Here is a 55,514-nt window from a genome sequence, read left to right on the forward strand (position 1 = left end):
GAAATAATTTTTTTTTTTTTTTTTTTTTTTTTTTATAGTAAAGCAAAGAACCTATTACAAATGTAGTTTCATCTTTGTATCTTCACTTGTGCCACTTCATTCTCTCCTAGTATGGGAAAGTGCACGGCATAAATTAGTAATATGAATTCTGCAGTATCACAAACTGATCCACTGATTTCTCCAAGGATAGGCTTTAGCCCATGAAGACAGTAGTACTTATTACAAACTGGAAGCCCCAGTTCTTCCTTTGGAAATGAGAAGTAGGCTCACAGAAGCACCACAGAATGTCCCATGAGAATCGATTTTCCTGAGAAACAGATCTTTCAGTCTTAACTCATAGAAGTAATCTCCTCAACTATCAATGGCAAAATGTAAGTGATGTTATGACATGGTCATAAAGGAGGGCCCCCACTACCCAATGAGACTTCTTGTGTCCAATAAGTGAAGGAAAAGGTCTCGCTTGCCTTTTTTCACTGGAGTCATCCCAATAAGAAGCACTTTATACAGAAAGATAGCAAATAGAATTTGGACCCAGAGTAAACAAAAGTTGAAAAGTGAAAATTAATGGCACTTTGGAAACCAAAACAAGCACATCTATTCCTGCTTCCCCTTCAGTAGACAACATTTGTTTGGACTTCAGCTTGATGGATCTGCACCACAATCAATACCACAAAAACTAGTTGTTGGTATTTGTACTGAATATAGCTACATATTTGAATGGTCAGAAAGAAAAGTTCACCTCCATTATTTAAGCTGAAATTATCAAACAAGTGAAAAGGAGTACAGGTCAGTCGCATCATATGCGCATTTAACTTACGCAAATTCAACTATACGTGGGGTGGGAGGAGGGGCGGGGCTTGAGTTTGCACACGGCGCTGCCGCTTACCTGGAGGCCCATTATGGCGGTGATGGCCACTGCCTCCAAAACCGCTCCATGGTGACAGTGGGAGGTGCCCAGAGCTGTGTGGCCAGCTGCCGGGCAGCAGCAGCAACACGGTGGTGGCCAGGTGGCACGCAGCCATCCCCACCACCACCCCACACTGAGCCGCTGCCACCAGTCACACAGCTCTAAGCATGGCACCACGTGCAAACTCCAGGCCGGCCCCCTCCCCCCTGCATATAGTCACCGATTTTCGCCTTACACGCCGACTTCAGACCCTAACCCCCACGTAAGATGTGACTCCACTGTACTAGTAGTTATAAATGGCCCTGCAATCTTTGGCATCCGCTCTTTTGCTGTCACAAGACAGCCTATCAGTTTGTACATGTTTACTTTTTAAGAGAGAAGGAGGGAGATTAAAACACACTCTAGAACACATAAATATCCATTAAACCCAACAGGAGACCTTCAACTACTGACCACGGGGATGGGTCAGGCTTAGTGTGCAAAGGCTTTGAATAAGGATTTCCAAAATACAGTGTCAGCATATTTAAAAATAAAAATTGATACTATTAAAACAGTAGCTAAATCACCTCACCTTGATGCCAAACAGGTTGTCTTCCTCCTTACAGGAAGTCAGGAATAACACTTCAAAGTTTATTGCGACTAAAGTTCCAATAGAAATAAATTATTAGATCATTTTAAAATTTGGAAAATATTTTTTTAAACAGAACTGATGAGTAGAGACATGCAGTAGTAAGTGAGAGTATTTCCTGCTATTCTGCAATATGTTTTAATTTAAAAGAAAACCCAGGAGACAAAAACAATTGACATTCAGATATTTATATTTAAAAACAAGAACTTTTTTCATAATTCTACAAACATGGAACCACTTTTGAAGTTTGAATAGGCAATACAGCAGCCATCATGATATAACAAATTATGCAAAAACCTTGACACCAAGAAGAATAAAAACCCACTGTATGAAATATCTGGCTCAACAACTACATATCTTCTGTAAAGGCACACTTTATGCAAAAAAACTGGCAATAATTTCAGATCTGGCCAAGTGACACAGTAGGATAGCCAGCAATTCCCAGACTCCTGAGTATAAGCGGTCTCCAATATCAACTAAGAGATAGTCACCAATAAGCTCACTTCCCTCCATTCCCATTCTTGTATAGTTCCCAACATGTTTCCCTCTTTCCATTTCTCCCCTACAAAGAGTGTTCTTCCATGCTTGGCCCCTCCCCAGAAAGTGACTGCTGCTGCCTGGGGTGGGTACACTTGTCTATCATACTGTTTAGGAGTGTTCTTGTAACTAAGATAACTATTGGATACAGCAAGAGGAAGGAAACTTAAATTAACTGCTTCGGTCTATAGCCTTACTCATAAGAACTGCTCCTGCCACCCCCTGCATTCAGGGCTAACCTGAGAAAATAGGGACACATGCCTTACAAGAGAGAAATAAGGCCACCACTTAATTCACATCTGTGATATTGTACAGTTACACCATAACTAAAACCCGTTTCTAGTGGGCAAGTGGAGAGAAGAAGAGGTTTTGTATCATCTCTCCATCCTTGCTACTATTGGGCCCCATACTCACAGAGCGGGGAGAGGGGGAAGAAGCAGTAAAGAGTATGACATTACATTTCCTAGATCTTTATGCACTTAGTAATACTGGAAATTAGTATAAAATACATGAGAGCAAGCCACCAAGGGTTTGAGAGGTAGAAGTATTGTATTGTAGCATATCCAGAAAGAAGTAGCTTTGACCGTAGGGTTGCCAGAACTACCCACACCCTGGCTCCCCTATTTAGATAAGCCTCTTTTAAAAAGCAATCCACTTATTCAGATATGACACGTAAAGCCATTGGTGCCCAGAGACAGTTTTGTACATAGGCACCAAAGGTTACTTTTTACATAAAATACCACCCCCCACACACACATACCATACACTTTTCTCAAGTTCAGACAGGAAGCATCCAGCCGCTACATAAAACATACATGCTGCAAAAAAATCACCACATATTCCCTTTATGTTCTGAGGTGCGTTGGAGGTACCAAGACTCATACCAACACAAAGACCCATTACAGGACCCTACCTCTCAGTTCTATATGCATTTTATATATGAAAGTGCTCCTAGAGCAAGTAGTAGTTTTTGCATTTAACTGCAAATTAAAAGGATTGCATTGCCATAAGCTGGTAAACTTGTGTTTGTGGCACTTGTTCTATGTGTTGTGAACAGTACTAGAACACAACATATTTGAATGAGCACCATCATAAAGTACATTAATAAGCAACCTGGTAAATTCAGCAATTAACAGCAAATTTAGGACCACTATTTGCTTTTTCAATATGTACACAAAAGGTTATAAGAACTGACTAAAGATCAAAACATAGATTTTCCCCCTTCCAATATTTAGTTCTAATCTCACTTACTCATCCTATAAATTTTCAATAAAGTTAAATAACTGTGAAAAAAAAATCCTGTATCCTTTACTCAGCCAGACTCCCATGAAGAAGTGAAGCAAGTATCTACAGCAGGACTGCAGGATCAGTCCTTTAAGTCTGAACTTGCGTTCTCTTTGGGAACAATAATTACAGTGCAAATTAAACAAGATCTATACATGAACATTTATTCTTCAGTTATAGCTTCAAGGAGGTACTGAGGCAGTGGTTGCATATGTAGTAATTCTCTGAGTAGTGCTTCAAACACCACATTATTTCCTTGCAGGCTTCACATTTAAAGTCCATGACTGACATCTGTACAGGTTTCATAGTTGGTTGATTGCTGCCAGAAAGGTGATGAGAAATGCTATGTTCCCACAAATGTAGATAGTTAATACAATCTGCTTAAACATACGACCCTGAAAAGAAAAAGAAGCATTTCAATTACTTTTGAAGAGACAGTATCTAGTGTCTCTAGCATGAGATATTTATTATATGACTTGCCTCTGCTTCCACAGATGTAAGTGACTGCAGAATATGTATCCTATCATCATCTATTAGCTCAACTGAAAAAAAAAAAAAAAAAAGAGAAAATAGTTAGCTCTACACTTGATTTAAAAGATCCAATTTTTCATAAATTAATATTAACATAGGCTAATAAGTTTGACCAACGAGTTTTAATTTTCCAAAGAGAAAACATTGGTCAACATAAAACTGTTTTTGTTGAATAAACTATTAGCAGAGAAAAATTCACCCATGTTCACATAAGAACCTGTATTCTCATCCCTAATTGTATTAAGTGGAGAAGAGATTGCCAAAAGCAGCAAAGATGCCCTCTAATAGTAAAAGTACAGGAGAATTGAGAGAGGAGTTTAGGTGTTCCTTTCTTCCAGAACTTTCTTCTTCCTTTCCCCTCATTTTGTGCTATTTGATATTACCACCTTTGTTACACATCTAGGTGGCATCTAAACCCTGCTATCTTTCCACATCTTTGCTCATTGTTCTCTCTTTGCGTGTCCTCTTACATCATAAGGAATCTTACCAACACCTTTCCTCATTATTATACAATTACCCCTCATGTACTTAAAACTTATGCTGGCTCATTTATGTATCAACTCACTTATATTTGCAAAATGTCTCCACCTAGAGACACTAGACAAAGCAAGGTTACAAATTTAGATTGCCAACCTGGTCCCATTAACACTCAAGCAGGAAAACAAAAAAGTCTTCCACCAAACTTTACAGTATATCAGAATTTCACCCATGATACTTGAGAATCAAAATTCCCATGGTGAACTTAACAGCAAGTATTTTCATTTAGGTCCAAGTCCAATCCCTGATAACAGCTATCCCATCTACGTGATGCATCTTCAGTTAGTTGGGACAATAATCCATCACAGGAGACCTAAGGGCAGCAAGTAATGTTACTTCTTTGTTCCCATGGAGTCTACCCTCTCACACTCAGCTGGACTTTCCCCAGCACATCAACAACTACAATGTGTCATGCTGCATTTCACTCCGATTTTAGGAATTACATTGAGATTTCATGTCACAAAGTGCATTTTCACATAGAGGCAAGAATTCTTATGGCGAGTGTCAAGTAATTCCATTACTGAGACTACTGGGATCAATTTTTAAGATCAGTCACTAATGATATATGAGCTTTTGTCCATGTGTTTTTTACTATGATGCATCTCACATGGACAGTTTGCATAGGCCAAGTCACCTTAATAAGCAGGGATTTGTAAGTACAGGTTAGAGACTATCCAAGGTCCCTTTTTAAAAATTTAGCTTACAAGTTTTTGCAGATCACCTGCAAAGTGTTATTTTGTACTACGCTGCAAACAAGGCCAGCAGTTTTGTTTCGTTTGTACCTTTGTGAATGAGACAGTAGCCATGTATCTCCAGAAGAACATCAATCCCAACATGCCATGCCACAAATCCAATCATTGTATAAGTGTCCCATGGGTATGGAAGTTTGAGCGCTGGTAGATCCATCCCCAGGAACATAGTCACAACTGGTTGTTAAAAATAAAAATTCCTCATATTAGAGCAACATGAAGGAAAGCAGTAAGAAGTTTCATCTTCACATCAAAATAAAGCCAAGTAATTCCTGGTTGATAAATGGGCAGGGCCATCCCTGGGGGGTGCAAACTGGGGTGACCGCCCTGGGCCCCATGCTTTGGGGGACACCACAGAGCCGGGCAGAGTGGCTGTGGTGACTCCACAAAGCTACCAGCTTCACGTCTGGCTTCTCAACACCTCCACCCACCCTGCCACCGAATTTGCCACCTCCAGCCACTCAGCACCCGCTCCGCCCTGCCGCTGAACCTGCTGCCAGCTTCCTCATGTCCGTGGGCAGGGCCCCACACCTGACCCCACGAGGCTGAATTGCCCCGGGCCCCGCACCCTGCTCTGTAAATGGGCACCAGAAATTAAGCGCACACTTAAGAGTTTCAAGAGAAATTATAGCCAGCCCTCCTGAACAACCAAGCTCTTTTTGAACCACCCCCCCATTGAAATTACCCCAAAAGACTCTACAGATTAGAATGAAGTACCTCATTTCAAAATGATCTAAAAAGTTTGATGGCACAGATGCAATGTTATTATAGTGGTAACAAAAAAAATTAAGTAAACAAACTCCCCCCTCCCCAGTTTCTTTGGCATTTAGAAATGTCAGTGGCTGCCCCAAAAGCAACAAGATGGGAGGGACACGTCTGGTATCCAAACAAGACTGAAATGAGATAGACCACTACAGTCCTTAGACAGACAGAAAGGACCCAGTGTTCCATATTAATAACTTGAATAGGTGGAAACTACGAGGAAAGGGAGATGCAGTTTTAAACCTGTGCCTCCAAGTAAACAAAGGTTTTCTTGTTTGGTTACTGCCCACCAATGTTAGTATGCACTACAATCAGATGTGTATAATTCATACACCTTTTACACTGAAGCCATTTTAGGAATTATGCCTAGGGACAGAAGTTACACGTAAACCAGTTTAAGTGATCAGAAACTGTTTTAATCCTGTAACCAAACAGAAATTCAGTGCACATAAACTGCTTTCAAAATGGCCCAAACTGGTTTAAGGTAAACCTGGTTGAATGTAGTATCAGACTTAACTGATTTAGGTCAAACCAGTTCATGGAACTTCTGCCCAAGACCCCTTCCTGGTTCAAATTAACTCAGTCCCCCCCAGCATCCCAGGATGCTTTGAAGCCCTGGGCTGGGCTGGGCTCTCTGCTCCCAAGAACAGGGTTGGCCCCACCGCTCTGCTCCCTAGCTGGAGCACTATCACTGCTTTGGCTGGCTGAGAAGGGGGTAGAGGTGGGAGGCGTGGCTCCAGACTGCAGCCTGGTCTACCTGCTAGGGGTGAGGCAGCCTCTGACAGACTTTTCCCTGCCCCACTTGCCACTGGAGCAAAGGAAGTGGGGAGCCAGACCCTGGGATCAGGCAGGCAGAGGCAGAACAGGAGAGGGAGCTTTAAGCCTCTCCCCCCAGGGACACCCTGGCTGGGGTCCCTGCAGGCCATGGTGGGGGTTTAAATCCCCCTCCCTAGTCATACTCAGCAGGCCAGCCAGGGCCTGCCCTCCCCCCACCTTATGGAGGGACTGGAAGAAGCCTGGAGGACTCCTCTCCCAGCTTCCCTCCAGGCTTCTGGTCACTGCCGAAGGGAAGGCTGCTCCAGCACCCCCCAGCTTCTAGCCTGAGCCATTGAGGGCATGTGGCTGCATTTCTGGAATGTCTGTTTACTTGCTTTTGGTTCAATCTACACAGTTTAGACTAGCCTGCAAAGGATTGAATTGATTTAGCCTCAGACTTTTTGATCATCTGTACTTAGCCTATGAGATCACAATGGTAATATCGATTAAGACCAGTGACTGTATAATTAAAATTCAGTGTGCTTTGCATGTGTAACATGTGCATCTAAAATGCCTCAACAAGGTACCCAAGCCTACATTACAAACACTGAAGTGCTAATATGCCTAGAAAAGATCACAGCTACTCACCAGCTAATATTCTAGCAGTTGTGCCAGTGCTCCAATGAACCCAATTAAATAGCTGCCTCCTACAAAACAAACACAGTCAGCAATATAGAGATGTAATTATCAGTGTAGAAATCTAACAAAGAATGAAGAAATCTTTAAATATGCCATATGATCTTACTATATTTAGGTTTGTAGCTGCATTATTGGAATGTAAAAAACCCATCTTTTCAACCCATTTCCTAAAAATATCCAGGATGAATGTCACTACAGATACCTTGGTCCATGAGGAGAGGGTCTGAAACCAGCCACAAGAGGTTGGAAGATTGCCAAAGCCATCACAGTACAACCAAGATAAGGATGAAAACCTGCTTTCTGAACAAATGGACATTTTTCATTTAAAACCATCTCATGATAAAACATTGAGAATATTTATGGTTTTAGATTCACCTAAAATTGATTAGTGTTTTATTTGTTTACAGAGCAATTTGAAAGGAACATGAAAAAGGGGAATATAACTGAGTAATGGATACAGTAATGAAATTCATATTCAGATAGGGCATTGTGATAAATTTCTAAAGCATTAAATGGTAAAGTGTCAGACCGGGGCAGAAGGTAAGAACTATACAGTCCCACCTGAAGAGAACTGGTAGATGGGGCAAAAAGAAAAAGGTGACATGGAGGCAATAGATCTACTAATTTAACAAGTTAAATCTAATTTCTAACTGGTTTTGGAAGGTAGAAGAATAAGGATTTCACATACAGAGAAAAAAAAATTTCAAAAATCTTTCAGGAGTCATCATTAAAGGATTGCTCAAAAACCCAGCACTATGATCACAGACATTCCTTCTAAATGAGACAAATACAGACATTAAAAACACAGGATTTACTCCTTATATTTTAAAGGCTAGGGACAGACATTACATATAAACCTGTTTAAGTGATGAGAAACTCATTTAAACCTGTAACAGAACAGATTTTCAGTGAACATAAAACCAGTTTAAAAATGGCTGAAACTGGTTTGAGATAAACTTGGTTGAATGTAGACTTAACTGATTTGGGTCAAACTGATGTATGCAAAGTCTGTCCCAGACCCCTTCCTAGTTTAAACTTAAACCAGAGTCCCCCAGCATCCCAGATGCTTCGTAGCCTTGGGCAGGGCTCTCTGCTCCACAGCAGAGCTGGCCCCACCCCTCTGCTCCCTGGCTGGAGCTCTGACAGAGATTGCAGGCACAGCAGCATCTGCCTGGCTTCCTCCTGCTCCCCCCCCCCTCCTCCACCACTCCCTGTTCAAGCAGGGATTCCCTGCTCCCAAGGCACAAACCATAGCCAGAATCTGATATGCTAGCTAATGCTGAGAGGTGTCTGTGTAAGGCAGACAGGACAATGTCCACTTAAGGCTTTTTAAAGCTAAGCAACAGGTCAGCTGGTAATATCCTCCATTCCTACTTTGGAAAAAGTTGTTTAAAAAGAGTTTAAACTAAACTAATGAGAGAGGCTTTTGTCTTTTGACGGGCTGATAAATGCTCTGTTATCAACTTCCTGCTGGACTGGTCAGGAGCAGCAAGGGGGAACCCTCCCTAATCAGAGTGTCCTGCTGGGGCCTGGCCACATTCCTCCTCAGCTCAGCACCATGGAAAGGAAGGAAGGGTTGCTCTAGCACCACCACCCCCACTTCCCTTCCCCCGCAGCTTCTAGCCTGAGCCACTGCAGGCATGTGCCTGCATTTTCTCAGTCCAGAGGGGATGTCTGTATTCCCCTCTGGTTCAGCCTAGCCAGGATATATAACCTGCAGAGACTGAATCAATTCAGGCTCAGGCTTTTTGAATATCTGTCCCTAGCCAAAAGGGACATCTAAGAAACCCCAATTTCAAACCTAACAGTATGGAAGACACTCACTAACCCTAGTGCAATTCACTTTTGGTCTACATACATGGCACAGAGATCAGAAGTGGTCATGCAGACACATAGTTCTGACCACCATTCCAGTGCATCATCATCAAGGATCCTGGCTCTCTCCGATTTTAAAAAAAAATCCTCCATTTTCTGTTTAAAAAAAGTAGCCTCAAATCCACATTTTTCCATGATTAAAATGAAACACCACTGTGCATATATCTACATAATAGTGGTGTTTCATTTTAATCATGGGAAAAAAAATGTGGATTTGGGTTTACTTTTTTTAAGCCAAAAATTGAGGATTTTTTTTTTTAATCCAAAAAAAAAAAAAACAAAAAACAAAAAAAAAAAACAAAAAAAAAACAAAAAAACAAGAAAAAACAGGATCCCTGCTGATAAACTAAAATCAAAAAATTTTACTTACATAACTCCAGCCTCCTCGGTATATAAAAGGCAGAATGAAAGCAATGCTTGTAAGAGCCACTGTGGTCAACATTAGCGTACGATGCACCTGTAATTAAGTAGGTTGGGGTTTTTTTAAAGGGAACCTACACGTAAGTGTTATGAAGAAATTATTGAAATTGACATGAGTTTCATAGTACAAGGCAAATTCTATTTTAAAAATTAGACAATTACACAGTTTTGAGTTTATCTTATTTTGCAAATCCAACCAAATTGCATTTCAATTTATGATAACTAGCAGGACCAAAAAAATAAGAAATGTAATTTGTCATGTCTTTAAAATTAAAATCTCGGTCTCTTGTTAAATGTTATTTCAAATACAACACAGTTACATCTTTTTGCCTACCTGAAACCAGATCTCCTTTCCAAACAACAATGAATGAGGCCAGACTGGTTTGAAAAATCGTGCCACAATAACACCAATGCTAACTGTAGTCATCCATGCAACAAACATTAGTGCACCTGAGGAAGGATGAAAGAAAGATCCAAATAGTAAAACTTTGGTTCCCAGACTGGACATGAACACAGAACAAAACATAACAGGGAACATGTTTTACAAATTAGCATTAGGAGAATGCAAGAGTAAAATCCTACCAGTTTAAACCCACAAAGCGGTATATGTGCACATTGGCAAAATTGACCCAGTACAACACCTTGATTTCCTACCTGACACCAAGTGATTAATAATAGAACTTAACTTTTTAGAGGGCAAGATACACCAGTGCTAGCTGAGGCAGGAGTGCAGAGACAAAGATATAGATCTCACTCCCAATTCATATGCCAGGTCTGCAATGCCTTGACTTCCTGCCACATAGTCTGGACTAAGTTTTGCTATAGTCAGTCAAAAAAGTCTATGATTCCTGTACTGATTGGGTTTTCTGGTGTTTGCTGCCAGAATTTCATTTCCCTACTGACAAAATGAAAGGAATTTTCATTCAGTTCTTTATGAACCTGATTCAGAGCTCGTTGTAAGTGGAGGAGGAAAAAAAAAAAAGAAAAACTGCCAGTGGATGAGTAAAGTTAAGAGCCACTTTGCTCAATATGAGTCTTTCTGTGGTACCTGTTTTACAGTGTTAGTAAGAGAGAACTTCATCAGAGCAAAGACAATTTAAAATTTAGGTTGCCAAATCATAGATAAAAGGAATAAAAATAATTCTGAATTTTTACTCCTGCAACAAACACCAACCCTTCAACACTGGGCAAGTCCACTGATTGAAGAACAAAACTATTTTTTACCATGGATTTTAATAAGCTGTGGAGAACGAGATCCCCCTAAGTCCTTCGGAGGGCCTGTGACATTGCACATTCCGTTGCTAATCAGAGGCTGACGTTGATGTTTGTAAATTGGACCTCCTACAAGAAGAGAGAGTAATTTAGTTGACAGTGACAAAAGCAATCTTGTTTGTAAACATTTAGAATGCAAGTTGTATAAGACAAGTGCCATATCTACCACCCAGAGAAATAGTCCTTCCCATATGCCACACCAGATCTAAAACACAAAAACCTCGAAAGATTATGAAGTAGATTAACACTCCCCCATAACAAAAGTGTTTTAAAGAATAGCTTCTAAATAATGTTATAGACACTGACCAGTTCAATACGATTCATAAAAATCTCTCAGAAGGATACTGCTCCAAGCACTTGGTGGGTATGGAACAGTTCTTTTAATAATAAACTACATTTATGTTATGTTCATCTCCAAAGATGAGTTCATGGTCAGTCTTAAAATTACTGCTATAAAGTTTAGTATAAAAAGATCAGATTCATTCTTATATTAATTTTAATAAGCTATGTACATAGCAGTCCTTATTTAGAGTTACTTGACATATGTGAATACTCAACCTCGTCAAATCAGGCACTTACCTTCACCAACTTCTCCATCTGCGAGAAATATGTAATAATTAACATCCAGATTATACCTCCTTTGATTATCAGAGAGATGGATTTTTCTTCTGAAGGAACACTGAAGAACACCATCAGCCAGCCTCCATGACATATCTTCAAGGGTATTCTACAGCGTGCACACACACACACACACACACACACACACAAAATGGTGGTCATTTAATGTTCATTGTTGTTTCCAAACCTGAAAACAAAATTTCTCCACTGCCACCCCAAGTCATCAGCATATTCAAGGAGTGTCAGCAAGAATCTGTTGTAACATCCACAGAGCAGGACAGATTTTCACATGCTGTATTTTGGGGCAGTTCTCCTTAAAATACCGAGTAAGTAATGAGGTTGTGGCTTTCAGGGGTGTTTCAAGCTATTTGAGAAGTACCTTATAAAAGGGCACCCTCCATGGAATTACAACAGTTCCATGGACAAACCAAGAAGTTTGGTTGTTGGAGCAAAGTCATACAGGAAATGACAGTAAAAAAAAAAAAAGTAACACCTGTGCAAAGAATCAGGAAGCTTGCATTCCATCATCAATTCCCCTGCTATTTCAGTGTACAAAACTGAGCACAACACTACCTTCCTATTGTTTTTACACTTATCAAGCTTTATGTCTACTGTAGAGCTTCCATTATTGTTTCTTCCAACACTGAAGCTGCTCTAGTCTAAGCATGGCAAATGGAATTTTTTTAATGTCCTTAGAGCAGGGCTGTCCAACTTCAGAGCATCCATGAGCTGCACACTACATAGGCCACATACTGGCCAAGCTCCTGGGACACCTGCCATACATCCCCCTCTCCCCTGCCCTCCACCAGAGAAGCACAAGCGCCACATCCCCCCCACTGCTGCACAAGCTATCCCACTGGCACTGCTGTGCAAGCAGCACAAAGCCCCCAACTCCCTCTGCCATGAACATAGCAAGCTTACTAGGCCTCCTGCCACTAGACTGCTGTTCCCCAGAGACTGCACCTGCTGCTGCAGCAGCAGGAACAGTGTGGGAGAAGGGGAGTGGCAGCCATGCAGGAGCCACAGACCACACTTTAACCTCTTGCAGGCTGGATGCTGCCCACAGGCCACCAGTTGGACAGTCCTGCCTCGGAATACAGGGGGCCATAGTGGTCAACTTCCTTGGTATGAAGGGATGCTACCATGCAAATTCTAAAAGAGAAGTAACCTGGAAGCCAATATCAGGTCTCATACAAACATCCCTTGACCCCTTTTGTAACAGAAAGGGCATCATTTTGAAGGTCATATAGTGTGGGGAGGAAAGGAAAGTTTCTTGGCATTTGCGGCCTTTACTGGTTACAACTATCTGATTGGATTTGCTCAGAGTTATAGTGTAAAACAAAGATGTGATCAGTAAATTTAACACTATGCATGGGAAAGTTACTCCAGAACTCTTGCACCAAACCTCAGAATCCAACACAGGAGAAGACCGTCCTCTCAGGAAGGCAGTATTGATGTTGATACGGTGATCTTCATTAACACACAAGTACGCATCATCATCACCCTGAGGAGAAAAAGAGAGGTTTTCACGTGTGTGTGTGTGTGTGGTGTGCGCACACACACACACACCACACACATACACACACACACAGAGTTACATATAAAACCAATTTGTCTTCCCCTACAAAAGGAGTTAGGAACTTATCTGTGAATGCCTCATTTCTTCCATGCTACACTATAGATGTGAATACAGATTTACAGTGCCATAACTAAAATTGCAAAATTTGCTATATAGTATTGTAAAGAATTGCAAGTAATCTACAAAGTGTAACCCAGTTTGTTAACAAGTTCAAGTATTAGCTATTAAAAAAAATATTAAAATCTACTTATATAAGAAAGGGCCCCATCCATCACTAAAATACAAAACTTAATTTGACAAAAAGCATAGTGCACAGGTGATAGCAGATTTTTACTATGATCAGTTATTTTTTTATTACAAACTAGTTGCTATTCGGCAGTTTAATTATAGTGAATTCTGAAATTTGACTTTAAAAAAGGCAGATACCCACATGGGGCTCATGTATACACCACGATTTTTGCCCTTTCACACGCTGCAACTATGTGTCTGTTCGCACGAGCAGGATTTCCCAATGCATTAAAAGTCTTTCTTGTGCATTAAACTAAAACTCCTCGGGAATAGTTTAGTTTGGCTCGCCGACAATTAAGGTGTCACATCCATGGATTCATTGCATACAAAACACAAAGGCACTCAAAGATGTATGAGTCTCTCTGTCCACTAGATGGCACTGCAACTTTTCTGTAGTTCCCCCCTTCCATTGCTTTCACGTTCAAATTGTTTCCAGTTCTCCCCCCCCCCCCCCCCCCACCGTGTGGCTTTTTTTTTTTCTTTTTTTTTTTATTGTTTGCCAGCTCCCTGCTCCCACAGCTGCATGGCAGGCCATAGACACAGGGTGGGGAGGGAGGGGGGCGGCCAGGCCAGAGGGACAGTGCTAGACTGTCTAACTGTCTTGCAGTGCCAGCCAAGGACCCAGTTTAATTCGTTTGAAAACCTAGTGCATCTAAAACACGGATGCAACACTCCAAAATAAATAGGTTTATAAAATTTTTACTTGTTTAATGAGGATTAAAACCCGTGGCGTGTATAAGTACCCATGGAGAGTAGGGAGGGAATGCTCACAGTAAGTTCGGTCAGAAAAGTTTTTTTAAGTGCTATGAAATGCTTTCTCCATTCATCTTTCTTACATGCAATTATTTTTATTTGTGGAAAGAGCCACTGCTACATCTTCCAGCACCATCCAGATTTTGGTCAGAGGACTCCTTATGGAGTTACCAAAGTTAAAGCCACAAGGTAAGGAATACTCACCATCCACTGGTCATAGGATAGTGCAAATGCTAGATACCCTTCACTAGGGCCACTCATTTCTATAATAACTGAATGACCATCTGGTTTGAAGGACAGAAAAAAACAGTTGGCAGCCTCAGGATTGCAGTTTGTAGGATTCCTTATACAGAACTTCATAAATCCACAGCCTGAGGCATTAAACTAGAGACAATTGAACCAAGAAGTCAGTCACTGATCAAACCACAACATTCCTCCTGCCCCCCTTCAATCATCAAAGAAGCAATAACCCCTTTACCATCCCCTTAAAGTCCCAACTAGCATAAGAAGACTATTTAAGCAGAAGAAGGACATCAACACAAAAAAGCCCATAATTACTAAGATTAGAGTTTGCTTTCATGGTAGTTAAGGTGTGTTTTCAATTCACAATTCAGCTTATATGAAAAAAGAGGGAGGAGAAAGAAATATACATGCAGGAAAAAAAAAGACCTTGTGATGTTCGAAAAAGCTATCATTTTGAAATGTAATACAACCTCCTCTTGTCTAAGAAAGAGTCCTCAGTTTAATAAAAAGAAGGCTGTTTTAATTAACCAGGGTGATAAAGGACAGCCTGGTGCCTCTCTCTTCCAAAAACATTGTAGACCACTAAGACCTCTGTAAGTTTTTAGAAAAGTTCCAGGCTTTCTCCATTTTCCTGAAGGGTTAGTATTACACATCCACATATGAGAATGTGTTATATGAAGGAAATGTACCGTGAAGTGCATGATATGTAAAAGGTATACAACATAACAATAAGCAGAATAGGCATCACATTGACAGACCTGATTAAGTAGCTTACTTTATTGGGTCATATTGCTAGTTCTGCAGATAAACCCATACGAACAAGCTTCTAAAAATATTATAGACCAATTTAAACCACCAAGGCAGGAACATTTATCTACTCTTCTCCTGGCCTCTACCTTCTCTTTCTTAAAAGTGGGGGGGAAGCCTTGAAATACAGTGATCCACAATCATCCAGGCAATAACCAATGCATAAAAGCATGGAAAAAGGTTCTGCCCAAATGAACTTAAAGAAAAGAGAAAAAAATTGACTATATTAGATTTAAAATAAGATGCACACAAAAGATGACTCGGGGAGTCAGGAAATGATTCATCACCTTTTACTTCCTGTCAAATGACTGGCTTTATAAAAAAAAAAAAAAAAAAAGCTCTAAAATATAGAATAAATTCTTATATTTAATTTTTGTCCCTAATGGGAAGCTATCAGTAATAAATACAAATGATAGAATTTAGTTCAGAATACAGAAAGGGTACTGCTTACTGGTTTTATTAGATGAGAAACAGGCTGTGAAGTTGGCTGTGTCTTTGGGGTAGTAGGTATTGTGGTTAAAGGTGGGGCATTAGGTTGGGAAATTATAGGACCAGGAATCTTTACCCAAAAAATGTGATACTTCTCCACAACTGTGGCTCTGAAAAAAAGAAAAGACAATTACCATGCGATATTGCATATTTAAACCTTAAATTCATTCATGATAAAATGATAAGGTGGTGGGGGAGCTTTAAATAAACATCAGGAAGAAACAGAATACCAACTACACTGCATCGTATTATTTGTCCCTCTGGTCTTAGAATCTAGATAGACTGGTAATTAATGGTTTAGAAGCAAAAACAAGAATGAAGGGCCTATGAACTCCCTGATATAGAAAAATCTGTGCTGCTTCCTAAGCTGTCTGATGCACAGCTGCCTCAGGTATCATTTTTAAAACTCCCATTTCCAGTTTAAGCCTTCTGAGTCACTGCCCACACACTACACAGTCTAAAAGTGAAAAACATTGACAGCAGGACAAATGCAGGTCTGATTGACAATAAAAAAAAAATTAAATAAATTTTTAAAAAATTAAAAATAAGAGCGTTTTCACTATTGTATTCCTCCAAGTCTGGGTGCATGTAAGTGGAGAAAGGTATAAGTAATAGGCCCTAACTCAAAGTGCAGATGTTATTGATGTTTTCCCCTGCCTCCAACAGGCAGTAGTACCAATGGCTGCCCATACCTGTGTTTGGGGGCAGGGTGTTCCAGGAGGGCCACTCTAATTAAAGTGTCTCACCATCATGTGTATTAAGCCCCCACGCATTTAAAAATGGCCATGGGATGCTTTATCTAAACCTCGTTCAACAAGGTTTAGATAAAAGCACCTCCGTAGCCACTTAAAAAACACACACAGGCTTATAACCATGACAGTAAGGCCATGCTGAAGTGTTCCAATTAGAATGCAGAGCAAACTGGATTAATTGAATCTGCTCTGATGCATTCTAATTAGAAGATGAACCAGCATGTATACAGGCAGCCAATGTTAATATACAAGTTGGAGCAGGTAGAAAAGGCAGAAAACTCTACAGCAGATTCCCTTCTACTCACCCCCACCTTCCTGCAAGACATTTACCAGTAACTAGCCAATTTGTGTGACAGTGTACTGGTTTGATTCATCTAGCTTAGGTCTCTAATAAAATAAACAAGCATGAGATTAGATTGACTTACAGAAATTGTACGTGTTTTGGTGCGTTTGGGGAAGCAATCCAGTAAGCTTCTAAATGGTTCTTTTTTGATTTGTGAGTGTGACTGACAGCTGAGTTCTGAAACAGATACAAACAGAATCACACTGAAAACCAGCATTTAGAAGTACTCATTATGCATTGATGGAGCTATTGTACAAGCTACAGACTAGCATTCCTGTATCTATTTTTGCACAATACTAGAGATCCAGTTCAACTGAGTCCTGAACAAATAGGTCCAAATTCTATCCCACCTATTAGGTGCCTAAGTTGTACTTGGGTGCAATTCTATTCCACCCTCCAAGTCCCTGAAAATCCATATTGCATCATTTTGTAACACATTGTCAGACCCTTAAGACTGAGCCACAAAAGTAAGCAGCAAGGAGAAGGATCCATCCATCTTTTGTACCAAATGTTTTTCAGGGACCCAAACAAGGTAGACTATAACCAGACTTAGGGTAGAAACAGAAGTCACCCGACATCTCATTTGTGAGGCCATAAAATTTTTTTATGACAGTACAAATGCTGACCTAACAGACACCAATACCCTTTGCTGTGCCACATGGGGGGGGGGGGGGGGGAGGCAGTTTTGCAACAAAAGCTAGTAATAGACTCTGCACTTTTATTGCAGCAGACATCTATTACCTCTGTGCTGCTTTCCCCACTCAGCCAGACCTGTGTCCCAGGTCTGGCTGAGTGGGGGGTGGAAGAGTGCTTCCCTGCTCAGATAGATCTGCTCCCCCCACTCCACCCCTTATACACACACACTTGTAGGGCACATGGGGAAATCCCCTGCATCACATTCTCCTGCTCCCTAACAGAGAGCATGTCTGCAAGCAGGAGTCCCTGTCCTTCCCTCCACCCCCCTTTTTGCAGTTTGAGTCATAGCACAGCAAAGGGGGAACATCCATAGGGCTAGGGAAAGACACTACACAAACTGGTTGAAGTGATCAGAAACTGGTTTAAACCTGTAATAGATCAGATGTTCAGTGCACATAAACCAGTTTGAAAATGGCTAAAACTGGTTTGAAATAAATCTGGTTGAACCTAATATCAGACTTAACCAATTTGGCTCAAACCGGTGTATGCAATGTCTGTCCCAGACCCCTTGCTGGTTTAAGTTAAATCAGAGTCCCCCAGCATCCAGCATGCTCTCTGGGCTGGGAGGGCTCTCATCTTCACAGCAGAGCTGGCCCCTCCCCTCTGCTCCTTAGCTGGAGCTCAGCACAGAATTGCAGGCACAGCAGGGTCTGCTGGCTTCCCCATGCCCCCCTCCCTGCCCCCCCCACTCACTGCTTAAGCAGAGACCCCTTTCTCCTCTCTGCCACAGCACAGACCATAGCCAGCATGTGGTATGCTAGCTAATGCCAACCGGTGTCTATGCGTGTCTCTCTCTTCAATTTCACTAGGATAGGTAGACAGAACAGTGACTGCTTAGGGCTTTTGAAGCTAATCAACAGGTCAGCCAGTAAGCTGTTTAAGAATTTTGAAGTAATGTGGAAAGAGGTTATTCTTTTACTAATCTAGTGATAAAGACTTTTCAGCCCCCAGGCTGGCCTGCTCACATGTCAGTTTGCTGCAGACAGTATGGTGAAGCAGGGAGGGAGATTGAAAAGCTCCATATCATCAACAGATACATACACTGCACACCCCGCCTTGCCTCAGAGTGCTAGCTTGGGGCTGAGGGCGGGCAACACTCCTTCCCCTTGAGCAGCCAGCAGGGAAAAACCTGGGACCATGCAGGCAGACATCCCTAATGAGAGAGTCCTGCTGGTGCCTGACCATGCCCCCCTCAGCTCAGCTCCCTGCAGAAGGGAAGGGAGGGCTACTCTAGCATCCTCTGGCTTCTAGCCTGAGCCACTACAGGCATGTACCTGAACTTCCTCAGTCCAGACAGTCTGTCTGTCCAGTTTTAAACCAGTTCAGCCTAGTCAGGTTAGACTAACCTGCAAAGATTGAATCAATTCAGGCTCAGGCTTTTTGAAAGTCTGTCCCTAACCTAGATGTCCCTGAACTGAGACCAGCTTTGCTGCAACATGCTGAGGTGCAGCTGATCACATGTCACTGAAGATATCTGTTCCTAGCCTCAGGCACCTCAGTCCATTTATGCACCTAATAAATGAAATAATCTGCCCCATGCAACATGGTTGCATTCCTCAAATCAAGTCTGCTTCTGCTGAATCAATCTCTGTATTGATCACACAGTGAAGTCAATCATGTTCTAAGACAGAAAGTCACTGACATCTAAAAGTGGTGCAGGTATAATCACCACATGATCATTACATACACTCAAAACACAGAGTTGCCAAGGAAGGGGTCATCTAACCCAACACTGCCTTAAGGCATGGCCAAGTATACCTAGATCTTACCCCAACCTGTTGTTCTTAGACATCTCAGACGACAGGGATGTTACAGGTAACTACATCATCATCCTCACTTTAATTACATATAGAGTGCTCTCTCCCTTTCATTTTTATTAACATACTGAGTAAATATACCTAAACTGGAATATTCTACATTTAGGGGGAAAAGCAAGTACAAAATATGCTTCCATCCTTCCCCAGAAGATACTGGCCACCTCAGATATCAGAGTTCTTGCAGGAGTAACATGGAAAAGGTGCAAGGAGCCATACCATCATCTGCAAATCATAACCCAATTTTGTTGAGCCATCTTCTGGGATTAAAATAAAGGTAAGGAGAGGAAGGGGTATCATAGCTAGACTGAGAAGTTTAGCCTGAGGGTAGGCAATACCATTACAGCCAACTCCATACACTTTTAGGTGCCATTTGAAAACAGACCATACCTTTACATGGTTACATGTCAGAAGTTGACAAATGCTTTGCTCAACTAACATAAAAGAGCCAACTGTAGGGCCATCCAAGTTCTCTGCATCCCGGGCTTGTATGAGAAATCCTTCAAAGTCTGGCCCAGACAAAGTCACTAAAACAGGAAGGGGGAAAAATGTAGTTAAGAAGTTTACCATATAAACTAGCAGAAGGGCAAGGCAGGGTGGCACCTTAGAGTAACTAATTCAGACAGTCTACTTAGTCCAGGGGTCAACAACCCCTGGCACGCATGCTGAGTGTGGCACGTGAGGCCGTTTTGCTTGGCATGCTGAGGCTCCAAATAGCTGTGCCGCCCAGCTGCAGCCAGCCCCAGCTCCAAGTAGCTGCTGCCAGCAACAGAGCCTGGGCTGCTCCCAGCAGGGCTTGCAGTGTCCTAGCTGCCTGCTAGGAGCAGCCCAGGATCCAAGCTGGTAGCAGCTCACCAGAGCCAGGGCCAGCTGCAGCTGGGAGGCTCCAAACAGCTGTGCTGGGCTCAGGCATTAGCTCCGCACTAGCACGTGCAGGCACGCCTCCGAGCTGGCAGTGGGGGAGGGGCCTGAGGCAGCACAGCCCCGGTCTCTCCCCTGCTCCCGGCACGGAAGTGATGAGCCCGGCGCAGCTGTTTGGAGCCAGCCTGGGCTCTGGGCAGCTGCAGCAAGCAGCAGGCAGCGTGCAAACAGCTCTGCCGGGCTCCACAGCTCTGGCATCAGCTCTGTGCTGACGGCAACTCTGTGCACCTCAGGGCGGACAGTGGGGCAGCACAGCCCACCCCAAGGTGCCCAGCTCTGGGGAGCTGCTGCCAGCCGGGATCCCGAGCTGCTTCCAGCAGGCAGCTGGGAAGCTGCAAGCCCTGCTGGGAGCAGCCCGGGCTCCAGCAGCTCCCCAGAGCTAGGCTAGCTGCTGGCAGCCACAGAGCCCGGGCTGTGGGGCAGGGGCTAGTAGGGCTGGGGGGCAGGGGCTTTGGGTGGGGGGCACAGGGCACAAGCAGGGCATCCTGCCATGTACCCCTTGCCCTCATTTTGTTTTTCTGCCATGCCGGCACTCTGGCACCTTCCGAGGTAGGCATTGTGGTGTTTTTTGGCACTTCAGCCAAAAAATGTTGCCTACCCCTGACTTAATCAGATGAATGGATTTACAGAAAGCAGGGATTCTAAAAGAAATCCCATCCCTTCTATGGCCCCTTTAGAACTGCAAGTCTATTCACAGCATCTAATGAATTACGCTGCCTCCTACAAGAACTCATGCCTTTTTGCATCAGGAACTGGGAGAACATCAGTTCACCAGGGCACCCCTTGGGAAGACAAAATCCAACAGTCACAAACTCCTGGAAGATTGTTTTAGTCTGGACATAAAAGAAAAGCTTCTTTACTGTCCGAGTCCCCAGAGCCTGCAATAGCACCACCTTGGGGGGGGGGGGGGGGGGGAAAGGAGTCAAGCACCTACCCTAGGTACTTTAAAAAAAAACAAAAACAAAAAAAAACAAACATTTGGATGCCCATCCTACTGGGATCATTTGACCCCTGCCAACTCTTGCCCCCTGGGCAGGGGGCTGGACCTGATGCTCTTGCAAGGTTCCTTCCAACCCTAATGTCTATGAAACATAAATAATGGAACATGGAAAAGGTGCAAGGATCCATACCATCATCTGCAAATCATAACTCAATTTTGGTAAGCTATCTTCTGGGATTAAAATAAAAGGTAAGGAGAGGGAGGATGGTATCATAGCTAGACTGAGAAGCTTAGCCTGAGGGTACCTATCATACTTTAAGTGCACAGAAAAATGCTCTCAAGCAGTAACTGAACAAGTGTTCATGGCTCAGAGCACTTTAAAAATGGCAGATCATACTTTTAATTAGTACCACATCTATCAAGGGTTAGACTAAAGCAGTTTCTGTTAGCACTTTTTTAAATGTATGCACCATATCCATCCATAGGTCTCATTCTGCTGTCATCACAGGCAGCATAGCACATGGCTACACTGTAGCCTTGGACAGAGCTTGTTTCCTCTGCCCCAGTTCTGTGCCAGCCCCAGCCCCTCAGCTGTCACTGACCCAAGTCAGTGGCAACCTCTGATCCCAACCCCACTTCCTCCCTCTGGCCAACTGTAAGCCACAACCTGGCCAGAGGGGTAGGGGTGGGGAGAGAAATCTCTCTCCCCACAGCAGCCCTGGCCCTGCTGTATGCCACTGCTTGGCCAAGGGGTCTGTCAAGGAAATGGGTCTGGGCTCTGTGTCCCCATAGCCGCCCCCCATCCCAATCAAGCAGCAGCATGCCATGGGGCTGGGGAGAGGACTTGCTGGCAGTTACCAGATGGTGGGAGAGCAGGGCTGGGAAGAGGAGCAACTCTGGCTGCCTCCTGGGAGGTATGCAGGAGCACCCCCAACAGGCAGGCTCTGAGCCCCTCCCTCCCCCCACACTGAATAGTGGAGGGCTGCTCAGTTAGATGGTGCTCTAATTTAGAGCACTTTTAGCAAAGGGCACAGACAGAAAAGCAGCTCCCCATTTTAACTCACAGCACTTTGCAGGAAGTACTAGGAGTTGCAATGATCCTCCAAGAGTTGGGAATTCCATCTGCTTGCTGCCAGCCTGCAGCCCACTCCCAACCAGACACTGTTTTCAGAGTAGGCAGGGAGAAAGCAAGCAGAGGGAGCTCATTCTTGGGGTTCCTCAGGTGGCGCTGAAAGGTGGGGTGCGTGGATTGGGGGATCAGACCCTTTTAAAGCAGTCTGCAGCTGTGCACTTCTATTTGGTCCCACCTATAGATTGTTTTCTGGGGCTAGATCAGGTGAAAATTCTTCTTTCTGACTGTGCCCAGTTAAAATACTCCCACCAAGGACTATTTGAACGTCTATATTTAGCCTAAGATGCCACCCTGTACTGCTTTCTGCGTGACTTCAGACTAACACAGCTAACCACCTTTATATAACTGATATAGGTGGAAGTAAAGAAAGAAGCATGCCAAGTCACAGTGTTCAAAGCAATAATTTCTGAAGTCAAGGTGGCAGTTGACTGTACAGACTTGAACAAACTCATTGGTATAATCTGAAAAAAGCCTGCATGAGGCACCATAAGGTTCCTTTAACCAAGCATTCATAACCAATCTAGAGTGGCTGAGTCCAAATACTATCTATCTTTGACCACAATTGTTTCAACATAAAAGTCACAATACCTTTTATATGGTCCCCTGGTCTAAATTCAGTCTCACTTGCTGTAATGATGTGCTTAGGTGTCAGCTGAGGATAATGCCCATGGAGGGGCATCATACTACTGCAAGCCTCTGTCACTTTTCCATTTGGATACCCATCTGCAGGTCCAGAAACACAGGCCAATAGCCAAATAGTGAAAGCCAATTCAGGAGACTCCATCTGAACAAGTTAGAGATCACACAGTATTAACCAATGATGCAGGTTTCTCCTGTACACATACTATAGCAAACTAGCAGCAGTGTTAAAAGGAGCCCACAAGAGTCATGTAATCCAGCCTCCTGCAAATGCAAGATGCAACCTGATATTTAGAATTGATGCCACATCTCTTTAGTAGACTTGACTGAATATTAAGCACCACACAACCAATTTGAAAAATGTTTTCACAAATAAGAGGCACCAGGTTCTGTTTCTAAAGATTCTTGAGGTTAACTCCCACATGTTCATGAGATTCCTTGTAGATACCAAGCGTTTCATAACTTTTGAACGGTCTACCCTCTGGTACCATTTCCTCTCTGGCCATATTTGAATCCCCCCCCCCACCCCCCAATCTTTTAAAAACAGTACTTGAAAAGGAAAGAAAGAATTAAAAAGCCATTGTCATAATTTTCCCCAAACAACTTATCCCCCTCATGCTGATATTTAACGGTCTTTATAATAGAAAAAACAAAAGGGCCAGGACCCAAACCCAACATCCCTGAATATACTTAGTCTGACCTCTTATTTTAGGTGCATGTCCCTGGGGAAAGGAATAATACTGGCACTTAAAACAGGCCCAGCATGCTCCCCTATACCAAACCCCTTTACACTCTCAAAATGCTTCACAACATTAACTAGCTCCTCTTGTTAGTAAATATTATCCTCATTTTACAGAAGCTCAAGCCCCCACACATAACCTTAGGGCTGGGATTATAACAAAAAAAAATTCTTGTCTCCCCCACCTACGCTCAGACTATGCTCTATTTGCAGGCAGTTTTAGCAAAAGATCACTGACAAGATGGGATCTAACTTAAAAATATATCTTACATGTCAAAACTTCTTAACAACCAGACAAGTTAGAGCAGGGGTGGGCAAAGTCTGGGCCAAGGGCCAGATTGGGCCCACGGTAGACTCTGTTTCCCAGCAGCCCCTGCCCACATTACTGAGGCTGGTTCCCATGGAGATCCCAGCAGCAGCAGGGTTGTGGGTGTGGGGCCAGGGTTTCCATGGTGACCGGCCCCAGCAGCACTGACAGCACACCTGGATGAGAAGGGAGCTGCTCTGGGGCTGGGATCTTGAAGCAGTGACAGCATGGTGTCAAATACATGGCCTGCAGGCTTCATCCAACCCATGGAGCTGAGCAAGTCTGACACCCCCAATCTACACAAAAACTGGTTGCCTATTTGAAAAAAAGACTTGCATATCAAGAGGAAGATTGTATGAAGAGAAAAATCTTCCAAGTGTCAATACTGATCCCATATTATTTCTGCCAAAACCACGTTTAGCATTTTTACCTGTTAGGACTGAAAATCCTGATTGAAGTTAATATCATTCTGTAACTGTCCATTTTATCCAGCTACAATGGCACATGTAACAAAATGAAAGGTAGAGTTGGGGAGGGAAAGGAGAGGGATTTTAAGTTCTACTTGGCATGTAAAATTGTGCACAATTTCTCATTAGATACTCCACTTTAACTTTTCCCAGTTTCTTTTCATTATGGTAGTTACACATTTAACAGTGATAGTAACACAGCTCTACACACCAACAATTGGTGATATTAATTCAGGGTACATTCATTAGACAGTACCTGGCATATCTTTACAGAGTGAACCTTTCTGCCGAACGGCAGTGTCTGCACTCCCCCTCCCCCAGCTGTCATAATTAAATGGTAAGAAAAATATCTTTGACTCCTTGAGGCAGCAGGACGGTGAAAGCAGATTAGAGAGTACTGGATAACCCTCTCAACCTTGTAGGAGATGCATGCTCAAGTCAAAAATATACTAATAAGATGTACTTCTGGGAAAGCACAGTCCATTTAGCAGACTGATAAGAAATAGAGTTAGGAAGGTTCCTGAGAGCACACATGGGCATAAAGATAAGAGACAAAGTACCATTTCAGCAAGCTGGGCACTGACCTCTGGTAAAAGGGAAAAACAAAAATCGGAGAGCTATAAAACAGAGTAACTATTTGCTCATTATTTCCCTCAGAATGCCTACCTATAATGCATGCATATATACAGCACTGAATAATTGTCACATGCTTCTACAAAAGCTCACTAAAGAGCATATGAAAGGAGGAGAAAGAGTTTTTAGAACAGTTATACTCCAGAACTAGATGGGGTAAAAGAAAAGAAGAAATGGGAAATCCTCAGTGTTTTCCTCAAGAATATTCAAGGTAGGTTAATATGCAGAGTCACTGCATTATTGATGCCTTCTAGTGAAAATGAACTTAGGGACCTCATTATGGCCCAGTTCTTCTAGCACATTCAAAATCTTCCACAGCTCTCCATGGTACATTCAGCAGAAGCTCACAACTGCTTGAGTTGGTGGGGTTGGCAAGAACTATGACAAACCACATTTATTCAAGGACAACTTTCATAAGCCCTGCTGAAACCATAGTGTGTATGGCTCGAGTCACTTCTTAAGTTTTCGCTCACTTTTCTGAGAGCTTCATAAAACCTGAGCAAGATAGATAAGACACCACGATAGAGATAAGGGGGGGGGGGGCTGGGAAAGAGGGTGAAACATGCAACATTCTAGTGTATAAAACAACTTACAGTATGGCATGAGAGAAGCAAGGACTTTCTTCCACAAACTGAACTGACCACCACCTTCCTTCCACACAGAGATGGTTTAAAGAGATGTGGGGGCAGAAAGGGGTAATGTGAAATAACGGCACTAAAGAGTAATTTTAAAAAGTAAAAAGAAAAAATGGAGCAAAGGCTGCTCCGTTTACAGTGAAAAGCTAGGAAAGTGTTTCTGCCAGCCTTTGTACTAAAATATAGCACTTCCCAAATAGAAAAGTAGATCTGTTTCCTCCTTAATTCTTTTAAGGAGGCTTTTACATCAAAACACTCTCTGGGCTCTCCCAATATGAAGAAACTTATTCTCAAAATTTCAATTCCTTCCATTGTTCACTATCCATGCATTATTATTTCATACTGTATATACAACAGCAATTTGGAGTTTTTTGGGGTTCAACGTATTACAGAAAAGATACAGAAAGGTATTTGACAAACACAACAGTTTTTAAAGTGATGAGCCCTCGCCAATACTAAGATTCAGAAATCTTCAAACTCTGCAAGAAGTCCTTTTCTTTCTACTCAGGCCCAAACACCTAACAAAGCCACTTTCCATATAACAGTAATGCACCTGTAAGTTTGGGGTATTCAAAATACAAGTCCAAAGATCACTCTTGCATTTAGTTACTCACACACCTTATCCTTCTTTGAGCGCCAGGGAGGGGGGAGCAGAAATGGGGGGAACCCTAGATACAAAGACAATAATGAGTTCACTTTGCAATAAAATTTTGATGTAGACAACCAATACAAGATTTGTGACTTGTTCACCCATGAGTCCACAGCAGTGATAACTATATGAGACAGAACACTTCACAGCCTTGTGAATGTGATACCATTATGACCTACATTAAAACTTGAGAGACCACAAAGGAAAAATTGAATTGCTTGGAAAACTGAACATTTGCCATGAGCAGTTTAGAATGGCATGGAATTCAAGGTTCAGGGAATTATAATTAAGAGTACTGAGTAACAACCACTTCCCAATACTCACCGGGCATGTCTACACATGCATGAATGTGCCTTTTCTACTGTACGTTTAGTACCTCCAATATGAGGTACCGCATAAATGCACAGTAGTAAAGGCGCATGGTCTTTCTGTGATACTCAATGTGTAGTAGACCAATGCTACAAAAACTATACTAATATGCAGTAGAATTAATCTACTGCACAATATGCATCTCATGTAGACACACCCACTGTGGACAAAAGATGAAGCTATCAGTGGAGGTCAGTAATTCAAATACTATCAAATACAAGAGTAGCAAGGGAGCAAATCCTCACTGTATATCAAACATTAGTAAAATTATGAAATATAAACCCAGGTAAAACATCTTCAGTACATCATTTTATTTAAGGGATAATAAAAAAAAAAAAAAAAAAAAGAGAGAGATCAGTTAAGTGCTAGTCAAAATTCTCCCTATCTTAGCCTACATAACAGTTTAATGGTATATAGAATGGTTGTTGTTTGATTCAGAAAATTATACAGTTACTTTTTCAATTATTATAGATCTCCAGTCAGCAACACTGATTTGTTTGACATGTTAGCATCATGTGTAATTTCCAAAACAAGGTCATTCTTATTATTTGCTAAAAATATGCTATGGTCATAAAAAAAAGTGAAAAATCCACACCTACTTATCACTTGAACCAATGGACTAGATTAACAATACATTTTAAAACTCCAATTGCTTCACCAAAAGTTAAGATCACAATAAAGTGTATGCAAAATATAATCACAAACATTTTCCTTGAAGAGCAATGAGTCTTTTGCACAGACAACAAAGGAAAATAAAGCCAAAAGATCCTGGTTGTTGAGTGATCACAATGCATATAAAAAGAAATACTAAAACAATAAGCTAGATTTATCAGACATGGTCAAGCCTTCTGAAAACACACACAGGCCACCTCAGAGTTAATTTTGTGTGACCACCATGTTTTGCAATGTTTATAGTTCACCAGGACAGGGAAGAAGCCTCTTGAATAGATATCTGCAAACAGTTTAAGTACTTTGTTATGGAAGAACAGTAATCAAGCAACACAATATCTTATTGTATATGAAAAAATGCAATTTCATTAGTTTTTGCTGTAAAGCAGCATGGTTTTTTTGTTTCCAACTCAAAAGCAATTTGGCAGAGCTTGATCAGTCTGCTGAATAAAGCCAAATTAGATGGTCTCTTTAAAACCTTGCCTGTAGATAAGATATGATAGAAACTAGAGCCAGATTAACTGGAACTAGTCCTTCACAACTGTTTATCTAGATTCAGCCTTTAAGAGGTACTTTGCAAGTATGTATACAAAAACCTAAAAATATCTACAGATAATATGGTTAGTTACATCAGTGCCAAGAGTTTGGAAAATACACTGACCCTACAATAGAAAGGCAGCAAATAAATAATATTGTTCTTCCAGCAATGAATAACTAACAATTCTCTGGCCTTATTAATTTCATGACTAAATGTATGCAGGGTGAAGCATAAGAACATAAGAACCCCCTGGAGATAAAGGATTTCTAAACTTTCAAGTTATTTGCTGCACAATTTATCTAAATAGTACAATCCAGAAAACTGTAGGAAGTCAAAATAGGTCTTTTTTTCAAGGTATCTTTTGCAAGTTAGATATTTCTTTATGACCTTACATTACAATAGGACAACCATGGATATTAACTATATATATATCTTTACCGTCCACAGCTAGATTACATAAATGTAACACAGAAAGTTGTTGTAGCCTACAGTTAAATACATTGTATTGAAGGATTCATAGATTTACAAAGTGGACATCAGAAGTGCTTCAGAACTTATCAGTTAGTGTCACTGTACACTGCACTTATTTTTGCAAGTGATTTCTGTGACACACTGTTTTCCTCCACTACTAGTCTAAATTAAATTGGTATCCTACCAACATACTGGTCTGAAAAATGACACCTTAAGAAATCATACAATAATTTTAAAACTCCAATTGTTTCAAATACTACAGGTGTCATAAAATAATATCTATCATACCATATTCACAATCCTAAAGCCTTAACTACATATAGAATTGTTGTAAGTGGTTTGACAGAGCAGGCTTCCTTGCATAATGACACAGTCCTCTTACAACCATCCTACCATCTCACCTGTGGCTCCACTCCTGCCCTGAGTTATTTCAAATCAGACAGACCAATTTACAGGATCAAAACTTTTGCATGGCCTCTTCATCCAATAATAAAGGAAAGAGAATTTAAGAGAGAACATTATTGTATAACACTGAGGCAAACCATGCTTTAAACTCATGAAGGATTTAGGATTGTCCATTCATTTGTTTTTTTTTAATTTAACAACATCAATATTTAATAGAACAATCTCTTCATCAACATCCCACATTGAGAGAGATCAACCTGCTTACTACATAATTATAAAGTACCTCCTTTACTTATTACTGTATAATACTAAATGCATGATGTTACCATTTACTTTATAAAAAGACTAGAAATAGCTTTTTTTTGGCTCATATTTTGCCTTTCAAAGAGGTCAGATTTTAATGTAATACAGAAATAGTGCTGGGGTGCTAGAATATTAACAAAATTAATTCATGTTTATTCAGTAGGCTCTGGATCTATACTATCAAAGTTATCAACACTGATAAAAGCCTTAAAACAAGTGTCCAGTCCTTACATTAGCCTCAGGTCTTGCAAACACAACACAAACTCCTAACCCCCACCTTAGGGCACCTGTTCCTTCCTTACTATTTACACCTTGCTCAAAAAGAGTCCCATTTCTCAACACCCCTAATTGTCACAAAACTAGTTTTTAATTCACTGTTCCCAAAGCATTTCTCCTTCCAAGAGACCCTTAAAAATCACTCTTACCTTATGAAATGATGCAGGGTACTCTCCCCCAGACTTCCTGCTTTCTGCAAAGTTGTATCACATTACAGCAAAGGGGTGGAGCCAACCAGTATTTTAATCAGAAGTGAGCAAGCCCCTGGGGAAGTGCTTATTAAAGGAAGAAAATTGCATGGCTAAAAAAGAGGAGGAGGGAGGAGGAATGGCAACACTAAGTTCTATTCACTTTTTGAAACACCTGTATTAATAAACTGTCAAGAAAATTTACTGCACCAAAATTAAAATCTTTTCCACTGCCTCTTACCCTGACAAGTGAGAATAATGACCAATTAATGGTATTTTACTCACCCACAATGGCCCTTTCTTCCTCCTAGGCAAATAGGCAACAAGAATTTTACCAGGCTGTGACATCACAAAGGCCCCAATCCTGTAGGAACATGCACACACTCAACCTTGCTTACCATGAGTGGCTCCATATATTTCACAGTCACTCTTCACAGTTTAAGCATGTGCACGCTTGTCAGATAGAGCATTAAAGTCTTAATTATACCATGTGCTGTGCTTAGGCAAACTTATTTTCATGTGCAGTCCTAACAGATTTCTATCAGGGCTTTGTATAAGGATCTGCCTCATGAAGCTCATTTTAGGCTTATGTCCTACAAGACTGATTATATATAATTGATAATGAGATCTATTAAAACAAATTGCAAGGTAATTTTTAAATATTATATAAGAATAACTACATTTATCTCCAATAGAAAATATCAGAAAATAAAGTATTGGTTGAAATGCTATTTTTAATAACAGCTGTTTACTTTGTTATTAAAGTCTTTGCTCTGTAGTCATGATACAGAAACATTTTTTACTGTTTCCATTAAAGACAAATTAAAACATTTTTTCATAAAATGTAAGCCCAATCTTAGAAATTGACATATTCAGCCAGAGCCCTGTATAAAACCCCAATGAAGTCAATACACTTTCATATGACTTCTGTTGAAGGACTGAGGCCCATACACAATATATGATGGGAACACACTTTCTTTACACTCTGGCTATATTGTTATTTACTGACCATGCAGTCAGATCTCTATGCTTTGTGTGCTGTGTGTGAAATTCGCTGTGGCTCAGTAGCTGTGCAGGGAACCTGTCTTCTAGTACTGCAAACCCTTATGCATATGAGTTACTTTTTAAGTTACTTCTGCACTTAATAATTCCATGGTGTTCTGTATGACTACTATTTGTATGTATAAAATTACTCAGGGTTGTACATTTACCTAACTAAGGTTTTTATTGCCATGAAAGCAAATATGTGCTATCTCCAATTGGAGTTCTGCTTCTATAAAACTGCAGTATTTACAGAGGTATGGTATACCGTGCTTTTAATGACCCTCATTTTAAGCTAAATTGCTCATAAACTTCAAATGAAAAAAGCAACTATTTGGGAAAAATCTCAAAAGTATGCAGAAGCTGCACACACATCCTTCTTCAGTCATTGTACCTCCTCTCTTATTTGTTAGAAAGAGATACCATTTTTATTTTAAGAGGTTTCTATGGTTTCTGCCTCAATCACAGAAATAACACAGGGTCTTGCATCAACATTCTTATCCTCTTGATAGCATTTTAGTAATCTTAACATGTAAAATAAAATTTTATTTTGTGCAGGGATTTAAATTGAATGTAATATGGACATAAAATTAGGGTTTTCCTAGACACGTCTCATTAAAATGTCAGGAATTTAATAAGAATAATGAAATCAGTTCTTATATCCATCGCTAGCTCCCCTCATGAAAGTTCCTCCCACCCCTGCAGAAAGGTGAATTCCACTTTCAGTGCACAGTAGAAATCCTTCATCTATAGTCACACTGTGTTGTGACAAGATGCACAATTAAGCCACTCAGCAGCTTATTTACTAATAAATTTAAACAATGTTTGTGACTTCATTTTATTCAACTAGAATTAATTATATTTTCTACAGTATGCTATCTACTGAAATACAGTTCACTTGCAGACTATAAATTTCCTCTATTGCCTTTGTTTCCAACTTACATCAACTTCAGGATGATGAATGAATTTTAGAGATGCTTTTTAACAGGGATAGATTAATAGATGAATCTGAGATAGATTTATTGTGCAAAATGATCATAATTATGCTATATTCATGGTATAAGACACTGGTTCTTAGTCTTTTAGACCTCAGTCCTGCAATTATCTGGTTCATGAAAGTCAATGAAAAGTCAGACTCTTAGTAACTGCATTAGCATCCAAAGAAATACAATACAGCATCAACATCTTAAAAGGGTGGATTTTCTAAAAGTTTAGAAGCAGATAAGTTTACTTCATGTTCACATATAAATTAACCTTGAAAATACAGGGTATATTGATACAATTACAAATCAAAAATACCTAAATACAGGATTATTCAAATTTGGAGCGTCTCTTGGGTTGCTTGCACATGCCACAGGGTTTAATTTGGTTCAGTTCTCCCTAAATTGAAACAGTTTTTTTAAAAACACTGCTTCAATTTAGGGAGAATTAAGCCAAATTAAACCCTCATGGTGTGTACACAAGGGTAGGGGTCCAATCCTTACCTGCCTCTTTGGTAGTGGGGAGGTGGGGACGAACTGCCAGTAAACTGAGCAGGCCCTGAGCTGCATGGGGGCCCCCCGAGGTGGCACCTGCCCACTGGCACCCAGCCCAGGCAGTCTTGGGGGACACCACAGCCACAGAGGGAAGCACTGAGCCCCCATGCAGCTCAGGCAGGCAGGTAGGCTCCAGCTTGCCACTCTTTTTTTCCTTCAGCAGAGCCTGCCTGCACGGGCTGCCACTGGGTTCCACAGCCCCTGAGCTGCACAGGGCCCTCCAAGGCCCAAGCACATCGGCTTCCAGTACCCTCAGAGGTGTTTTATCTTGCTACGTACCAAAGTCATTTAAGGCAGAATACACTGCCAAGCATGCAAACAGCAACGCCATTAAAGTGTTGCAAAGTGGCATTTAAGCTGCTTTAAAGGCCGATTTTGTGGCATGTACAAAGGCCCCTATTTTTTAAACCATGTTCTTCATAATTTATAACTGCCTTACTTGACTGTGTTGTTTGTAAGCCAAATAAAATGTGACAAAGTCAGTAGGCCTCCATGGGCATATTTACATGAGATATTTACTTTGCAGTAGATGAGTAGCTGTGCAGTAAACATCTTGGCATCTACAAGTGCACCCCTATTAGGCTGGAATAAACTAATTTGCCCTGCACTGGGCACATCTACATGTTCATGAATGTGCCATAATTACAGTGCATTAGATTTAGTCCCTGTAATAACAGCTACTAACTTAATATGCCATAATCAGCACTACTGTGCATTAGCGCAGATCACTGCTTTTTTGACACTTAATGCCCATTAGACTAAATCTACTGTGCGTTAGCATGCTTTTTGCATGACATGCTATTGCACAGTAGAATTAGTTTAATGTGTATTTAGTGTCTTGTATAGACACACCCATCAGGTTACAAGTACTATCCTACTACAGAGTAAAAAACTCTGCAGCAATGCACGTGTAGATGCTGCCCTGGCTGGCTGGCACACAAGGGTGCTTCAGTTCAGGGGCTGCCTGCTGGATAGCCGCACATTAAAGCATCCTCGTGCCCCAGCCAGCCCCTCCACAGCACGTTGAGCCAGGGGAAAAAAGCCCCAGGCTGGCCGGCTCACCCCCAGGACCCCATACCCACCAAGGCTGTTCCAACCCAGCTTGATGTGCTGCAGTCTTAGGTGCACTCTGGAGTTTATTACCCCACAGTTTATTGCTCCTGGGCACACATTCAAATGTACCCAAGTGAGAGATAATACCCAAATCTTCAAAGTTACTTAGACTTAGAAACATAACACTACAAGACACTTTCCATGCCATTGAATCCAGTCCTCTGCATTTACCTCCAATTTGTGAAATAAGCGTTTGTCTAGGACAGTTCACAAGGGCATACACTCTGGGGTCTCTCTTGCACCACACCCACAAGGCATTTGATTTAGAAAAAATCTTACAGCATGCAATGGGAAGAAAGCAGAAAAGACAAGAGTGCCACCAATGCCTTGGCCACCACAATGAAAGGCAATTTGTTAGGTAAAATATTTTAATTGTAATCAGAAAATCCCCTGATTACAATGTAGCACCTAAATAACTCTGAGGATCCAAACCTAAGGTCTCTGTAGTCTTCTCATTGTAGAATTCCTTTGAAATGAATATAAGGCTATATTCAACTAATTACCTGATTTGCACCTGCAAAAGGGGAGCCTCAGCTTTGAAAGTATAGTCCCTGATGCAACTTTAGTGTATCTTTTGGTGCTAACAGTAGTTACAGTTTACAAGAATGAATCTCTTTGTCCCTGAATGAAAGGGAGAGCAGCAAGAGGAAGTGTCATTTTGTTATTGCTTTTTCTTCAGCTGTTCTTACTTCAATAGCTTTCAGTTATTGTCAAAAATAAACAAAACAAATATTACGAAGAAAAAAATTGGGGAGAAATCAATTATTTTTGGCAATAAGTGAGAGCAGGTGCTTATGCTCTTGCTGTAATTGCAGTCCTTAATCTCTCCCCAAAGACTGCAGCTTTCAGGATTATTGGCTTCCTGTCTAAAAACTGCCAACAGGTGCAGTTAAAAAAACTTTTATAACAGAGGTACTAGTGTTATTTAAGGGGCTATTAATTGTTATATTTCATAGTTATGCGCAATATGCATATAAAGCAGGGGTGGCCAAAATACAGCCTGTGGATCAGATCCGGCCTACCAAGAGATTTTGTCCAGCCTTCAGCAGGTCCTTCGGTCCCACACGGCCCAGGCGTAAGGGGCAGATTGGGCCATGGCACGTGTTGCTGGAGCAGCACAGCATCTGAATTCACTTCCTGGAAGCTCCGGCAGCAGCAATTCCTTCCAGCTGCTTCCACCAGTAGACCCAGGCACCCCAGCAGGTCCACCCTGCACCCACCATGAGGGGTGGGACCCACATGGGTGGCAGCACATGGCTGGATGGATGGGATGAGGCTGCAGGTGGGCAGGAAGCAATGTTCCAAAGCAGAATGGGTGGGCAATGGCTGGGATCACAGGGTGGTGACAGCACAGGGCCAGGGCAGAGCCACAATCTGCTGCCTCCACACCCCTCCAGTGGGTGCCAGTTCTGCAGGCAGAGGCATGTGGGGAGTGGATCACGCTCTACCCCAGGCCAGACCCTGCACTATCGCTATCCCAATATCCCAGATCCAGCCCCAGATCCAGGATCCAGCCCCAGATTCTTTTCATTGCTCCCTGCCCATCCAAGTCCCCATCCTGTCCACATAGCCACATGCCTTGCCTGGGTGGGTTCCAGCTGATCTCCATGAATACCCTAGGATCACTGGGCAGTGACAGTATGGGGTCAGAGCCCAGGGCAGAGCCTTGATCCACTCCCTGCATGCCCCTGTCTGCAGAACTGGTCCCACCTGCCCATCCCAGTCCACTCTCTGCTCACCCACAGCCCCACCCCAACCACCCAACTGAGTGTGGAGCAAAGACACTTAGAGAGTTTTGGTATGCTGTTGCGTGGGAGGAGTGGGGGTTAATCTGGCCCAAGACAGCTCACCAAATCTCCCTATGTGGCCCGCAGGCCCAAATAATTGCCTGATTTCAGGTCTACAAGTCTTATCTAAATTAGATCAAGGAACTGAACCAGTGCAAAATATATACTGGAAAAGGCCCACAATAGCACTCTTGGTGGCAGGAAGAACCTGGCTTATCACTGGACTCTACTTGTTTTGTCTAATACCCCCTATCTAGTGGTCTTGATTCCTGATTGGTTCCGAGGCCTGGCTACCCACATCCTGGCATTGACACATGGCTTCCTAACAACACAAAGCTATTACAGGTGCTTGAGAAGCACAACAAAGAAGGCAAAGGATTTGCCCATAGATCAGCAGTATGCATTGCAAAAAGCTTTGAGTGTAATGGGTGCTGCCTAACAGCAGTAGCAGAGAATGAACATGTCTTGGTTCATAAATATGCTACTGTTCAGGTGTGGCAGGATCAGGATGACATAACGACAGCTCTTGCAGGTTATTTTAAGCTGTTCAGCTGACCCAAAATGGAAAAATGACTACCTAAAGGATATGACAATCCAGTTTTATAAACCAACTATGTCAAATTATTGCCACTGTTATGAGAAAACTGAGCAACTGAAATCATACTTTCACCATTGTAAATAGATATATTCTTTATAAGGATATCTAGCATCTTAGTAGATAGCCAAGAGACTTAATAGGCTTCTTATCCTATTCTTCATTATAGACTTACCTTGGATTTACTCTAATACATTCTGGATTCATGGATTCATACGCCTCTATCCAGGCCAAATGCTGAGGTAACCACCATGCCATGAAATATCGGGCAAATCTTTAACAAACTTTTATTGCTAACTGTGGTAATCACAGTGAAAACATCCAGGGATAGCCAGCCACAACTCATAGATGATGATCCTCCAGACCCTACCAACAATCCCTTGATTACTGATTCTTATGTATCATCTTGCCATCTACTGGTGTTCAGACTCCTAACTAAAAATGGCCTAAATGCATATGCCTCTTTGTCTTACACTGCTTGACTGCCTGTAGTTTCTTTATTCCCACTCTTTTCCAGAGTAGAAGGCCCAATAAGAAGCCAAGTATCACTTGACAGAAAAATTAGTAGAAGATGTCACAACCAAATTAAGTAGTGCCCATGTCACAAACAAGTAAAACCATTCAAAACAGTTTTTTTCTGCACTAGGTTAACTAAGGGTTAACAATAATGATAGTAACCGCTTTTTTGCTGTGCATGTCAAAAAGAGATTTATAACTGCGACACTAACATGAAATGAAACTTAGCCTTCTGTGCTGTACATAAATCATTATAACTGGTCAGAGAAAACAGGGAGTAACCCTGTGAGATAACACCCTAGCGAAAACCGCTAGATAATTGGCGATTCTAATTAAATTTATGACGTGGCGAAAAGCAATTGGCTATTACACAAATAAAACCAGTCTTCACTTCCGTGAAGAACGGGAGACCTCTGCGCACACACCTGAAAAACCTCTGAACGTATGCGTTAGAATAACTGACAAATTGATCGCTTGTCAGTCTCCCCCGTCTCGACCTAATCAGACGTAAATCAACGACCTGCCGGCCTGATTTTTTCTCCGTTTATCTGCCCAACCAAAGAACTCTTATGCAGACTGACATATGACCTACGAACCTTAAGCTGTAACTAACCAAGTATCTTTGACCTCCGCTATTCACCACCTTGACAGTGTGAGTAAATAATCTTGCTTTGCAACCGATAAGCATCCGCCTAATTAATTCCACTCCAAGCGTCACAAGTACCTGCCTGACGGCCTTCTAAGGCCCCAGACCCTTATCTGCCCGGGTGGGAGTCAGGGAGAGCTGCTGGCCGGCTGCCCTGGGTCCCAACAGAAGATTACACCCAAATCTTGATGCAAAGCAGCATTAGGTTAGTCCATTCATCCATCCCCATATGGTTCCAACTGTTCTTATTAGGACTTTACTTGTAACTGCAAACTAGTGCTTTCCTCTTTTCTCAGTCAAAAGGCACCTCTAAAACAGCCACCACTATCTCTTGCCAGAAATTTCTGCTGAGACAAGCCAAACATACAGTAACCATCCAAACACCATCAGTCATGGGTCCTGATTATTAAGTATTATGTATCTTCAGCAAATAACAGCCCGCTACTGTACCAGTTTGGGCCCTGCCAGGAAGACACTTTTCAAGACCTATGCCATTTCATTCCATGATCCCCAGGATGCATAGACATTATACAAGTTGACTCACAATATTCTGCAAATATGAGCATACAGCAACACCATGAACTATGAACCACAGGACATGTGCCCAGATATTCTGTGGCTTTTGTATGGATACAACACCAGTCCAGATGCAGAACATGCTCTGGAGAAGAGTGGATGTGACAGCAACATAGTGGTAAGAACAATGTGGTTTAGCTGAAATGGGCTAGGCTTCTCACTGTTGACTAATCCTCAAGTGCTTACCTTGTGGTCAGCCTGCAATGAAGATTAACGTAAGGACTGGGTATCTCAAAATGACAGGTCATTTCTATAGGTCCGTGATCAAATAAGGGAATGGCTAAGCCATTCCTTTAAAAAGTATCTGCAGAGCTTGCAGATTTATTGGCCAAAATAATAAATGAGAATGACATGTTGAAAGTAAGATGCTTAATATTCTTTCCCTAGCTAACTAGATTATATAAATTAGAGATAAAATACAGAACAGAACTTACTTCAAATGATTTTCTGAAAATCCAAGGCTTCCAGTGATCCTACAAAGAGCATATTTGTTGTTGTAGGTGAACCAGACCTGGCTGATCTGGAATCCAAATATAAGCAATGTGAAAAATCAAGCTATTTAGATTTCATTTGTACCACTTTTTTTCTTTAAGCATGTTATCAGTTAGACTGTTATATAATCTGCCTATTGCTATATTTTGTAGACCTCATCTACAGTACTTGTAAGCAAGTATAACTGTGATCTCAGCTTTAGCGAATGTGAAGTATGACTTAATTTAGCTTTTAATTATAGAATTGGCTGTTACATGCTGCTACCATCAAGTGGTAATTGAATCTTTTTGTTGTGTGTCATAGAACAGCAAAACATCAATCCTGAAAAAGAAAAAATGCAGTTGCTATGGTCTTTTCATTGCTATCAAAATATCATAAGCTAACTGAAAGCTTATAATTGTATATGAGTATACAGACTGCATATTTAGTTAATATTAAATGCCTCTACTGCTCCTTAAGGATTAAGAAAAAAGCAGTTTAATACATTTTTAGAAAATTAGATAGCACGCAGTTCTATGTATCTACCCACAGATATTTAAAAGATTCAAAGTGATATGGAAAGTAGTGAATCTTTCCTGCTATGTCTGAGTAGAAATATGTTATTAGTGGTCATTCTAATATTTTGTGGTTCCTTGCAGTCAGGGTGTCTCCTAACTATTATGCAGTCACAATGTGATATTTCAGAAGTCCTGTGTTTATACAAGACACATAGAGCCAAATAATGTGTGTGTGTTCACACTCCATCCCACACACACCCACATCCACATGCTCCAAATGTGCAGACACATAGACAAAAATTAAGCTAGGTATGTAATCACTTGTAATCCCACAGCACTAGTAAAGCTGCCTGAGAAAGAGCACATTCCCTTTTTTCCACATTTAGTTCACTCTACTTAGATAACATCATTAAGCAATGCTGAAACAAAGAAAGGCTGATTTCTATTTTTAGCATTTAATTTTGATTTGATAATTTCAATTCTTGTCTTCATCGGCTGCTGCATATTGAGTAATGAGATAAATTCAACAACAAGATATGAAGAGGAACCTGGCATATACCTCCATCAGCATTGCTTCAGTTCTGTTGGCTTATTATTAGCAAGAACAATAAATTTTGAAGCATGTTCATCCAGGAAAGATACTACACTGTTAGTGATCATGTAGCTGCCAAAAGGTTTGACAGCTCAGTAAGATCACCATATGGAGATATGCACTGAACATCTAGGCAGACTTTCTTGAGGATCCAACTACAGATTGGCCTAGAGCAGTGGTCTCCAAACTTTTTAAGCAGGAGATCACTTTTGGCATTTAAAAGCAACCCAAGATCTACCGTGCACTGCCACCATCCCCTCTCCCACCCCTCCCCACTCCGATTCAGCAGGTAAATCTGTGGTGAGGGAAGGTGGGGCAGGTCAACACAGAGGGAGAAAAAATTATTTGGGAGCACGCCTCCCCAGCAGGGAAGTCCCACCCGGCTGGGGCCCCACTCAACTTACCCCTGCTCCTGCCTCTGTGGCACTGTCCCTCACTGCAGGGGCTTCAATCTAGCCCCCACCCCTTCCCACCCCCACGGACTGACCTGCTGGGTGCACATGCATAAACATGGGCACTCAGCCCCCCACCCCCAACCTAAGATCAACTCCAAGAGGCTCCAAGATCTACCACAACAGGCTCTGGGATCTACCGGTGGATCAAGATCCACTGAGTGGTGACCACTGGCTTAGAGTCAACAAGGATTTATCGTGATGGTAATAATGATAAATTTGTAGCAAATGATCGTGTCAGATCTACACAATGCAGAAGCAAGACATTTTCACAGAAGTCACCTCCAGTCATTTTGATATATGTTACAGACCTAGGAGATATTTGATAACATGAATAGAAATAACTAACCGATTAACTCTGAATTAAGCAGCCTGATTTTAAATGTTTTAAATGTTCAAGTCCATTGATCAATATTTCTAGTAAACCCCTTGTTTTGGGACTGAAAGTTATAGGTCATTTATTAAATGATAAAGTATTAATGCACATGTTTGTGTACAAAAGACAAAACACTTAATCTTCTTCTAGCAAACACTTCTTTTGTTTACTATGCATTAACCTGTCTATTAGTGCTAATGACATCTGATGCCATTCCATATTTTCCCACAACATTTCGCGTTCTCTGCACATTTATTCCTGCCTAGCTGCAGGTCTATATCTGCAGCATGCAGAAATCTATAGAGGCATTATTTTACTTACAGAAGTCATTATCATGGTTCTGGAAAAAGACTTTACATTATAAGTCACAAAAGGGGGCACATAAGCAGTGGAAACAGGGAGGGATTACTAAAGAGGAGTATGCCTCCTCAGCTCGCAGTTGTAGGGAGGCAGTTAGAAAGGCCAAAGCTACCATGGAGCTGAGGATGGCATCCCAAGTTAAGGATAACAAAAAATTGTTTTTCTGATATATAGGGAGTAAAAGAAAGGCCCAGGGCGGAATAGGACCACTACTGAACGGGCAAAAGCAATTGGTGACAGACAGGGGGGACAAGGCTGAACTCCTCAATGAGTTCTTTGCCTCAGTGTTCCTAAATGAGGGGCAAGACAAGTCTCACAATGGGATTGTAGAGAGACAACAGCTGGGAGCCAGACTACCAAACATTGACTCTGAGATGTTGCAGTCACTTGGAAGGACTGGATGCATTTAAGTCGGCAGACCCGGATAAGATCCATCCGAGGGTACTGAAGGCACTGGCTGATGTCATTGCACAGCCATTGGCAAGAATATTTGAGCCCTCATGGTGCACAGGCCAGGTCCCGGAGGACTGGAAAAGGGCCAATGTGGTCTCTATTTTCAAGAAGGGGAGGAAGGAGGACCCAGGCAACTGTAGGCCAGTCAGCCTCACCTCCATCCTTGGCAAAGTCTTTGAAAAGATTATTAAGGCTCATATATGTGAGAGCCCAGCAGGAAAAATTATGCTGAGGGGAAACCAGCACGGGTTCATAGCAGGTAGATCATGCCTGACTAATCTAGTCTCTTTTTACGACCAGGTTACAAAACACCTGGACACAGAAGTAGGGATTGACATCATCTACTTAGACTTCAGGAAGGCTTTCAATATGGTATCCCACCCCATACTGGTGAACAAGTTAAGAGTCTGTGACTTGGATGATTACACAGTCCAGTGGGTGGCAAATTGGCTAGAGAGTCAAACCTGGAGAGTGGTGGTGGATGGGTTGGTATCCACCTGGAAGGATGTGGGCAGTGGGGTTCCACAGGACTCAGTCCTTGGACCGATACTCTTCAATGTCTTCATCAGTGACTTGGACGAGGGACTGAAGTGTACACTGTCCAAGTTTGCGGATGATACAAAACTGTGGGGAAAAGTGGACACACCAGAGGGCAGGGAACAACTACAAGCAGACCTGGACAGGTTGGACAAATGGGCAGAAAACAATAGAATGCAGTTTAACAAGGAGAAATGCAAAGTGCTACACCTAGGGAGGAAAAATGTCCAGCATACCTACTGCCTAGGAAATGACCTGCTTGGTAGCACGGAAGCAGAAAGAGATCTTGGAGTCCTAGTGGACTCCAAGATGAATATGAGTCATCAGTGTGATGAAGTCATCAGAAAAGCTAACTGCACTTTATCATGCATCAGCAGATGCATGACAAACAGAACCAAGGAGGTGATAATTCCCCTCTATCGGGCGCTGGTCAGATTGCAGTTGGAATACTGCGTGCAGTTTTGGGCACCACATTTCAAGAGGGATGCGGATGGTGCAGAGTCACTTGGAAGAACTGGATGCCTTTAAGTCGGCAGGCCCGGATGAGCTCCATCTGAGGGTGCTGAAGGCACTGGCCGACATCATAGCAGAGCCACTGGCAGGAATATTTGAACGCTCGTGGCGCACGGGCCAAGTCCCGGAGGACTGAAAAAGGGCCAATGTGGTCCCCATTTTCAAGAAGGGGAGGAAGGAGGACCCGGGCAACTATAGGCCAGTCAGTCTCACCTTCATCCTCGGCAAAATCTTTGAAAAAATTATCAAGGCTCACATTTGCGAGAGCCCGGCAGGACAAATTATGCTGAGGGGAAACCAGCATGGGTTCGTAGCAGGCAGATCGTGCCTGACTAATCTAGTCTCTTTTTATGACCAGGTTACAAAATGCCTGGACACAGGAGGAGGGGTGGATGTCGCATACTTAGACTTCAAGAAGGCCTTCGATACGGTATCCCACCCCATACTGGTGAACAAGTTAAGAGGCTGTGACTTGGATGACTACACAGTCCGGTGGGTGGCGAATTGGCTAGAGGGTCTCACCCAGAGAGTCGTGGTGGATGGGTCAGTTTCGACCTGGAAGGGTGTGGGCAGTGGGGTCCCGCAGGGCTCGGTCCTGGGACCGATACTCTTTAATGTCTTCATCAGCGACTTGGACGAGGGAGTGAAATGTACTCTGTCCAAGTTTGCAGATGACACAAAGCTATGGGGAGAAGTGGACACGCCAGAGGTCAGGGAACAGCTGCAAGCAGACCTGGACAGGTTGGACAAGTGGGCAGAAAACAACAGAATGCAGTTCAACAAGGAGAAATGCAAAGTGCTGCACCTAGGGTGGAAAAATGTCCAGCATACCTACTGCCTAGGAAATGACCTGATGGGTGGCACAGAAGTGGAAAGGGATCTTGGAGTCCTAGTGGACTCCAAGATGAACTTGAGTCAGCAGTGTGACGAAGCCATCAGAAAAGCTAATGGCACTTTATCGTGCATCAGCAGATGCATGACGAATAGATCCAAGGAGGTGATACTTCCCCCCTATCGGGCGCTGGTCAGACCGCAATTGGAGTACTGCGTGCAATTCTGGGCACCGCACTTCAAGAGGGATGCGGATAACCTGGAGAGAGTCCAGAGAAGGGCCACTCGTATGGTTAAGGGCTTGCAGGCCAGGCCCTACGAGGAGAGACTAGAGAACCTGGACCTTTTCAGCCTTCGCAAGAGAAGTTTGAGAGGCGACCTTGTGGCTGCCTATCAATTCATCATGGGGGCACAGAAGGGAATTGGTGAGGCTCTACTCACCCAGGTGCCCCTGGGGGTCACAAGAAATAATGGCCATAAGCTAGCAGAGAGCAGATTTAGACTGGACATTAGGAGGAACTTCTTCACAGTTAGAGTGGCCAAAATCTGGAATGGGCTCCCAAGGGAGGTGGTGCTCTCCCCTACCCTGGGGGTTTTCAAGAGGCGGTTAGATGGGCATCTGGCTGGGGTCATCTGAACCCAGCACTCTTTCCTGCCTATGCAGGGGGTCGGACTCAATGATCTATTTAGGTCCCTTCCAACCCTAACATTTATCAATCTATGAATCTATTATGGTCTGAAGTCTGTAGCTTTGTTGTAACCCAGGTACACCCAAGGGTGTGCCCTATTCTCCATCAGATGGGATGGGTAGGCAGGAGGGGCTGCTGTGAGAGGGATGCCAGAAGTTCAAGCAGATCCCTCTTTCCTCTATAGAGTTAGCCCAAGCCCAAAGTTCTTAACTATATACAATTAATTGAGTTTAATATACATAATTATAACATTAAATATCATTTACATAAATTTACAAAGTGAACATTAACCAATAACCAAGGTCGAACCCTAAAAAACCTATTAACCCATCATAATAAAACAATTTCAGCAGCGTCAACACAATAAAACATCACAATACAACATTTCAATTACAAAATATAAGACGCAAACAGGAACCATCTTAATAACATTTATTCCTTAATATAGTCCCTGACCCATGGCAAGAGATAGTCCTCCTTCCAATGGGGTCCCTTGGGGGGTGTCCAGGAAGCACCAGGGGCCCCTCCCCTTACAGCCTTGACTAGGCAGGAGGATGCTCACTCAGCCCCTTCTCTGGGTTTGCCCGCCCCAAATGTCTTTCCCCTGTGGGACCCAAGGTCCCAATGACTCATACTCCCTCATTGGGCTGTGGTCAGGGCACAGCTCGATGGGGTCTGCTCTGCTGGAGCGCCTCTCCTGGCCGATCCCGTGCCACTGGGTTCCTCCTCACCCTGTGCCCCACTCGGGGCACCAAGGGCTCAGCTCCTGTCAGCTGCTGCACCACCGCTGCTGGCTCCTGGGTGCTGGGCCTCATGCTGCAGCACTACTGTTTCCCCATGCCCTGGCTTTGGCACTGAGGGCTCTTTTAGCACAGGCCAGGCCCTTCAGGCTTCGGCCGTCCATCCTCATGCTGGGTGGCTAACCTAAGCAGCCTCTGCTGCTCCCTGGCTCCCAAGACTTGGGCCTGTGCACCGACCTGCGTACCATGGGACCTGGCCACTTGGCAGGAGATGGGACCTGAGCCGCCTCACTGCAGCCCCCAAGGCCCTTGCCCCGTGCACTGTCCCATGCACCATGTGGTCTGCTGGCCCTACCAGGGTTGCAGGCTCAAACTGCCGCTTGCAGCTCCCAAAGCCTGGGCTCTGTGTACCGAACCGTGCACCGTGATGAGCCCGAGCAGTCTCAAACCACTCCCAGAGCCAGGTTTCTACTCACCATCACTGTGTGCCGTCAACAGCCCGAGCAGTCTCACACCGCTCCCAAGACTGCTCCTTCAGTGGCAGCTTTAGGAGCCTTCGGCCTATTGCCCACTGGGGGAGAGCGCCCCAGCTTTTCTTGGCTCTGCTTTTCTTGAGTCCCTCCCCGCATCTGCCCCTCATGCTGGGCATGCAGCTCCTTTTATATGCTCCAGGGCTCCACCCTGAAGTCTTCCGAATCTGACAGTTTACAACAGGCTTGTCCAACATACGGCCTGCGGGCCGCCATGCAGCCCACCAAGCCATTTTCTCTGGCCTGAGGTCCCTCGCTCGGGACAGGTGAGGCGTCCTGGTGCCTGCTCTGCGCTCCATGGCAGCAGCAGCGGCGGGGCAGCGGCGAGGCAAGGAGGGTAGCGCCGGCCCACGGGCCCCAGCAGGCAGTGAGGGGACGGTAGCTGCTTACCCCCATGGGGCCGGGCTCATCACGTGAGCTGGGTCCCGCCGCCACTGCCCTGAGGGCTGCGTGGTGCGGGGCTGTCCCAGCCGCACCTGACTGGACGAGCTGGGGACAGCGCCTGCAACTTCTCTGGCTCCGTCCCTTTCCTCCAGCACACAGCCGGGGGAGCTGCAGCATGGCCCATGCCCTGCCTGCATGCGTGGTGGATGGAGGCACCGAGTGAGTTCCTGTGCGGAGCTGGGGGTGCCTCGGGGCCGGGCCAGGGCTGCGGGACATGTGGATGCTGGAGCTGGACTGGGCGGGAGGCAGGCGCCCAGCCCAGAGGCACTCTACATCCAGCTGCCTCCTTGGCAGTTCAGGTCCTGCTAATGTAGCCTACATGGCTGAGGATGGGGGTCTGCATGCTGCTGGAGCAGCCCATGCAGTGAGGGGGTACTAGGGGCCCATCCCCACAGCGTGCAGCCTGTGCAACACATACTGGTTTCATTTGGGGCCCACAGCCTCACCAGATCTGAACAGCCCTGGACTAGCTTATCCTTGAAATCTCTTCCACATCTCTGCAGTATATGTCTACAATTTCTATTTAATTAACCACAATGACCATGATCGAGTTAGTAAAGGACACTTGCACACACTTTATGTTGGCAGAAATGGACAGCACAAACTTCCCCCTATGGCTCCAGCTGCATTCATCCTTGAAAACAAGTGTGTTGTGCTAAATCAAGGATGTCCCTTGGTGTTACACTCAGGTATTTAACTTTACTGTGGTCTTAATTTTAGAAGAAAACAGTTAACCACTAACAGGAAGTAACATGGTCATTGTGGTTAATTAAACAGAAATTGTAGGCATATACTGCAGGGACGTGGAAGAGATCTCAAGGATAAGCTAGTCCAGGGCTGTTCAGATCTGGTGAGGCTGTGGGCCCCAGATGACACCAGCATGTGTTGCACAGGCAGCATGCTATGGGGGTGGGCCGCTAGAACCCCCTCACTGCACGGGCTGCTCCAGCAGCATGCAGACCCCCATCCTCAGCCATGCAGGCTACATTAGCAGGACATGGACCACTCCTCCCCCCCTCACAGGCCTTTCCCCCTTGCACAGAAGTGGGAGAGGTGGCTGCCCAGGCCCATTCCCTATATATTAACTGCTTGCAGACCCCATGTAGACTGTGGGCGACATCCTGGCCCTTTGTAGGCCACATGTGGCCTGCAGGTAGTCAGCTGGACAGCCCTAATCTAGTCCAACCCCCTGCACAGAAAAATGATGTCCTGTTCCTAAGCCATACCAAACATTCTGAAAACCACGACTTCCCTAGGCATTTTCCATTGTCCTGTTGTTCTTACAGTGAGTACATTTTTCCTAAGATTTGATCTAAATCTGCTTTGCTGTAATTTAAAAACTCACGGTGGCAAGGAGTATTTTGATAATTTTGATACCTTTGGTTGAAATAAAAATTCAGGATGTAGGTTAAGAAGTGGGCTAAGTCCTGCCCTGACTCCCCATCGGCATTTGAGGTTGCACTTGGCATATGATGGCAGCACCTGCACATGTCAGGCTGTACCTTACATATTATGACTATACCTGATGAGTGGGGGGTCCATATTGATACCACAGTATTATTACATAGTAATAAAATGGTGATTTTGAACTGGTGAGTTGTTTTTAACTTCACCTGTCTCTACCAAACTTGTCTTTCTATTACTAAAATTAATTTTGGCTCTATTAGCTACAGGGCCTACGCTACGCTCAAAAAATCTTTGTAAAAATACTGTCCAGTGTTTGGATTTGTTTGCTTCGATTTCTCTTTGTGCGGGATTGGGGGTTCAGCTTGTTACTACTTGTTAAAGATGTGTTACTAACAAGTTATTAATTCAATAAAAGTAAATCTTCTTGAAGATTATTCTCAAAAATGCCCATATTTTGTTGCTTTGATTAGTTTCCACTCTGGCTGATATCTTTTCCACATTTGATCTGTCGACTTGCATTATGCTTCTTTCATTCATTGAGAAGTGAGTAAAAGCGAAAGTGTTTATTTTAGTCAAGTGTTTGGTATTATTTCATTCTTGCTTTTATATTGTTTTATTTTAGATTTTAAACCACATTTCCAGACCCATTTCATTGTTACTTCCTGCAACTTCATTGGTGTCCAAGGTCACGTGACATCACTTCCTGATGTGATACCACTTCCTGTGAGGTCTTTGAATGTGGCTCACCGGCCCACTGGGTGATAAAAAGTTTGTGATCCGGCCCCACATTCAAAAAGGTTGGACACCCCTGCTTTACAGTCTTCAATCAGGTCTGGGGGAGCTCTTCTCCCCCTCCCCTCAGGAAAGGGGCATGACTTCATTTCTCTTGCTGCCTCCTGATTGGTGGATGGGCTCCACCAATCAAAACAGCAGGATCTCAAGCCTGGAACTCAACCTAAGCTCTGAAAGGTGAGCCTGCTACATTATTATCTTAAATTTATTTTTCCATCATACTGTTAGCAAAACATTTGTTTGGAGTGGGGTTTTTTAGGGGGGGGTTTTATTCAGTAGGAGGATGTTGACTCACTCTGACCAATGAATAAGAAATTGCAATATTAATTTTGGTGGAAAATTGCACTGTCAAGGAATAATCATCTTAACTTGTCTTATTTTTATGGGCTGCACTACCATTTGATTCTTTACTAATTTATTGACCAAAGAGTGCCTTTCATTTCACTGATCTCTAAAAATCTTCTTATCAAGTGTTTACTTTCTAATTTTTTTACTTTTTCTTTGTATTATATTCCTTTAAACATTTCTGTTTTTCTATATGTCTTCATTACTCTTTGTTTTGGTTTTTTTTATTTTAAAAATCTATGTACTGTATTTTAATTATTTTATGTAATGCTTTACATACAAAAAGTAAAAGAACCCAACCCATCCACAAACCAGTGGTGCTGCTTTTAATCCTTTTCATAAAATGGCCACATGATGGCATCAGACACTAGGAAAGCTGAAATGCTTCAGATGCCTGAATATGAATATATTTTCTTTTTATATTACCAACATGGAAACAATAAGGATTAAGGGATATTACACAATGGATTCCTAGCAAGATGCTTAACAATTTATATTTGTTTCCTTCTCTGGTATTTCCTCTGCCTAAAGAAACCAACACCTCTTCTGAATTTTCGAGGACAAACTCTGTTTCAGGGTTGTGTCTCAGTGTTCCTTAGGATGCCTTGTAAGAAAATTTTTGTCTGAAATTTTAAAAATTGGTCCTAACACAGCATTTCACAGCACAAAACTAGAAATAGTATACCTGAGTTTAAGCAACACAGTACCCAGGATTATTAGTTTTGCCTCTCAGCAGAGCTAATTAGTTTCTCTGCAGTGTCTCAACCTGCACTAATTTGAACCTAGATCGGTGTAAATTACTCTAGTTCCACAGGCCTAGGGAGCACCCAGGATTTTTGTTCCCTGAAAGTTGGTCACTTTATCTCTGACAAATCTGTTACATTGACATTAAATAAATTAGCATAAGAGAGACATATAGCTGTCATGACCCAAAGGTCTGATTTTTTTGTGTGTGCTTTGGCACTAAGAATTATCCCCGTGGGATTACAGCTTCATTGCACGGAGGAGTTCTGCTGCACAGAGAACCCGCATGCAAGGGAGAGAGTTCCCGCCACTTTGCAGCTGTCTTTGCAGGGTGCATTTTCTTTGCAACACAGAAATGCACAGTGCAAAGGAGTTCCCGCTCTTCGTATGCAAATTTGTGTCCCGCTATTGGCTAGTGCTAAATTATTCCCACATGGCGGCTAGCGATTGGCCTGCTAGCCGTATAAGAGGCTTGAGCAGTTTCTGCCCAAGCGGAAGAGGACTCCACATCCATCTCGTGGGGACTCTGGGTGTGCGCGGCAGGGTAATAGAAACCCTGTGTGTTGCTCAGAGGAGTTTGGCGGCCTGATCCACTGCCCACCTCTTCCCATCTTCGAACGGTAACTTTCTATAAGACGTATCGACGAGTTTTCTATTTGAGGCGCCCTTGTCCTGGACATCTGGAGTTCTGTCTGCGTGGAGCCTAGCAAACTCCACGTGATTGTTTGTGTTTTCTGTTGTAACCGCAACTCAAGCAAGTTTTCCAGCCTGCACCGCGACCATCTCGGTGTAAGTAAACAATCTCAAAATCAACCATTAAGTGTATGTGCCTAATTCTAGCTCGGCGCCCGCCCTCTCCGACCCGGCCTGCCCGGGCTGCCGGCCACAGCCCGCGTGCAGAGCGACGAAAGGGCCCGGGCTCCGGCCCAGCCTGCACAATAGCATGGAACATTTTAACCCAAAGTTTAGCAAAGTTACAATATAAGCAATCAAAACTGGGTTTTATAGTGGAAAATGTCAATGACTTTTCATAACAGGCCATGCTACTAGTCTTGCTTAGCAATGTAACATCATTGTTGTACTTGTGTATCCAAATGCCCACTAAAGACTGACATGGGAATTCATACACAGTTAAAATTACATCAATCAATAAAGCACCAAACTTTACTTCAAATACTCAAAAATGTAAATTATATGATATGAGTGAATATAAGCAAAATCTGGACTTTCTGAGCCAAGACATGTTTTAGCCAAGAACTTCTAAAAAATGTAAGAGACTTCAAAAAAAAATGGCCTGAGGTCATAAGAGTTTTGTTTTATGGAATTTAGATGAGGAAGCCATGAATATTGTGTTTGTAATATAATGCTAATCACAGCCTTAACTATTGGATAAAACAGGGTCCCTCCACGAAGCAGAGCAATTTACCTTTTTAGCACTGAATAGGTAAATTATTAAAAACATTATGATCTGACTTCCACTTGCACTTACAGGTGTCCTTTGGAGCCTGTTGACTTTAAATAGTAAAAATAACATTCATCAGTGCCTGTCTTGATTTTATGTGGGGATGCTGTATTTTTTGGTTTACAGTTAAAAGCTCATATTTTGAGTGGCAGTAGATTTATTCAGCTATTTAGCTTCTGGATTCTACTAAAAGATACATAGGTAAGATTTAAGAATCTTTTTATGAAACATTAATGCCTGTTGCTGTATTGTGATTAGAAACCAGCTCAGCAAGAGCAAGCACCTGAAATAAAACGGGATGGCAAAATTACATCAGTTTAATACTACTTTTGGGGAGAGAAGTCAAAAAGGTTAAAGCACAGCTGAGTGTAATGAAATAATACCTGAGTTGCTTCCAGGACAAGATATTTAAAAGTCTCCAAGCTTAGCATATCTGGGAGGATGCACTGGACCAACTTCCAGCAGGAGCTAAAAGGTCAGAAATTTTGGAAGAGACTCAGAATATGTTACACTAAATCAGTCAGGGCTCAACCTTTTTTCCTGGCAGGCTGGATGGGCGTACCCCATTTGGTTGTGGTTGCAGGCCGAATCTGGTCATAGTCCCCATCTAGCACACAGGGCAGGTATGGGGAGCACCATCTGGCCATACAAAGTAGGTGGGAAGCGCCCAGCCCCAATACAGCCTGTTTCGGGGAAGGGAGAGTAGCCCAGCTCTAACTGGCCTGGCGGGGCTTGGTGTTTGGGAATTTGACAGTGGTGAGGGTGGCCATATTAATTGCCACCGCTCCCCAATGCAAAATTTCCCAACCAGTGGGGAGCCCCGCAGGTCAGATGTGATGGCTCCTCAGGCTGCATTTGGCTTGTGGGCCAGAAGTTGAGTGCTCCTGCACAAAATTGCTACTTTTTACATTAAAATTGATGCAGTCTGACATGTAAATAAATGTGCAATAGGGTTTTTATTGTTTTGCCCTGGTTCATTAAGTTAAATTAGAGAAGAGTATCCTGCATAAACTTTAGAAGGTTTTGCTATAACAGTTTTTAAAGTTCAGTTTGGTATCCCACTACATTACTATAGAATTATTAATGTCAAATCAGTCAAGCCCTTACTGTTAGCTGAAGTATAATCAATTGCATCTTTAGCAATTGTGCAGAAACAATATTATTATTATCTTTAGCATGTACTTAGCAGTCCATATACTCAGAGAGGAAGAAACTACCTAATTAAACCTCACAACTTCCTGTGAAATAATTTTTATCAGCCTAATTTTACGTAGAAAAATTGAAGGCAGGGGATAGAATGACTTGCTCAAGGTTACACTATGTGGTACATCAGTGGCAGATCCGGCATTAAAAAAAGTAGTAACTGTAGTTTAAATGTTCTCAATTATATTGTTTAGACTTCAAATGTAACATACCAATTGCCAGATGAGATAAAAGGCACATACTTGTATTAGCAAACTGACTACAAGCCATTCTCTAAGTCTCTACAGATCATCTGATAACTCACCTAAGTGGATTTTTAACTCCATCAAATCACAACTCCTTGCCTACTTTATTAATTTTGCTTTCAAGTTGTTGCAATCTGTCTGGCTGCTTAAAATGAAATTATAGACCCAACAACCCTTTTAGAAAAGTATAAACTAGGGGTGATAACCCTGATGCCCTGGCCAATGTTCTCTTTCTCAATATTGTAGGTTCTAATGTCCAAGGCTGAACGTGACCTCTCACTGAGCATACAGTGCATGTCTGACAGTAGTATTTGCTTTCAGCAACTGCATTGCAAGGATCCATGGCATTATGTTGTATTGTGATTTGAAGGAACTGGTTAGGAGAGATATGAAATCCAATTCTTTTTCTTTGATGCATACCCTGAGGTGTAAGCACCAAGTACGTAGGGGGCCAAGGGCCCTGGCCCACCTCAAGAAGAGGGTAGGGTGACCACCCATCCCTGCTTGGGCAGGACAGTCCCAAAATGGGAACATCAAGTCCCATTCCTGGGCTGCATAACTTCAGGACATCATTTGTGCTGGATTCCCACTACTGTGCAAGGATCTGGGTTTTCTGTTTACCATGAAGAAATGTGGGAAATGACAGAATTCCCCTTGCAGGCTGGCAGAGTTCCAGCCTGCAAGGGGCTGTGGGAAACAGGACGCAGGGGGCACCACATACACGTATACGCATGCACATATGCACGTGGCCAGGAATACAGCCCCAGGCAGCAGTGGAAAGCAGCTCCCTCAGCTACCTGTAGGTAAGGAAATATTATATGCGAGCAGAATGTGGCCCCCATAGTAAGGGGAGGGAGCACATGGGGCAGAGTCTGGGCCTGGGGGTGCTGCCCAGTCAAGATGGTGCATGGGACCCTGGCCTGGGGCCAGGGCAGGGAGAGGGACAGAGCCATAGGTGGCGTGTCTTGGAGAGGTGGTTTCCTTCCACTGTGCACACTCCCAGGAGGAGGGGATAGGGGGGCAGGTGCCCCCCAGATTTGTGTGTGGGGTGGGGGCAGATGCAAACTACCTGCTGTGGCCTTGAGGCTCCCTGCCCTGCTGTCCTCCCTCCTGGAGCCCACGCTGGCCATGCCACCATGGTGAAGCACCTTTTGCCCACCCGGCAACAGTGGGGGTGGCAGCACAGAATTGTACCTGCCGCTGCTGCTGGGTGGGCAGGGGCACCTTGTCATGGTGGCGCAGCCAGCGCCAGGCTCCTGGGAGGAGGGCAGCGGGTCAGGGAGCCCTGAGCCCACAGAGGGCAGCCTGTTCCCACCCCCATAGGTTCCATTTGTCTGTGCTCCAAGGGTGCCAGTGGGGGGCATCATCTTAGCCCCCCCCAACAAAAATAAAAGCCAGCACCTATGCCCTGAGGTTTCATTTTCATGAACCTCCTATAAATAATGAAATTGCCTATTTCTTGAAATAGCAAATCCTGTATTAAATTTGGTAAGTGAAGAAATCAAAAAATACAAAAGTAACAGAAAAATATATTACAAAATTAGGATCTTCTTTCTAATATCAGCCTCTGCATATCCTGAAAGTATATTTGTTTACATATCATATATGCTCATGTCCAGGTGAGTTCAAGTGAGCAAGACCATCTCTGATTATCCGTACTATGCTACCATACACATTCTGCAACCTGTCCACCTCTATCTTCACCTTTACTCTTTGTTCATGGGTCTGATGTTAGGATTTCTGGAGACTTATCTCAGGTTACTCAGCACCAGGGACTGAACACTTTCTAGAAATTGGCTTGTGGTAAGTTGTGGGACAATTTGTCTTTCCTTCACAGCCCAGTCCTGAAGTGATTTTAGCCCATGAGTTTGCCTCATTTTTAGCCCACTATCACACACTGCTAAGGCTGCTTGCCACTATCTTTTTAGACCAGTTGGCCATGCCATGGACCTATTCAGTGAACTGTTCCTGATTAAGGGCCTATTCTTTATGCTAGGAGATAGGTGCTCTGAAAGATGCTTGATGATCTGAAATGTGGATGGTTGCTGAACTCAGGAAATGAGAACAATGTGTTCATAACAGATTGAGCACATGTAATGGCTAATACAATTGTGGTACAATCTCTATATATAGCCTGGTCCTTCTGAAGAAAGAGAACTAGCACAGTGTGAAAGGATCATACTGTCTTGCAGAGGTGGGATGACGAGCTGTGGCTCTGGAGCTTCCACAAGATTTTCATGAATGTTGTGTCACTTTACCCTTCAAAACCAAAGCACTTGACTGAGGAAATTCACACCAACGCAGAAGCAGGTTGTTACTGTCTTTATGTTATCAGTTTGATGTTGGCAAGTCACCTTGTAGGTGGTGAAGGTGTGCAATGCAATTCTTAAAGATCATGGGTATATTATTTGAGCTAAACTGTGCTAATATTTTAAACTTTAAAGTCTTGCCTATTTTCTGTTTTCAGACTAGAGGGAATGTACAAAGAAAAAACAGATGAAAAACAAATATGCTTTACAAAATTTCAGCAAAGGCCAGACAGGAGTTGGCATTATGTAGTCTTCCTGTCACTAACTTAACAAGCTATTTCTGCCATTAGAATGCATTTACACGTGTGCTTTACTGCAGAGTAGACTAATAAGTTCCACTATAAAGCACCACAGTCTACACATGCACCAGTATTTGGGTGCAGTAAACTAATTAACTCCATCATAAGATAGTACTGTTGGTAACTGAAACGTACATGGAGATGGTGACAAGGGCTGAAGCACAAGGGTGCTAAAATGTAGGGGCTGCCTGCTGCCTAGTCATATGGTTCCACACTTTTGGCACGCTCTTGCCCCAGCCAACCCCTCCGCTGCCCAACGCCACCACCCAGAGCCTGGAGCTGACCCTCTGAGCCTGCTGCCAGCCTGGGGCTGCTCCGCCCCAGCAAAAACTGCTTCTGTCCCAGGCATATGTGTAGACATTGTGCCTGGGAGCAGTAAACTCCAGCTGAAACCACTCCAGAGTTTATTGCATCACCTTAATTGCTCATGTAGATGCACCCAGAGTTAAATTCAACTGAAGGAGATACTGGTATTGATGGACAGAAATAGGCTAGCTAAGCTTAAGCTGGGTTGGAGAGCAGTACCCTACATGACAGATGGAGCTGGAAAATAAGAAAATGCAAAGCTATATTTAGAACAGACTTGGGATTGATAAAAAACTAGCTGCTGCTGACAAGGTCATTCTTGGATTCCATACAATTATGCCTGTGCCATATGTGCTGCTGGAGCCTGTGGAAAAGCAACTGGATGAAGTGCAAAAGCAGGATATAATTTCACCTGTGGAATTCGGTGAATGGGCTGAACAAATTCTGTGTATTCCAAATGGCTGTGGCACTGTAAAAATTTGCAGAGATTATAAAGTCACCGTAAACACCTAGCTGAAAGTGGATCAATATTCTGTTCTTAAAACCTACAAGATTCATTTTGTAAAACTGGCGGGGGGGGGTGGGGGAGGGAGGATAGAGTTTAGCAAACTAGACTAGTCCAAGACCTTACAAAGATAGCATTGGGACCACAGTAAAACAAAAATTGCTGACAGTGAACACACATAAGGGACTATTAAGGTGTGAAAAACCATAGGGAGCAGCCAGGCGAAATGTAGGAAAAATAATGTTGGCTGTTATTGGATGACATAATAACAGGGAGGAATTAAGAAGAATATTTACAAAACCTAGAGGAGATTCTGAGCAGACTGCACAATTAGTTATAGCTTGAAAGTTAGGAAAAATACAGTTGCTTTAAAAAAACCCTTAAAATCAACTTATTTCCAGCATCATAGAGCCCCTCTAGATGTTCAGATAAAGGCGTGATATGATCTGATGTGCAATCCACACAATCACGCCTCTTGCTGTACCACACATGCATAGCAAGAGACATGATTACGGGATCCAGCACCAGATCCTATTACATCTTATTGCCAGTGCAGGGAGAACCTGAGATCACCATCCTAGGCTCCCCCTGCACCAGCAAGTAGCATGACTGGACTTGCAGCTGTTGCACCACTGCACAACTGCTAGGGCAAGGAGTCCTGCACCTGATGGGACTCTCAGTCCTGGAAGCACCCCATGGCAGTGCCTCACAGCTGCTGGGACAAAGAGTCTGGCCAGCTGCAGGAACTCTCCATCCTGGCAGCCATGGGCTGCTGCTGAGACAGAGTCTCAAAAACTATAGAGACAAAGACTATTGAGAATGCACCACTTCTACAGAATGTCTCAGAGTTTAAATCGTTTCTGACTATTTTAAACTATCATAGAAGGTCTATTTGAGTGTGTCAACATGAATTAGTCCAATGCCTGTCCTGTGACAGAAAAGCATAAAATGTGAATAGAAAA

General features: G+C 42.9%; 1 protein-coding gene across 3 annotated transcripts; it reads right to left on the bottom strand.

Annotated features, from left to right (window-relative positions):
- Positions 1-1,707: 1,707 nt before the first annotated feature.
- Positions 1,708-29,775, bottom strand: LOC102570684 (putative ferric-chelate reductase 1). 3 transcript variants are annotated; one of them, XM_014599768.3, is made up of 16 exons: positions 29,582-29,775; positions 22,921-23,116; positions 19,730-19,866; positions 16,912-17,006; positions 15,697-15,844; positions 14,400-14,579; positions 12,981-13,079; positions 11,537-11,684; positions 10,910-11,026; positions 10,020-10,135; positions 9,636-9,722; positions 7,593-7,690; positions 7,340-7,398; positions 5,207-5,350; positions 3,837-3,898; positions 1,708-3,751 (listed from the first exon to the last, which is right to left on the bottom strand). In XM_014599768.3, exons 2-16 carry the CDS (start codon positions 23,114-23,116, stop codon positions 3,659-3,661), a joined length of 1,779 nt encoding a protein of 592 aa, XP_014455254.1. In that variant the 5' UTR covers positions 29,582-29,775; the 3' UTR covers positions 1,708-3,658. The 3 variants fall into 3 exon arrangements, with proteins under 3 accessions (XP_014455254.1, XP_019334683.1, XP_014455255.1); XM_019479138.2 differs by lacking the exon at positions 29,582-29,775 and adding an exon at positions 26,371-26,535; XM_014599769.3 differs by lacking the exon at positions 29,582-29,775 and adding an exon at positions 24,448-24,516.
- Between the last annotated feature and the right edge of the window lie 25,739 nt (positions 29,776-55,514).

This window comes from Alligator mississippiensis, chromosome 5 (genome assembly GCF_030867095.1).
Source record: "Alligator mississippiensis isolate rAllMis1 chromosome 5, rAllMis1, whole genome shotgun sequence".
Classification (NCBI taxonomy): Eukaryota; Metazoa; Chordata; order Crocodylia; family Alligatoridae; genus Alligator; species Alligator mississippiensis.

What these genes read in the sequence shown, in the direction of transcription:
- LOC102570684 (XM_014599768.3), bottom strand. Translation starts at nt 23,116, where the DNA reads ATGGAGTCTCCTGAATTGGCTTTCACTATTTGGCTATTGGCCTGTGTT. An exon ending in CCAAAACACGTACAATTTCT is followed by an intron (nt 15,845 to 16,911) that starts GTAAGTCAATCT and finishes TCTTTTTTTCAG; the next exon opens with AGCCACAGTTGTGGAGAAGT. An exon ending in GAAAGGAGATCTGGTTTCAG is followed by an intron (nt 9,723 to 10,019) that starts GTAGGCAAAAAG and finishes ACTTAATTACAG; the next exon opens with GTGCATCGTACGCTAATGTT.